We start from the raw sequence: 71,340 nt of genomic DNA on the forward strand, positions 1-71,340 counted from the left end.
GTGTGGAGGCCGGATCCAGCGTCGGCGAGGCCAGATCTGGCTTAGCTGCCTCTCCTCCCTCCCAGAGCAGCGCGGATCCGTGGTGGCGCAGCGTAGGAACCCTCCACCGACGGCGAGCTCGCGATGTCCTTCCATGGCGACGGCTAGCTGGTCACGAGCACGCGGTGCCCTTCCCAGGCCACGGATCCGGCAACAGCAGCTCCTCCTCCACACAGATCCAGCCATGACGCACTGGCGGTGGCGTGGGGCTCTCCTGTGGCGGCGCTCCCTCCTCGGCCCTGTGACGCTCCTTCTCTAGCCAGATCCACAGCGACGGCTAGCTGGTCGCGAGCATGTGGCGCCCTTCCCCGGCCACAGCAGCTCCTCCACGCAGATCTGGCCACGGCTGTAGGATCTATAGTTAGATAAAGAAGGCCTAGAGAGGGGGTGAATAGACCTGTAAAAATTCAACTCAAAACTCTGTTAGGACAGAGGGCGGCACTGCCACTCTACAAAAAATAATGTAACACAGTTGAGATTTAACAGATATGAACCTGACCCCACTAGCTGCTTAATCCTGCAATATAACTTTAAGATCCAGTTCGAAGACTGGATACCACAGAAACTTCACACAAATGTGAATCGAGCAACTAAACCCTAACAACAGCTAGCAACAAAGTAAACAGCAAGTATAATAAAGACGAAGCATGCAAGACACAAAATTTATCCCGTGGTTCAGCTCACCACTAAGGTTTGCCTAAGTCCACGTTGTTGAGGAAGCCACAAAAGGCTTGAGCTTGCCACAAAGGCTTGCCTTACCCTCGTTCTCAAATCAAGAGAGTGAACTCTTGAAGTGAGGGGTGATTTCTTAGCTTTTGAATGAGGTTACAAACCTCCCAAGGCTGCTACACAAGTTGGCAAGTACAAGGGCGACACCTAGCCGGCTAGGAGCAAGCTCCAAGAGTAACAAACCCTAGAAACGCCGGCCAAACGTGAACCAAATGCTCTTGGACTTTGGGAATCAGTGAATCTACTCTCCAATCGAGTTTTGTTGCCTTTTCTCTTAAGTTTTGATGGTTGGAATCAAGGATTTACTTGAGGGATAGAGGAGCAACAATGAAGGAGAGAGGGTGAGCTTTGGTTCTATTTTTCTTGAGCAGAATGACTCAGTGGAGAAGATAACCGTTATGGGCCAAGCCTGAGGGGTATAAATACCCCCCGAGTCCAACGGTCGGTTAAGGGCGGCACTGCCGCTCTTAACAGGGCGGCACTGCCGTCCTAGCCAAAATAGGTAACATGATCTGAAATTTGGTTGGCTGTTTTGACTAGGTGAGATGATGTAGATCTGTGAATTTGAGCATCTGGTTCAACAGTTGACCAACTGTCCTAAAATCCCTCTTAATAGTACGGCTTTCCCTAAACTCAAATTCAAAACATAAAAGAATTTAAACCTCTTTTGAGCTGGGTCTAGCCACCTTTCTTAATTAGGACACCTGTAACCTGTACATCATCCTCATTCTTTGATTCCCTGCTTGTCATCTCGATAAACCTCATTAGTCCTCTAATTTGGTGGTCATCAATGCCAAAACCCACAATAGGGCTTAATTGCACTTACAATCTTCCCCTTTTTGGTAATTGATAACAACCCAATTAGAGCTTACATATGATATGAAATCTAAACTGAGATTTTTGAATCATGGATGTAGGAGCCTCCCCCTAAATCTGTGAATAGAAATTTGAATTCTTAAACTGGCATAAAAGGCCATGATTCACATTTTAGGTGCGATGGGAACCTCCCCCTACATCCATGCCTGTTGTGGGGTGCTGAACAAAGTGTCATAGGAATAAACATGATGCATATGACAGGTTATATCAGTTCAAGCACACACGATTCTGGCTGATACAGCAGAGGGCGGCATTGCCATCCTGACTATGTCAGTCAGGTAGCAAACAGATTTCTACAGCAGATCATATGAATATAAAATAATTTAAACTCAAAATATGACAAGCTAAAAAACAGTAACCATGAATACATGTCCATATCCGAAGCAAATAAAGTCACAAAGTAGCATAATTTCATAAAATAGAGTTTTGAGCGACTCTTAAACTCACAACCTGACAACTACTCTCATCGGATCTGAACATAAGCGCAGCAGCGAAGAATCATATGGCGTCGAAAAACTATTGACCCCTCTAATTTTCTCCCCCTTTGGCATCAAGTACCAAAAAGAGAAGAAAAAGAAGAGAGATCACTCATCCCTGTCGGAGTCGACGCGGGCACATTCGGCGACATGGGTGTGCGAAGTGAAGCATGCTGAACGTCACGGAGGTACTGCCCTAGCTGATGTAGAAGGCCCTGGCTGATCCATCGAAGGACGCGGTTTCCTGGAATATGTGAGAAGCAAAGCTACCTGAACCTATGGATCGGCCTCTGTAGGGTGAATCTCTGCACCAAGGTCCTCCTGCCTTGGGGGCTCCACAAAATGCTACCCCTATGGGTACCCATAGTACTGACTGAATGGCTCATATGAGTGCCCATACTGCTGATCTTCTGGCTGCTCATCATGGTGCTCATCTGCCTGATCCTGCTCCTCATCAGAAGAAGAAAGACGAGGCAAGTTAGGAAACTGAGGTGGTGGCTGCACTGGTGGAAGTGGTGGTAGCCCTGGCATCTCCCTAGCATGCCTCACTGCTTCTCTGTTCTCCATTCGATCCTCATAAGCAGTCTGTGAAGCATATGTACACTAAGCAAAAATTACCTTCATCCATGCATTCATCTTTCCCTACTTTGACTTCTTCTTTTGTTCCCTAGCCCTAGATGGCTCAGGAATATCTCTGTGTTCAGCTCCAGAAGGATGAACGCCTGCTGCCCCACTATCTCCAAGTACTCTAGAACCAGTGTGCTGAGTTGCTGAACCAAGTCCCCCTATACCACCATGGGTCTTTTTGATCTTATAAACAGTGTGCTCACAATCCTTAGGGAACCACATGCCAGTCACTCTCTCAATCATAAACATGAGGTAAGAAGCATAGGGCAAAGATCTCCTCCCATCATCCATGGCATATGCAAGCTCAACCCAAATAAACCTTGGAACATTAAATTTCTCACTTTTGGGAAACCTAGACAACACATTAGTGATATAGCCATTCAAATCTGTTGCATTGTCTTTAGGGTTGAGAGTGATCCTGAAGATATTGTTCATGATGTAATAAAAACTCTTGAGCTTTGTTCTTGACCAATCAGGAACTGTAAGATTTTGATCCTCCCACATGAAGCTTACTTCCATTGGTTCAAAACGACGCTCATTAAGTATCCTCTCATATGCCCTGTGGATGTGTCCAAAACCAAGAATTCAACAGAAGGTGACAAAATCAATGCGATAATGTCGCTCATCAGTCATCCAATGAAGCTCATCCACTTCCCTGTTCCAATAGTAAGTAGCATGGAATTGAGCAAGAATCTCCCTGTTCCAGTCATACCTGAAACTCATGATGTCCGTCATCTCAAAGTGGTCATAGGTCTTGATTGCTGTAGCAAACTGATGATCATCCCTGCTCTCTAAGTCACCAAAGTCAATGTACTGCATCTTGCTAATCTTGCCCTTGGACTTAGACAGAATGGTTGTAGCATAAAAATCAGATTGGAAAGCATTCCAAAATCTATAATCAATACCATTTGATCTGTTAGAAGAGTAGAGATCAATCTCTCTGGCTTTACCTGTCTTCTTCCAACTCATAGAATAATCAACAACTCTATGATCATCACTGTTTTGGGGAGGAATGAGATCAAACCTATCGGTGTTATTTCTCATGTAGTTGCTATCAAACTTTGAAATGTGCAAAGGAGAATCAGGCCACACACAAATAGTTCTTCCCATCCTCTAAATGTTTTCCTCTTCAGCAAGGTCTTCATCAAGATCTCTGTCTCTGGGAGTATAGCTCACCTGTCCCCTACCTCTCTTGACCTTTTGCTTGGTTGTCAACACCTTCCTTTTATCTCGGTCCATCTATGCAATATAAATGAGACTTGATAAGAAACTATATAAGATAATGAGTTAGACATAGCTGCAAGCAGGTTTTAACAAGAAAAAGAACTTTGAAGATGACACAGGAAACTATGCTGGATTTGAAATCAGCATGGTAGGGCGGCACTGCCACCCCCTAAGGCCGGCACTGCCGCCCTCAGTAGCTTCACTATTTCATCTTCAATTTTCTCGTTCTGGTTAAATCCTATTTCCAACAGTGTCTATTCATCATCACAATTTCATAATCACAGTCTAAACAGAGAACACATAAAACCCTAGCCATGGATTTAAAAAATTGAGTATGAAAAGCTTTTAAAACAATTTTTGATAAGTGAATCCAATCCATTCTGAACTTCATCGGCTATATGAAATTGAGTATAGCAGTTAGAATCTGCGAGGGGTGCCATTAATGGTCCCAAGAGCGGCATTGCCGCTCTCCCCAAAATCATCCAACCGGTGAAATCCAAAATCAACTCGATTCAACCATAAAAAACCTTTCTAAATCCTTCATACTTCCCCTAGAAATAGAAATCCATGACCAAGAGCTTCACATTGCTTAGATCGAGTAGGGGTTAGGGTTTCACCTTGCTTCCAAACTATTGGAGTGGAGGGAGAAGAGAAGAAACGGCTCGGGCAGGAGCCTCCTGTAGTGACCAGCAAAGAAGAATCTCGGTCGGTTGCAGGGGCGGCACTGCCGGGATGGCAGTCCGTAAGGAATGGCGGCGGCGTGTGCTTGTGAGAGAGGAAGAGAGAAGCATAGGTGTCGGCGTCGGCTGGGAGAGAAGGAGAGAGTTGCGTCGGGGGCCAGAGAAGGAATAAGTAGAAGAAAACAGGCCCCGCGACCCAGCCAAAATTGACTGAAAACGGCCCAGTTTTCAGAGAGCGGCACTGCCGACCATAATGGGCGACACTGCCGCCCTGCCAATCTTGCAGGGATTACGCTGCAACTTTATGACCTTCTTAACCTCAGATATGGATATATATTCTCTAAATATCATGACCAGTAAGCAATCAACAATACAGACAATGATCATGACACTTAGTTGGCCTTTTAAAGTGATTTTGAAACACAATGTAATATCTTTTTAAAACATTTTCCTATATTGCTAGGTTGTCAAACAGAGGTGTGCCATATTTCAAGCCATGTTACGAGAATCAAGTATATTTAGCTCACTACGCAAAGCACAAAACCTTGACTCATCGAGAGACTTAGTGAAGATATCTGCTAGTTGTTTTTCGGTGCTCACATGATGAATTTTAATATCTCCTTTAGTTTCATGGTCTCTCAAGAAATGATGTCGGATGTCTATGTGTTTGGTTCTTGAGTGGCTTACAGGATTGTTTGCAAGCTTTATGGCACTTTCGTTGTCACACAAGAGTGGAATTTTAGTAAATTGACATCCGGAATTACGAAGAGTTTGCTTCATCCAAAGTAGTTGAGCACAACATGCATCGGCTGCAACATACTCGGCCTCAGCGGTGGAAAGGGCTACACAATTTTGCTTCTTAGAACTCCAAGACACTAGGGACCGTCCAAGGAATTGACATGTCCCTGAAGTGCTTTTTCTATCTACCTTGCAACCGACATAATCGGAATCCGAATAGCCAAGTAGATTGAACTTGGAGCCTTTGGGATACCATAAGCCAAGGTTAGGAGTGTGTACTAAATATCTCAAGATTCTCTTAACAGCCACTAAATGGCACTCTTTCAGGTTAGTTTGAAATCTAGCACACATGCACATACTAAGCATTATGTCCGGCCTAGATGCACATAAGTAAAGTAAAGAGCCGATCATGGAACGATATACCTTGATGTCGATGGCTTTCCCTTCTTCATTTAGATCAAGATGTCCATTAGTTGGCATGGGAGTTTTGATAGGCTTGGCATTCACCATGTCGTACTTGTTAAGCATATCATGGGTGTACTTGGTTTGGCTAATGAATGTCCCTTCCTTTATTTGCTTGATTTGAAATCCAAGGAAGAACTTTAGCTCACCCATCATGGACATCTCAAATCTCTTAGTCATAATCCTACTAAACTCATCACAATACACATGATTAGTACTACCAAATATTATGTCATCGACATATATTTGGCACACAAATATATCTTTTTCAACTTTGTGAGTAAAGAGTGTAGGGTCGGCTTTGCCTATTTCAATGCCTTGTTTGAGCAAGAATTCCTTAAGGCATTCATACCATACTCTTGGTGCTTGCTTAAGCCCATAGAGCGCCTTTTGGAGTTTATAGACATGGTTTGGGAACTTGGGATCTTCAAACCCTGGTGGCTACTCCACATACACCAACTCTTGTATTGGGCCATTGAGGAATGCACTCTTGACATCTATTTGGTGCAGCTTGAAGTCATGATGGGCAGCAAAGGCTAGAAGCATTCGAATTGCTTCAAGTCTTACCACCGGTGCATATGTTTCTTCAAAGTCCAAGCCCTCTACTTGAGTGAAGCCTTGGGCCACCAATCTTGCCTTGTTCCTTGTCACCATGCCATTTTCATCTTGCTTGTTGCAGAAGACCCACTTGGTACCAATGACGTTGGTATTGGGCCTTTTCACCAAGTTCCACACTTGGTTTCTCTCAAAGTTGTTGAGCTCTTCTTGTATGGCCATGACCCAATCTGGATCTCCAAGTGCTTGTTCTACCTTGAGAGGTTCCAAAGAGGAAACAAATGAGTAATATTGACAAAAATTTGCTAAATGTGAGCGAGTTGTTACCCTCTTTCGAATGCTCCCAAGAATGTTGTCAATGGGGTGATCCCGTTGTATAGTTTGACGTAGCCTTGGATGCTCAACACCTCCTTGTTCTTCTTCTAGACCTTCAGTCTCGTCTTGTCCAAAAATAGGTTCCAGGTTGAGCCCTTGAAGTGGTGGAGTAGGAGTTGAAGCAGCTGTTGCTGAGGTGGATAGGGCGGCACTGCCGCCCTGCTGATGTTCAGCAGGTGAGTGCTACCCTTGTCGATGAAGTACGTCAGTGGAAATTTGTGCAGCAACAGCCTAGGGATCCTCATCATCAGTGGCTTGATCTTCTTGTGGCCTAATGTCGTCTATAGCCATTTGCTTGATTGCCTCACATGGTGGATCCTCCTTTCCTACAACACTTGAATCAACTTGCTCCACTTGAGAGCCATTAGATTCATCAAATGTCACATCTACAGTGACTTCAACTCTTACCATAGTTTTGTTGAAGACACAATAGGCATGCTCATTTGATCCATAGCCAAGAAGAATTCCTTCATCAACTTTAGGTGCAAATTTAGAGGTTTTTGGTCTTTTGTTAAGTATAAAACACTTGCACCCAAACACTCTAAAGTATGACACCTTTGGTTTGTTACCGGTTAGAAGCTCATATGAAGTCTTCTTGAGTTTCTTGTGTAGGTAGAGACGGTTGATGGCATGGCAAGCGGTGTTGACGGCATCACTCCAAAAGAGATCCGACGTCTTGTATTCATCTAGCATTGTCCTTGCCATATCAAGAAGTGTACGGTTCTTCCTCTCTACTACACCATTTTGTTGAGGGGTGTAAGGAGTTGAAAACTCATGCTTGATGCCCTCATCATAAAGAAACTCTTCAACTAGAGTGTTCTTGAATTCGGTCCTATTATCACTTCTTATCTTCTTGATAGGAAGACCAAACTCCCTTTGTGACCTTCTCACAAATATTTTGACTTTCTCTTGCACCTGGGACTTATCATAAACAAAGAACACCCAAGTGAAACGGAAATAATCATCAACAATAACTAGACCATATTTGTTATCCCCGATGCTTATGTAGGCGACCGGTCCAAAGAGATCCATGTGAATCAACTCCAATAGTTGTGTGGTAGTCATGATGCTCTTTGGTGGGTGTGGTACACCTACTTGCTTTCTGGCTTGGCAAGCACTACAAATCCTATCATTCTCAAATTGAATATTGGTTAGTCCAAGAATGTGGTTGTCTTTTAGGAGTTTGGCCAAGTTCCTCATCCCGACATGAGCCAGTCGGCGATGCCATAGCCAACCCATGCTAGATTTTGCCACTAAACATGTCTCAAGCTTAGCTTTACTTTTGCTGAAATCAACTAAGTAAAGCTTGTTCTTGAGGTGACCCATAAAGACAATTGAGGAATCCTCCCTCTTAGAGACTTCCACACCCTTATCCGTGAAGAGACAATTGTAGCCCATCTCACATAATTGAGAGATGGACATCAGATTATACTTAAAAGAATCAACATGTAAGACATTTGTAATTGAATGATCAAGTGTAATAGCTACTTTACCAAGTCCAATCACACCCCCTTTTGAATTATCACCAAATATGATATTCTCATCTGAATTTATAGTTGAGGAATATGATGAGAACATACTCCTTTCTCTAGTCATATGATTTGTACAGCCACTGTCAAGCACCCAACTTAACCCACCAGAGGAGTATTCCTGCAACACAAGTTTAGTTCCTAGTCTTAGGTCCCCAAATATTCTTGGGGCCTTGTATGTTAGTCACAAGAACTTTAGGAACCCAAATAAAAGTATTATGATAAACATTTCAACCATTGCCAACAAACTTGGCAAACACCTCCCCCTTGCTGTTGTGCTGTAAAACAAAGTTAGAATCCAAACATTGAGGAGGTGTTTTTGCCTTTGGTTGATAAGCATATCTATTTGGAGTGACCCAGATAGATTTCTTTGGTTTCTGAACAACCTGCTCTGGAAGTGACACCTTCTTCTTGGGCTTGACATGAGCAGAGGAGTAGGAGGTGGTCTTCCCTTTTCTATGGGGAGCGGCACTACCGCCCTTCATAGTGGCACTGCCGCCCATAGGCCGTGGTGCTGTTCTGGGCTGGCCTTGTGCCACCTTCTGTGCAGACCTATCTGTATCTTCCTGCCCTTTGCTCATAAACTAAACACACTTATATCTATTTATTACCTTTCTCCCATTGGTTTTACCTCCATGAGTATGCCCAAGCCCATCTTTGATGCGTAGATTTCTTCCATCTTTGTATTGTGGCCTCTTTGGTTTTTCGCCTTTGCCACCAGCAGGTTTCTTTCCTTCCATGCCCCTTTTTCCTAACATAGTATTGAGCCTAGCAATCTCATTTTTCATGACCTCCAAGTTTGCAAGGTTAGTGGAATAAACTTTTAAGTCAAGATTATAGCATTTTCCACACTCTTGGCTAGTGGAGGGAATAGAAATGTCATTTGTGTTGGAGAGAAGTGGGGTGCTCTCGCATAGAAGGTTATATTGCTTCTCAAGTTTGTTGTGCTTTTCAACTAAGACACAATACTTGTCATTGAGTGCAATATTTGCCTTCTTTGTGAGAGCATATTCTCTTTGTTCTTTGGCCAAGGCCTTGTTCAAAGAGTCCACCTCACTTCTCTCTAACTCAAGAGCTTCCTTGCAGCCAATATACATCTTTTTGGTTTCCTCAAGATAATTATCTCTATCGGCTAGCTCGACTTTGACATTTTCTAGTTCCTCCATTAGATTCATGATGAAGAGCTTGGTTTTAGAATCTAACTTTTTAGTCAATTTAACATATTTCTCAACATCACTAGTATCATCATCACTAGAATCACTAAGTTCATTGCTAGAGATGTCACTAGGAGGTGGAGGAGATTTAGCTCTTCATTTTACCTTCTCACCCTTTGCCATAAGACAAACGTGAGTGGAGCGGTGGTCATCATCATCGGACATGTTGTTGAAGAGCCTTGATGTAGAGGATAGCTTTTGAATAGCCACGGTTGCAATCTTCACATCCTCTTCACTTGACTCTTTAGTTGAGTCCCACTCATGCCCAATGTGTGCCTCTCCCATTTGCTTGTATCTCTTTTTGTGCTCATGCTTGCCCTCATTGTTGTTCCTCTTGTATTTGTTCTCTTTCTTGTCATAAGGACACTTAGCAATGAAGTGCTCCGTGCTGCCACAATTGTAGCAAGTCCTCTTCTTCTTGTTTGGGAACCTTCTTTGCACTATTTTGTACCCATTCTTTTTCAACCCCTTGTGATAGCTCTTCATGAACAAAGCCATGTCATCAATCTTTATATAATCAGCCCCATCATCTTCATCTTCACTTAAGGATGAACTTGGATCATCATTTTGTAGAGTTGACTTGATTTCCTTGGGTTGACTTGTTGATGCTTGCTTGCCGCCCTTTACCTTGTTGGAGATGCCTTGATTGCTTGATTTGTTGGCCTTGAGAGCTACTTACTTGATCTTCATGCCTTCTAGCTTGGCTTGCAACTCACCAAGTCTTCTTCTCTCATTAGCTTCTTCTCTTTGCATGTCAAATGTCAACAATCTTCCAAGCACATCATTAGGTGTGAAGTGCTCAAACTTCTTCTTATCCCTAATCAAGGTGACTACGGTCTCATTTCTTGGTGAGTAAGCCTCCAACATAACCTTCACCACTTTGTGATCATCAAGCTCATCACACCCATAGCCTCTAATCTTGCCCACCAAGGTCATTAATCTATCAAACATCTCTTGTGGCCCTTCTCCATCTACAGTCATGAACCTATTGAGCTTGGCCATCAACAAATCAATCTTTGCTTTCCTCACTTTATCTACACCTTCATGTGCTAGATGCAAAGTGTCCCAAATCTATTTTGCAACATTGACATTTATCACTCAGTTGTACTCATTTCCATCCAAGGCACTAAGGAGAATATTTGTGGCTTGGCCATTTAGATGGACAGCAGCTAGCTCTTCATTTGTTGGCGCTTCGGGATCTTCCGGTGGCTGCAATCCATTCACCACAATCTCCCAAAGACCGAGGTGAAGACCTACAAGATAGGCACTCATCAAGTGCTTCCACTTGGCAAAGTTTGTCCCATCAAAATGAGGCAACTTTCCCGCGGGTACATTGACAAAGGAGCTTTTGTTATAGTTAGACAAATAAGAATAATTAAAGGATATGGTGGCATATTTGTTCTTGTTGTTGTTGCTACCCTTATCCTTGTTATCCTTCTTTTTGTCCTTGCTCTTCACCTCCTTGCTATCTTTTGAAGCATGGTATGACACATCATCATCTCCATCGTCCGAGCTACTAGAGAGCTCACTAGATGATGCATCATACTCATTTTTCTCTTGCTCTTGAGTTCTTGCTGCCCTTCTCTTAGCTCTTGCCTCTCTTGTGATTCTTCTTTCTTCTTTTCTCTTCTTCTTGTCTTTGAGACGCTGCTCTTCCTTCTTCTTTTCTCTAGCTTCTCTTGTCGAGATCTTTGTGGCTTTTTTTCTTTTCTTGCCTTTCTTCTTTCGGCATCGGTGGTCTTGGGTTCTTTGATGGTGGCATCACTTGCCGTGGACATGGACAGCTCATTGCTGCTGCCGACATCCTCAACGTGCACACCACTTGCGTCCGCAATGCGAACGTTCTTCGAACCTTCTCCTTCTTCCATACTTCACGCGGTGAAGCGTATGCGAAGCAACCTCGCTCTGATACCACTTGTAGGATCTACAAGAAGATAAAGAAGGTCTAGAGGGGGGTGAATAGACCTATAAAAATTCAACTCAAAACTCTGTTAGGACAGAGGGCGGCACTGCCGGCCTTACAGGGCGGCACTGTCGCTCTACAAAAAATAATCTAACACAGTTGAGATTTAACAGATATGAACCTGACCTCACTAGCTGCTTAATCCTGCAATATAACTTCAAGATCCAGTTCGAAGACTGGATACCATAGAAACTTCACACAAATATGAATCGAGCAACTAAACCCTAACAACAGCTAGCAACAAAGTAAACAGCAAGTATAATAAAGACGAAGCACGCAAGACACAAGATTTATTCCGTGGTTCAGCTCACCACTAAGGTTTGCCTAAGTCCACGTTGTTGAGGAAGCCACAAAAGGCTTGAGCTTGCCACAAAGGCTTGCCTTACCCTCGTTCTCAAATCAAGAGAGTGAACTCTTAAAGTGAGGGGTGATTTCTTAGCTTTCGAATGAGGTTACAAACCTCCCAAGGCTGCCACATAAGTTGGCAAGCACAAGGGCGATGCCTAGCAGGCTAGGAGCAAGCTCTAAGAGTAACAAACCCTAGAACCGCCGGCCAAACATGAACCAAATGCTCTTGGACTTTGAGAATGAGTGAATCTACTCTCCAATCGAGTTTTGCTGCCTTTTCTCTCAAGTTTTGATGGTTGGAATCAAGGATTTGCTTGAGGGATGGAGGAGCAACAATGGAGGAGAGAGGGTGAGCTTTGGTTCTATTTTTCTCGAGCAGAATGACTCAGTGGAGAAGATAACTGTTGTGGGCCGGGCCTGAGGGGTATAAATACCCCCCGAGTCCAACGGTCGGTTAAGGGCGGCACTGCCGCTCTTAACAGGGCGGCACTGCCGCCCTAGCCAAAACAGGTAAGATGATCTAAAATTTGGTTTGCTGTTTTGACTAGGTGAGATGATGTAGATCTGTGAATTTGAGCATGTGGTTCAACAGTTGACCAACTGTCCTAAAATCCCTCTTAATAGTACGGCTTTCCCTAAACTCAAATTCAAAACATAAAAGAATTTAAACCTCTTTTGAGCTGGGTCTAGCCACCTTTCTTAATTAGGACACCTGTAACCTATACATCATCCTCATTCTTTGATTCCCTGCTTGTCATCTCGATAAACCTCATTAGTCCTCTAATTTGGTGGTCATCAATGCCAAAACCCACAATAAGGATTGATTGCACTTACAACGGCGCACTGGCGGTGGCGCGGGGCTCTCCTGTGGCGGCGCTCCCTCCTTATCCCGGCGACGCTCCTTCCCCGGCCAGATCCACGACACACCCCTCCTTCCTCGGCCAGATCTGGTCCCGACGGCAGATCCTGCCAGTGCGGGTCTCCGGCGATGGGGCACGTGCGGGCCCTCCTCGGACAGCGGCGGCTCCTCCGAATCGAGCTCCCCCGGCGGCGATGTCGAGCAGGGACGGCGGCAGCGAGGGCCAGATCCAGGCCTAGTAGGGCTATGGGTTTTTCCTTTTTTTTTGTTTTTTCATTCGATTTACCGAGGCGGTCATCGAACCGCCTCGGAAAAGGTCCTATTTACCGTGACCTTTCATCCGAGGCGGTTGCGATGCCCACCTTGCTAAATCGAATATGCCCGCCTCGGTAAAGTTTTTTGTAGTAGTGCGAGCACGCTACCTACATGTAATCTAAATGAATAATTAGCCAAAAATACAAACAATCATGCTATATATGTTGGATGCTCAAAATTGAGTGGGTGTTGGCATCAGTTATACTAGCGTTTTTAGACCACAAGTGCATGGTGGTGGTGTAGTTATTTCCTAAGAAGTATTCCAAAATTTAATATCAATCTTGAGGAGCAAGTATATTTCTAATAGGCAAAGCTAAGGGGCAGTTTGGTCCCCAGCCAACTCCTGCCACAACAGTTGTGGCGTCGTCAAAGCTTAGGCGGAGAAAACGGCCGCCACAACCGTGACGTGTTTATCAACTACAAAAGCCCATGGCAGCCACATCTAAAGTTTAAACCAAGCAGTAGCCTTTTACTCGTGGCACGCCGTAGGTGAGGCTGGCAAGACGATGTGGTGGGGAGCCAAACATTCCCTAAGTATTAACAAATCAACATGTTAGGAAACCACAATCTATTGAACTAATGCGATGAAGATTAAAACTAATGACGAGTCGACTCAAGTGCTTGAGCTAACAATTATGAGAGAGTGCTCATATCTAGGATATCGGGTTCGTTGCCAGCAAACATCACAAGGCAACGGTAAACGATAGGTAATGGTTAACAACCATAGTTACATGAGAACATTTGGAAGGAGGCTCTATCATTGTGCTTAAGTTAATTCTTCTCTTCTCCATCGAAACCCTAGGGCTCTCCCAACCGCGTGTTAACCTAATTTACGTGCACTGTGACAATAACTGTGGCCCGACAGTTGCTCCATTTTTCCTCTCACAAGATTGACACCACGTCTTCATTCTTCTCTTCTGCATCGAAACCCTCGGGCTCTCCCAAACACATGTCCTCTGTCCTTTAGCAAAAGTAGGCTCTATACTGCGCAACGCCATAATAGACCTGAGCAGGATAGGCCCAACCCGCACATCTTACTGGGCCATGAAATATGTTGACTTCCACCCCTTTGGCTTCCCTAGGCTCCCTTTTTGACATCCACGTAACATCGTCTTTTCCCCTTTTGCAAAAAAAGTGCCCAAATATGTTGATTTTGGCAATTTGGAAACACGATTTGCAGAACACAATTATTAGCACTAGTGGCATAAACCATATCAAATGATTGTATGAAATACTTAAAAATGAAGTAAAAATGCTACAATAAGTAACACGGGTGGATAAGTTCCACTACAAGAAATCCTACCAACTGACCTATGCTTAGTTTGTAGTAATTTCAATTTGATAAGTTTTTTATATATGTATATTTGTCTCACCTAATGTTAGCTTTCTTAATTTAAGATTTGGGCTTTTCTAAAAGTGTCGTACACAATAAAACCCTTAAAAACAGCACTACTATATGCACCATTCATGTTTTTGCTCAAACAAAGTTCACATATAGTGCATCTAACATGAGCCAAGACTTGACAAAAAAGACACACTCTCCTTCATATGTTAGGCTAAAACAATAATACTACATGGAAATTACAAGGGCTACAACTTAGTCCAACCAATCGAGTTTCAACCCAAGGCTGGCTTCCCTTTTTAAAAGTTAGACCAATAAGAAAACATAAACCACAATTATATTTGAAAATCATTGAATGAAAGCCCAATCTGTACTGATCCCATGTTTGAACAATGCCAGTTTTAGGATCTAACCAGGATGGTCCTACGTACGTGGACTAGTGGCCTAGTTCTTCCATCCGCTATCTTAACCGCTGCATGTGACCACATCGTGGCCCGTAGCTGCTGGTTGCCCGTGTAGGCCATCAAGAAACCCTGAAGAATCCTTTGGCCTCACCTCTTGTTACCACCACTCCCGTGACCCCAGCCTTTGTCCTTTAACTATCCCACACATTCCCTACCATAAATCCAAGAAAACCCCAGACCCTGAAAATACACACCATCCCTGCAACCATGTATATATATTGATGGCACTCATCACCAGCGGTTTCTACTTAACACATCGAGTGAAATGTGAATGAATGGCCCGGACCACGTCAATTTGTTGTGTGTTTGCAGTACTTGTGTACATCAGTACATGCAATCCACCAATGCTGAAGTTACCAGTGCCATGGATAAAAGGGCAGTGTATAACAGTTTTTGTCAGTAGGAAGCATGTGCATTTTGACATGTTGCTGCCTATAAATACGCGCCGAAACACCAAAGATGCGCTGCAGGTGACAGTGAGCTAGTGCGAGTGAGTAGAAGCAGCAAGCTGGAAAAAAATGGCGCCTTGCTCTGCTCCTCGTTCGTCTCCCGTCCACCATTTATGTGTGCACATCCTACTAGCGTACTTGCTCGCGGCGCGGTGGCTCGTGCCATCCTGCTCGGCTTCCTTCTTCCGCGTCCCTTGGGCCGCCGGGCGGCACGACTACCGTGACGCGCTGGCCAAGTCCATCCTCTTCTTCGAGGGCCAGCGGTCGGGGCGGCTGCCGCCGGGCCAGCGCGCGTCGTGGCGCGGGGACTCCGGCGTGTCGGACGGCGCCGCGGCCGGGGTCGACCTGGAGGGCGGGTACTACGACGCCGGGGACAACGTCAAGTTCGGCTTCCCCATGGCGTTCACCACCACCATGCTGGCCTGGAGCGTCATCGAGTTCGGCGACTCCATGCCGCGCGACGGGCGCCGCCACGCCGCCGCCGCCGTCCGCTGGGCCACCGATTACCTCCTCAAGGCGCTCTCCCACCCCGGCGTCATCTTTCTGCAGGCAAGCGCGCGGCATTGTTGTTGTGCACTGCCAGTCTGCCACGTTCTTTCATGTCGTCGCAGCAATGCAGGGTCGCTGAAAGTGCTGTGCACGGGCAATGCAGGTGGGCGATCCGTGGAAGGATCACGACTGCTGGGAGAGGCCGGAGGACATGGACACGGATCGCACGGTGTACAACGTTAGCGCGGGGCGGCCGGGCTCGGACATCGCGGGGGAGACGGCGGCGGCATTGGCGGCGGCGTCCATGGTGTTCCGAGATGCCGACCCGGCGTACGCCGAGACGCTGCTCACGAGCGCGAGAAAGGCGTTCGAGTTCGCGGACACGTACAAGGGCGCGTACAGCGACGACCCTGACCTCAGGGCAGGGGGCTGCCCGTTCTACTGCGACTTCAATGGCTACCAGGTCAGATGCTTTGTCTCGTTTCCTTGCCTCTGTGAGCAGATGGCGACATGACCTCTGCACCTCTGCCTCGACACAGCAACACACAAAATAAGCTTACACTGTGTTGCGGTTGCAATAGCGTTGGTTGGAAATATGTGCTACTCTCTCCCGCCAAGAAAACATGTTGTAAAAATAGTTAATGTTTGATTAAATTTCTAGCGAATGTTATTCACATTTATAACTTTAAATTAATTTAATAAGAAATATATTTCATAATTAATCTAATGATATCTATTTGATATCATAAATATTGATATGTTTTAGCTATAATTAATCAAACTTAAGATACTAAACCATGACATTGTGCTAGAATTGTAGGTTTTTCTAGACGGAGGGAGTAGTTCATAGTCCACCAGACAATTTGTATCTGTCTGTAAGCACTAACCATGCATATTATTTGATAAAAAAAAACGAACAGCAAAAAATGTTTATGGGCCAAAAATGCCTACTATTGGTCCCCACCTATCCAAACATGCTCTTAAGAACAGTAATGTCAGCGAAATAGCTAAAACAGAGACAGACTCGAACACCACTAACTGTCGTTTTCAATGAAACAACAAGCTTTGAAGTTTCTATTCATGAATTTCTGGCGCTCCAACCTCTAGCAATTTGGGCTGATTCCTGTCTGACACGCACTACATATTGCTCATGTATTATGTATTTATGTGTTGGCCCAAAGGAAAGGTGTAGAACATCATAAGCGATTGATAGCTCGAAATGAGTGTTTGGTTCGAGGAACCATACTTTCATAGATGAGTTGTGCATCATGAATCCACTTCATGAGTTTTTTGGTGCTCAAATTGTCATGTTTATACGAATTATTTGTTAGCGAGGGATAGAGTGCTCGTGGATGAATCAAAATTCTATTCCACAAGCCAAATAAAAAAATGAGGGGCAGAAAATGACAAATGACCCTATTCCTGAAACTAAACACACACTATGAGTGGCAACAGAGCATATATCAACAAAAAGTTGAGTTTCCACTTGCTGACACCCAAACATACAACACATAATGGCAGAGTGTACCTAGTGTGGGCCGACATGCAACATTTCATCAAAACCTATGCTCATGTAAAATCGATGAGAATTGAAGGCTGCTTCCACATATTCCACTGTTAGAACATTCAGAGCTTTTTTTTTTTTTTGAACACGCAAAAGTTTTGTGCGCCAATTTTTACAGAAGAAGAGGCTTAATATAAGCCGAGAAAAATCAGAACCACCGAAGTTCAGAACTGATCAAGCTAATGGCTTAAAGCGTACTGAAATCCTTGGCAGGATGAGCTGCTGTGGGGGGCAGCATGGCTACGGAGAGCCTCCAAGGATGACACATTCCTCCAGTACATTCAGAACAATGGCAAGACCCTGGGTGCAGAAGACAGCAGTAACGAGTTCGGGTGGGACAACAAGCATGCCGGCCTCAACGTCCTTGTTTCCAAGGTTACGGGCTGCTTCCATCCATCTCCTTCGATCACTGAATGCAAATTATGCTGAAAAATATCAGCAGTGCAGACTTGATTGGTGCAAGAAAAATGTTTGCAGGAGTTCATTGAAGGCGATGCGCTATCTTTGCAGTCCTACAAGGAGTTTGCAGACAGCTTCATATGCACGCTCATTCCAGAGTCGTCTTCACCGCATATCACGTACACCCCTGGGGGCATGATCTACAAGCCTGGAGGCAGCAACATGCAGCATGTCACCTCCATCTCCTTCCTGCTCCTAACTTACGCCAAGTACCTCTCCAAATCCTCTCATACTGTCAACTGTGGAGACGTCTCAGTTGGCCCTGTAACTCTTCGGCTTCAAGCCAAAAAGCAGGTACTGTAATATCTCTGACATTTTTCACCATACATGCCTTACACGGTGACATCCAGTCTAGTGAAACTGACAAATTGCCCTCTGAACATTTCGAATTTATCCATACATATCTGCAGGTTGATTACCTGTTAGGAGACAATCCAATGAAAATGTCGTATATGATCGGGTACGGTGACCGGTACCCTCAGCGGATCCATCACCGGGCATCGTCGTTGCCCTCGATCAAGGACCATCCTCAACGGATGGCGTGCAAAGAAGGCACGCCATACTTCAATTCATCTAGCGCGAACCCTAACCTGTTGATCGGCGCAGTGGTCGGCGGGCCGGGGGAGGATGATGCTTATGAGGATGACCGTGCAGATTTCAGGAAATCTGAGCCCACCACCTACATCAATGCTCCGTTGGTAGGAGTGCTTGCATACTTTGTTGGCAATCCTAATCCTGGCCATACCAGACATTGAGCATCACAAACTCTGAATCTTGGTATGTATATATTTATATATAAAGATCGAGTGGGTGTCAGTGGATGAAGTTATAGATAGGTGCAAGTGAGACAAAGTAGGATCGATGCAACTACTATCATAGGAGTGGAATTTATGCGATAAAGAGAGTTTGTCGTGCATGGAATTTTTCGTTTTTGTTGTTGGGTTTGCACTGAATTTGTTTGTGCAAGTGGCATTTTTACTGTACTAGTATAGTCATGGGTGAAAAATATTGTACTTTGGTTTCTAATTTGAAAGGTTCTAATGGAACTCATAGCTTGAAAATCTAAATTTCATATGGAAGAATCATGGTGTCCTGAAACTGCGCAGATAAATGCTGATAATTTGTAGAGCGCAGCCTCCGTTGCTCAGGTTAAAGGACATCACAGCTCTTCCCTCTTGGACCTCAGAGGCTGAGACAAAAGAAGTGCTCGCCATCACCATGTGTGCATATATTGCCAAAACACGATAACAAGAGCGGTTTCATATTTCAGAGTTCAGACCAGTCACGCAGCGTCAGTCTGAGATTTCAATGTCGAAGAATTTTCATAGATAAGTGTGCTCACCAGACAATCCATTTGATGAAGTCACATCTTTTTTGAGTTAAACTTCGGGGGGGTCAAAGAAATCCCCACCAGATGCCAGTAGAACCGGTTGGTGGAAGGGGGCAAGCCCTCCAAGTTACAAAGTCTTACAAAGATTCGAGTAAATGGAACGATCACATGTCAAAGGTGTTTCTCCATTTGGCGGCCAGGGAAGCATTCTTCCTCGGTATGCGGCAGACCCAGGAGCGTGTTGACTCCTTGCAAGCAGCCACAAGACGACCCACGCTTTGTTCCAAACCTCTGAAGACCACCTCGTTGCGGTGTTTCCAAATTTCCCAGCAGCATAGGATGATGATGGGGTGGGCAACGTCAAGATGAATCCTCGGTGGCATGAGCGATTCCCATAGCTGTGTCACCGGAGCTATCCCTTCCGGCGCCCAGCCTATAGCATGCCAGAAGGTAGTAACGAAGCTGCAACCTGAAAAAATATGGTCTGCCGACTCGTCCGCAGCCCCCACAAATCTCACAGGTAGCATGTTGAAGTAGGTTCTTGCGAACGAGGCAGGTTTTGCAGTTGATCCTGTTCTTTGTGAGTAGCCAGGCGAAGAGCTTTACCCTTGGCGGCGCGAACGAGTGCCAGACTGACATGCCCCGTTGCCGCCGGCAATCGCCGCCGACGTGAGGAGTCCAGGAAGCACCGAGAGATGAGGAAACGGGAAGAGGAATCTTCCTCTTTCACCGATCTTAGATTTCAGAAATTCGATGAGTCTTACAGCAACACAACGCACGCTTAAAACATACCCCTTGGCCTATGGCCCACATGTCATACTCTATCTATTACATAACTGCTAGAATCCGTCTTCTGGCTTCCTTCACGACTTCCTTGGTTTACGCCTTCTTCAACTCACGGTGTACCAGGTCTGACATCTCCTCCCGCCGAAGATGATGCTTGACCCCAAGCAGGTGCATGCGGAAACCGTTGACGAAGAACGTTGTAGTCTTCCCAGGTTGTTGAGGTCGGTGGCAGACCTGTCCACTGAATGAGCACCTGTGGAATAGCGGCATTCCCGCGCTTGACCAATCGGCGCTCAAGTACCTTCCCAGGCAGGGCCGCCGTGGCCTCAATATCAGTAGTAAATGGAAGCTCAGAGAAAACTGGTGTATACGCTGCAACAAAAGGTTTAAGCTGTGAAACATGAAATACATCATGAATCTTACTGTCGTCTAGAAGTTTCAGGCGATAGGCCACCCGCCCAATGCGTTCAGTAACCAGATAGGGCCCGAAATACTTGTAGGACAGTTTAGGGAATGGCCACGGAACTCTGTGTGTACGGTTGCAGCTTCAAGAGTACTTGGTCACCCACTTGGAACTCAAGGTCAGTACGATGTTTGTCAGCCATCACCTTGATCCTGTTCTGTGCCCGTGCCAAATTCTCCTTGAGGGCCTTCAAATGGAGTTCCCTGTTCTCTACCAGTTCAGCTACTATGACTGGTGTTGTCTGTTGTATAATAGGAGCAGCTCCAACCTTTGGATCATAGCCATATAAAGCCTTGAATGGAGAACATCCAAGAGAAGTATGGTAAGTACAATTATACCACAGCTGTGCTAAAGATAGCCAAGAGTGCCAGGTTTTGGGTGAGTCTTGGACAGCACACCGCAGGTACAGTTCAAGACACTGATTGACTCTCTCAGTCTGTCCATCACTCTGGGGATGGTAAGCAGTGCTAAGCTGGAGGTTGACTCGGCAAAGTGAGTCTTGAGTCGCTGGTATGTTGCTTTAGTACCTGAGTGACCTCCAATAGCGCTAGAATGGAAAGCTGCTATAATCTTTGTCTGTAAGGCTGAGTTTTGAGCAATCCAGAGCTTGTTCTTGTACCTGATGACACCATTGTCCAAGCTGTACCCTACCATATCAGGGCTGTGAATAGCCAGTTGGGTCAGCAGCTTCTGGGCCCTTGGATCAGTTGCATAAGAATGAAGTACTTCCTGCAACCAATCAGGTTTGACCATAGAAACAGCCTGTAAGGTGTGGAGGTGAGCCACCCTGGATAGGGCATCGGCTGCCAAGTTGTCCTTCCCTTTTTTATAAACAATTCTAAACTGCAGCCCCATCAGTCTGGTCATGGCATTCCTTTGCATATCAGAATGCAGGTTCTGTTCCTGGAGATAAGCTAAGGACTTGTGGTCTGTCAAAATAACAAATTCTTGTCTTTGTAGATAGTGTCTCCATCTTTCAACTGCCATAATCAATGCCAAGAACTCTTTCTCATAAATGGAGAGATGTTTGTGCTTTTCCCCCAAGGCTTTGCTAAGAAAAGCAATTGGTTGTCCCTTTTGCATCAAAACTGCCCCAATACCATCTGCACAAGCATCTGTTTCCACAGTGAATGGTTCTTGGAAATTGGGTAGGGTGAGAACTAGAGTATGGGACATAGCAATCTTTAACTCATCAAATGCTGTCTGTGCATTTGGATTCCACTGGAACTGCTTGTGCCTTAATAGATTGGTCAGTGGTTTTGCAATGATGCCATAACCCTTCACAAACTTTCTATAATATCCTGTTAACCCCAGAAAGGCTCTCAGTTCTGTAAAAGTTGTTGGTGTGGGCCAGTGAACCATAGCTGCTGTCTTCTAAGGATCAGTGGCTACCCCATCAGCTGATATAATGTGGCCCAAGTATTCCAACTGGCTTTGAGCAAAGGAGCATTTGGACTGCTTCAAATAAAGCTGATTGGCCAACAGTGTCTGGAGAACCAGCTGTAAATGTGTCTGGTGTTCTTGTAAGGATTTGCTATATATGAGAATATCATCTAAGAACACTAGGACAAATTGCCTCAGAAAAGGTTGAAGAACTTGGTTCATGATGCACTGGAAAGTGGCTGGTGCATTAGTGAGCCCAAATGGCATTACCTTGAACTGATAATGGCCCTGATGTGTTTTGAAAGCAGTCTTGTACTCATCTTCAGGTAACATTCTCACCTGGTGATACCCTGATCTCATGTCCAACTTAGTGAATATTTCTGCTCCAGACAACTCATCAAGAATCTCTTCAATAACTGGCATTGGAAATCTATTCTTAATAGTCATGTCATTCAACTTTCTGTAGTCCACACAAAAGCGCCAAGACCCATCTTTTTTTTTGACTAGGAGGACAGGGGAAGCAAAAGGGCTATGGCTGTGGGTGATTAACCCAGCCAGTAACAGTTTCTGGACCTGCTGTTCTATTTCAGTTTTGTGTTGAGGAGAATAGTGGTAAGGTCTGACATTGATAGGTATAGCTCCAGGGATGAGTGGGATGGAATGATCATAGCTCCGGGATGGTGGTAGTGTCTAGGGATCACTGAAAACTTGGCTATGTTGATCAAGAATGTGTTGTATAGATGGAGGTGGTTCGGCTGGTGGAAGGTTGGGTGGAGATAAGGTGGCATGGGTGGTTTTTACAATAACAAAAGCCCAACTGTTATTGCCTTTGGTGTCTTTGTATAACTTACTGGCCGATATGGGTTTGGCTTGCAAAGGAGGGGAGATAATGCCCTGGAGCTTAACTGGTTTGTTGTGGATGTGGAACTTGAGAGTTTTGTTGGACCAATCCACCTCCATAGGGCCTTGTTGCTTAAGCCAGTCATAGCCCAAGATGGCATCATAAGTAGTCATGTCCAAGACTATCATATCACAGCCTAGAGTATGCCCCTGAATATACCACTGTAAGTTCTTTACTTTGGCTGTAGTAGTCAACATGTCTCCATTAGCCAATCTGACTGTCCTTGTGGGAATTGTTACAGTATCTAACTTGGCCAATTTTACAAAGTTGGAACTGATGAAACTATGTGAACTGTCAGAATCTAACAAGGTAAGCATCACTTTATCTTGCACAAGGGCTTTGAGCTTCATAGAGTTGTCAGTATCCATACTAGAGAGTGCATTCAGAGATAAGTGATAGAAATCTTGTGCAAGAGTCTCTTCAATAGCTAGCTGATTCAGCATATCTTCTGTAATTTCCTCTTTGTTTGTGTCTAGATCATTGATAACCAAGGCATGAACTTGAGCCTTGTGACGTTTGGGACAAGTGTCTTGGTGGCCAGGTTCATATTTATCACCACAAGCAAAACACAGATTGTTAGCACGTCTGTAATCTCTCAACTGCCTAAGTCTTTGCAGATTGGCATTGTTGGTCTGAGGACTAGGAGTGTCCTGCTTCTGAAACTGTGGCTTGGGAGCAGTAGTGTTCTTGTTATATTTGGCCCTGGTTCTCTCTTGGGTTCTCTGCTGGATCTTGGCAATTAGAGCTGCCCTGTCAACTTTGAGTGGGACTTGGGGCTCTACCGCTGCTCTGATGTCATCCTTGAGACCGGCTACATAAGCTAAAGCAAAGAAAACCTCATCATAGTGGCTGTTGTGCATGGTAATGTTATATTGCAGTGCCTGAAACGCCAAAGTGTACTCTTCCACGGTACCACTTTGCTTGAGAGCTAGCAGATCAGTGATGGCTGTACGAAAATCATCTATCCCAAACTTGGACAGAACGACTGAACAGAATGCAGTCCAGGAGGGCCAAGTGCGACCCTGTTTGTAGGCTTGCCACCATTTGGCAGCATTGTCCTGTAAATGCATTGTGGCATATGTGACCTTCATCTCCTCTTCGGTCTTGTAGATTCTGAAGTAGTTATCACAGTTGTCCAGCCATATCTTGGGATGGTTGCCATCAAAAGTTGGAAATTGCATCTTGGGAAGTGCATGGTGATGTGTGGAATCCTTCTGGTGATGGCTCAGTCTTCACTACATAGTCTTTGTGAGCAAAGATGTTGTCAAAATGTGCCTCTTCCGCAGAGCCCAGCGAAATATTCTCTGATTGATGTAGTGCAGCCTCATTCTCCATCTGACGTAGTGTTAGCGAAGCCACTGCTTGTCCATTTGCCTGTACTTGCTTGGATATGAGTTTCTGCTCTGCCTTTGTTTCATCCACACTTTGCTTCAACTGCTGTTGGATCAGACTGATATCATTCATTTGTTTGAACACGAGGTCGAAATTGTCCATGACTTGCTCCCAGCGACTCTTTTCATCATCCGTGTTGGTCGACATGGCTTCGAGGATGAACTTGGTCTGAACCGAAGGCTTAGGAGGAGCCATCGTGAAGAAATTGAGATACCATGGACTGACTGGTGTAGTAACCGGTTTGGCCTCTGCCTCCCCAACAATCTACCACACCAGAACTGCAGACTACGCCTGGACGCACGGCACCACCAAGGAATTTTACGCGAGAACTTGTCCCGCAACCCGAGTGTGTGAGCGCGCCCCCGCCAACGCCACCGCAACCTAATCGAGTAAGAATGCTACGGAATTTTACACGGGAACTTATCCCGCAACCCTCGCAATCCTCGAATGAGTGCCAAAGTAACTCGTATCTGCCGCCGCCTCCAAATCGATGCCGAACTCTAGCCGAGGAAAGATGACGTAGGATTTGGTGGGTGGGAATTGGTGTGTTGTGGATGGGTGGAGATGGAAAATGCAGAGCTCAGGTGAAGTGTTGCCACTGCCGGAGCCGACCCAGTTCAACCCAAAGGAGGGACCTATGGTTCCTTCCGTCGAACACCTCGAGGGCGTTAACGGATATCCCCTGCCCACCGGAATTACGAACTGCAGATCAAGGCGCCCGGTCGTGTTTCGCACTAAGATGGACTGAGCAACTGCTGTGAGGTGGATTGAAGGTAGTAGGTTACCGGATGGAAGAAGTGGCGGCGCCGCTGCGAGGCAGCCGTCGCCGGATAACTAGCGCGAAGAAGAACTGCGGTCGCCCGTCGCCCCCCACGCTGAGGATACACCGTCTCTGATACCAACTGACATGCCCCGTTGCCGCCGGCAATCGCCGCCGACGTGAGGAGTCCAGGAAGCACCGAGAGATGAGGAAACGGGAAGAGGAATCTTCTTCTTTCACCGATCTTAGATTTCAGAAATTCGATGAGTCTTACAGCGACACAACGCACGCTTAAAACATACCCCTTGGCCTATGGCCCACATGTCATACTCTATCTATTACATAACTGCTAGAATCCGTCTTCTGGCTTCCTTCACGACTTCCTTGGTTTACGCCTTCTTCAACTCACGGTGTACCAGGTCTGACACAGACGAATTTGAAGGCGGGGGACGTCTGATCGCCCTGAGTGGACGCCTTGTAGATGAAGCTGGTCAGGAGCTTCCCGGCGGCATCCTAGAGTAGGCTAGATCTCTGGTCCGGGGCGTTGTCAAGCTCGACGTCCATTAGAAGCGTGTCGAGCAGCTGTAGATCGTCGGCGGCTTGGCTGGACAGTCGCCGTTGCAGCATGTTATGAAGGCCGCCATGGACGATGTCGCGCACGGATGTGGCTCGGCCGACAAAGTGACTGAAGAGCGCCGGCATTTTCGCCGCCAGCGGTTCGTCCGTGAGCCATGTGTCATGCCAAAAGGAGGTGTCTTCTCCGTTCCCCACCGAGACCGTCGTGATGTGTTGGTAGGCGGGAAGTAGATCGCGTATGGCCGCCCAGTGCGTGCCGGCCATGTCGCCCGTGAGGTCGGCGAGGTATAGCTGGCTGCGCGCCCACATAGCCCACGCCTAGCCTTGCGGGTGGTGTAGGCGATGTACCAACTGCAGAAGTAGACAGGCGTTATGGGTGTCCACTGTCCAGCCACTTGACGCCTAGACCCTCATCCTCATTGGCTTGATAGACCATCTCCCAGGCCACCAAACACTTCGCGCCGGTGGCCTTGTCCGTCCCGGACCACAGGAAGGCACGGCGGCGGGCGTCGATCGCGGCGACAACCACGGGGGGAGTAGCATGGCGCCCATGGCGTAGTTGGGGACTCCGGTGAGGACGGCGTTGACGAGGACCACTCTGCCCGCCATGGCCAGCAGCATGGCCTGCCAGCCCGCTAGGTACCGATCCACCTTGGCAATGAGCGGAGCGAACGCCGAAAGCGGGAGCTTGACATTGGAGAGCGGCAGTCCCAGGTAGGTTTGGGGAAAACTGCCGACGTTGCAGTTGAGAACGCCTAGGAAATCCTCGATGGCCCCCTCCGGCAAGTGCATCGACGTGATAGTGCTCTTGTCATAGTTGATCTTGAGGCCGGTCGCCGACGAGAACATGTCGAGGAGCTGTTTGAGCCTGGCAACACCTCGGGTCTCCGCCCTGAGGAGAATGATGGTGTCGTCGGCGTACTGGAGGACTGGGCATGGACCATCGGCCATTGGGTGTCGGACCGAGCCATCAAACTTGAGTAGCCGCTGTAGAACATCTGCCACCAGGAGGAATAGGTACGGGGACAAGGCGTTGCCCTGCCTCAGACCCCACCTACACTGTATCCACGGCCCCGGGACACCGTTGACAAGCACGGCCGACCTTGAGGTGGAGAGTAGCAGCCGCATCCACCTTCTCCATTTCTCTAGGAAGCCCCGGGCCTCCAGTATCTTCAATAAGCTGTCCCAGTTTACGGAGTCGAAAGCTTTTGCGAAGTCCAGTTTGATCACCAGCGTTAAGACGCGGCGTCTATGGCAGCGCTGCACCAATTCAGCCGCTAGAACGAAGTTTTCTAAGATGGACCTTCCCCGGATGAACCCCGTCTGGTCCACGTCGATGAGGCGGGAGATTTGTTGTTGGAGACGCGAGGTGAGCAGCTTGGTCAGGATCTTTACCGGGCAGTTCTGTAGCGATACCGGTTTGAAGGCTGACGGTGTGGCAGCAGCTTCCGTCTTTGGGATTAGCACGATGAGCGCGCGGTTGATGCGTTGTAGGTCAACCTGTTCGTCGTGGAACGCCCGGAGGAAGCGCATGACCGCCGGCTTAGCGGTCGACTAGGCGGCAGCGTAGAAGCCCGGGCCGACGCCGTCGGGGCCCGGTGCGCTGTCGGCGCACATTGCGCGGGCCGCGCTCCGGGCTTCTTCGTCCGTGAACGGGACCAGTAGGGGGCCCTGTTCTGCCCGTTGGTGGCCGTTGTAGAGGTGGTGAAGGTCGAACTCCCAGCTTATGTCCACCTCACCGCCTAGAATGGTGGAGTAGTAGGTGGTGAGCGCGGTCACCTTGTCGTCGTGGGCTACCAGCGTCGCGCCGTCGATCTGCAGAGCGCGAATTGCGTTCCGTCGAGACCGACAGGACGCTCTGACATGGAAGTAGCATGTGTTGGCATCGTCCTCGCGCAGGGCACGGAACTTGCCCCATTGCTTCCAATACAACGCCCTCTACGCCACGATGAGTCCCACCTTTTCCCTGCAAAGATTACGGAGGCGTCGTTCTCCGGCCGACAGAGCTCGAGTTTCCTCGAACACGTCCAGCATTAGTATAATGAAAGAGGCGTTATGGTAATCAAATGGCCACGAGAAGTGTTTGCGGGACCAGGTCTTGGCGGCATGCTGGAAGGCCTTGATCCGCGCGACGAGCTCGCCGGCCGGTTCGTTCGTGACCCAAGCGTTAGACCAAGCGGGTGTGGTGGAGGGGAGGAAGCCTGGGCATTTTAGCCAGGCATTTTCAAAGCAGAACCGACGTGATTTTGGAATGGAAGTTGGGAGGTTGAGGATTAGAGGTATGTGGTCGGAGGTGGATCCAATGCGCGAGGTGAGGCAGGCATTGGGGAAGACGGCAGCGAGGGCGTTGTTGATGAACGCACGGTCTAGCCTCGCCAAGGTCGGGGAGTCTCTCTTGCTGGACCAAGTGTATAGACGGTCAAGGAGTGGTAGCTCGATCAGAGAGAGCCCGTCGACCGCGCTATTGAACTTGTCCGCCAGCCTCCAATCAAAGTTGACAGTGTTCTTGTCCACTGTTGACCTAGTCAGGTTGAAGTCACCGATGGCCAACCAGTTGGAGTCCGCAGGCTGTGCAATAGACGTTCAATGTCGCGGTGATCGGAGGGAGCATAGACGTTCGTAACGGTGAAGATATGGTTGGAAGAGGTCGAGGTGAATGACACGGTAAGGCAGTGGTCGGTCTGGGAGACCACCTTAGCTAAGACCAAATCCGGATTCCAGGCCGTGACGATGCCACCGCGGGAGCCATCGGCCGGAGAGTAGACAAAGGAGCTCAGGTAAGCCGGGAGGAAGGCCTTTGCTTTTGGTCGAGTCAATTGTGTGTAGTTTGGATTCCTGAATGCACACAATGTGAGGGCGAGAGATGGAGATGGTGTCGCGCACCGCGTCGCATTTTTTCGGAAGGCCAAGGCCACGGACGTTCCAAGATAACAGGGTATAGTTAAAGCGCTATTGATTCATTAATCTAAGATTACACCAGATGGAGTCGAGGAACAAGGCGGAAAAGCATCGAAACATAAAATGGTGGAGTTGCTACGGCAGCCCACCTTCACGGACGCAGCCGGAGAGGATGGAGAAAACGTCCTGCACGCGGACAGGCTAGTTGTTGCCAGTGACGTTGAACAACTAAAGGAGCGCAGAGCTAAGTAGCTGACCCCGGAGCGAACGCAGGCCCCGGGCCGAGGCGGTTGATAGCAAGGAGCCCTCATGGAACCGTGGCAGTGCCCGACGCCGCGACCGCCACATACCGGCGCCCGCTGCAGGAGAGGCCAGCAGCCCTGGCAAGGCGCCCAAGGTCAAGCGCCCCGATGGGGTTCTTCCTCTTGAGCAGCTTGCGTCCTGCCACCTGCTCCTTGAGGGAGGCAGAGCAGGCAACCAAGCTCTCGCGCAGAGCCTTGCGCTGAATGGCCTTGGCTGCGACAGGGACGAACACCGCGGACTCCTTCTCGGCGAGGCGGACACTGCTGCGCTGTGGAGCCGCCTAGGGCGGCGCCCCCTCGGTGCCCTGCCTGCCGCCGGGCGTTACGGGCTGCCACCAGTGCACGCCGGGCTACCAACTAGGGTTGGCGGTGGCGGCGCCGGGAGCTGGTCGTCGTCGTCATACCACGGAAGAGCGAGGAGCGGGCAGCTGACGAAGGCGGGACGGGGAGTGTCAGTTTGAAAACAAGCGGGGAATGGAATGATGATGGGGAGGCGCGGGAGAAGGGAGCGGCTTTACGAACCGGAAAAAAGTAACCGCCGACGCCAGAGAAAGGCCCAAGGCCGTCGAAGGCCCAGCCCGGCTGGCCCACCACGGCCCCATGGAGCACCGGCCCAAAAGGAGGTGCAGGCCCGTGAAGACCAGGGTGGGTGATCCCGCCGCCGTTCGCGCCACCGGGTGGGCGCGGGAAGAAGGGGCGGAGGTTCCCCAGCTCATTGAGCTGCTCCTCCCGCAGCCAAATCCGCAACACCTCGATGGTGAAGGCGATCCCAGCGACTCGCCCCGAGCACCCCGACCTGGGTTCCTGACGTAAAGGTCGTTGTGGATCCCAGTCGCGGTGTGCCTGGCCACCACAACCCGGAGCACGGAGTGGTCGTCGCCGAGGCAAGCTGGGTCAATGTCGATGACGGTACCCAGTTTTCGGAAGCCGGCCGGGATCCCCTCCAGGTCCCAGTGCTCCTCCCGGAAGTCGACAGCCGAGACCGCCATGAGCCATTTCTGCTCGATGGTGAAGCGGTTGGACGTCTCCTCCGCGCGCTCCAAGGTGAGACGAGCGCCGTCGTGAGTGATGGGGCTGAGGCCCGTCACCGCGTCGCCGTCACCGCGGGAGCCGAAGCGCAGCATCATGTTGCCCCGGGAGGAGGCGTGCTCCGTGAAGTGGACCGTGGGCGCACAAATCGAGAAATGGTATGAAGTCACATCTGAGTAGATACAGATAGGAAACAAACGAAAATTGGAGTTATTTTTCCGCAGCCACCAACAGGACTACAACTCTACAAGAGATGGGGAGAAATTCAACACTTCAGCTGGTAATCACCAAGGGAAAGAATCGTTAACGTCGCTATGATTGCTATATAACATGACCAAGAGAAACTGAGAAACCCAATCTTTTCTTCATCAGTACTAGTAGTCATCACTCAGCAGACTGCAGTGCAGAGCAGGACAAGATGTTTCCTTACGTACTCGCGGCCGCCGGCGTGCTTATCGTCTTCCTCTATGCCGTCAAGAACCGTCGAGGCAGCAAGCTCCCGCCATCACCTCCGTCGCTGCCGCTGATCGGTCACCTCCACCTCATCGGCCGCCTCGCGCACCGCTCCCTGCGCAAGCTGCAAATTCGCTACGGCGGGAGCGGTGGCCTCCTCTACCTGCAGCTCGGGCGCAGGCGGACCTTGGTGGTGTCCACTGCCGCGGCGGCAGCGGATTTGTTCAGGAACCACGACCTCGCCTTCGCCTCCCGCCCGCACAGCGTGTCAGGTGACAAGATGATGTATGGCTGCAGCAACGTGTCGTTCGCGCCATATGGCGGGCACTGGCGCCGGGGCAAGAAGATCGCCACGGTCCACCTCCTCTCCCAGCGCCGCGTGGAGTCGTTCGCGCCTGTGCGGGCCGCCGAGGCGGCAGCGCTGGTCGCACGTACCCGCCGTGCCGCGGAGGCGGGGGAGGCCGTGGAGCTGAGGGAGCTCCTGTACGGCTACACCAACGCGGTGGTCACCCGCGCGGCCACCGGTGCCGCCGGGGCAACAGCAGAGAGGCTGAAACAGCTGTTGGGGAACTCCGCGGCGCTGATGGTGGGCTTCCAACCGGAGTACGTGCTGCCGGACGCGCCGGCGAGGTTTGTGAGATGGGCGACGGGCCTTGATAAGAAGCTCGACGACATGGCCGAGGCGTGGGACAAGTTCCTGTCCGAGATAGTGGCCGCACACAAGGAGCCGGGTGACGATGCAGGGGAGGAGGATGGGGACTTCTTGGATGCCTTGCTTCGGCTGAGGGAAGAAGGCGCCGATGGGCTCGAGCTCACAGACGATCGCATCAAAGCTACCATCGAGGATATCTTCGAGAAATTCTCTTCTAGTATCTCATCAAGAAATGTTTACTGCCAATAATCCAATACTGTTCCTCTCATCCGTGCTCGATTATTGCGTCTGCAGGACATGATAGCCGCTGCAACTGAAACATCATCTCAAACGCTGGAATGGACCATGGCAGAACTCATCGCCAACCCGCGGGTGCTGGGCAAGCTCCAAGACGAGATAGCGCGAGTCGTCAACGCCGACCAGCCGGCCATCTCTGAACCCGACCTAGCAGAATGGAATATCTGAAGGCAGTGTTCAAAGAGGTGCTTCGGCTCCACGCACCAGCGCCGCTCCTCGTCCCGCACGAATCAACAACGCCTGCGGTCGTGCAGGGCTACGAGATCCCGGCCAAGACGGCGCTCTTCGTCAACGTGTGGGCCATCGGGCGGGACCCCGCTGTGTGGGACGCACCGGACGAGTTCCGCCCGGAGCGGTTCATGGGCGGCAGTCCCTCGGTGGACTTCAGAGGGACCGACTACCAGCTCATCCCGTTCGGCGCCGGCCGGAGGATCTGCCCCGGCATCAACTTCGCGCTGCCGGTCTTGGAGCTCGCGCTCGTCAGCCTCCTGCGCCACTTCGAGTGGGCCCGCCGGCATGCGCCCGCCGGACCTCGACAAGGGCGAGGCGCCGGGGCTGACGACGCCACGGCCAGGGGGGACTGCCGCGCTTACAGCCCCTTGGCGAGCCTAATTTTTTTATTAGGCAATTTTTTTTTTTTTTTTTTTTTTTTGCTGTGGGACATCGCGAAAACAACAAAACAAATTGGCTGCAACACACCGCCAATACTTGCTTTTGCTGAGTACCATTATGAAATCGTGAATTATTGCCAGTGGACACCGCCTCCATTAAAATAAAGAAAAACAACAATCAGGAGATAGAAAGCACAGTAAAGAGACGTTTTTACCCCTGCCGGCCTGAGTCCTATCATTTAGGTGGTCCGGTTGGACCAGCTCGGCTCGGCCCCGGTCGTCTTCTTCCTTTCCCCGTTCTCATTCTCGTCAGTCTCTCTCCCCATCCTCATTCCCCATCTCGACGAACTCTAGCTTCGAGCCATGGCATCGAGCTCGCATTCCACACCGTTCGGCGCGCCGCACCCAGCTTCGCTGTCGCTCGACCCCTACAGAGACCAAGCTGGATTCTTGCCCTTGGTTCATTGCCACAAGTGCGGAACCGTTTTCATCGAGCGCGTGTCGCAGAAGCCTGGCAACAAGGGGAAGAGGTTTTATAAGTATCCACTGCTTGAGCATGTAAGTGGTCGTTGACTTCTGATCTGGTTTTGAGGAGATGCGCATTTTTTTGATTTTTCATCTCTTGTTTGCCAGACCGACTTTGCGTGTGGAGTGTACTACTTTGAGGAACAGTATATCAATTACTTGGTCGCCAAAGGCGTTCTTCCTCGCGCTTGTAGTCAGGTTCGAGTTCAGGGTGCCATGGCGCTCGAGGTGATGAGGGAAGGCAATGACAAGGAGAAGGCCTGCCAAGGATTTGATGGCTGCCAAGATCTGTTGGAGACTGCAGTGATTCATCTCCAAGGTTCAGAGGCACTACTGAAGTCAGTACTTGAGAGCAACAAGAAATTGTTGACCAACATGAATAAAATTGGAGAGCGGCTGCTTGTAGTTGGTGGTGTAATGGTTTTCGTTTTGGTGTTAGTTCTGTTAGTGTTGTTGGTCAAGTGAAGCAGAACAGCAGGTTGTCATGTATCCTGGTTATCATATATCCAGTTAGTGTTGTTGGTCATGGTCATGAACATGTATCCAGTTAGTGTTGTTGGTCATAAACATGTATCCAGCTTATCTGTACCTTGTTTGAAATCAATGATGCATCTTAACTATGTTGCAAGAAAATGGTCTGCCAAATTGTATCTGAGTTCATGAATGATGGGACAAGAAAATGGTGTGCCAAATTGTTGCAAAAACATGCATCCAGGTTTAATTTGATCATTTCACACAACAAAGTCTGCCAACTGAGTTCATGATTGAGATTGCATAACTGAGTTCATAGGTTCATCACACTACATAACATGTTTAGCACACTACATAACAAGTTCACAGGTCCATTGTGGGGGTATTAACCCCTATACCCTTACGGCTAAGCTTGGGCTGGCCCGGATCGATGGGTTCAGTCCACCCGAAAGATGACGTGCGGCCCAGTTAACCCGATCGGAGTCCCGCACAAGGAATCAAGACGGATTTGGTGACCAAGCAGGATCCTGGTCGGTTAGAATAGGAATCCTTATTCGGCCACATATGGCAATTGTAACTGACTAGGATTAGTTTCCAGATCTGTAACCCTGCCCCCCGGACTATATAAGGCGGGCAGGGGACCCCTCTAAAAATATCTCTCATTGACATACAGCAATACAAATCAGACGTAGGACGTAGGTATTACGCCTTCTTGGCGGCCGAACCTGGATAAAACCTCGTGTCTATCTTGCGTCACCGTCTTGTTTGGGGCTTGCGCATCTGTCTGCCGATAATCTACTACCTTGGGCATACCCCTAGGTAGACTGCCGACCATATTTCGTCGACAGTGGCGCGCCAGGTAGGGGGTGTGCGTACTGCTCTCCAAGCGAACAAGATGGTCATCATCTCCGGCTCCATGGCTACGCCCAACGGCCTCACGTTCACCGTCGGCCAGATCACCTGGACCACCAGCTCCGACGACTCCATCGCCACGACCGCGGAGGAGGCATGGATTCAGCCTGCGCCGACGACTACTTTACCTGCATCGGCTACGGCTCCGACCACGGTAAACACGGCTCCGACCACGATGAATCTGGCTCCGACCACGGTACATCTGGCTCCGACCACGCCTACAGCCACGCCGGCAACCCGTCATCCGCTTCCCCGCTATAGAGGAAAGCAGATCGACGACACCGACCTGCTCGACCCCATTGATCGGGTCGGCATCAAACTCGCTGAAACCCTAGCTCTGGTAAGTACGATTCAAAGCCAACCTAATGAGCAGGTAACAGCTCCCCACAACAGATCTATCCGACCAGCTCGGGCCGGTCGTCCTGCACGACTTGGAACAGATCTTGTGGTCGTATCTACTCCTGAGGGGCGCTCCGCTCGTCGCCATCCAGCCTTCGCGACAGGTCTCCGACTCTACGAGTACGAAGTCCCGACGGAGAACCACCAGGTCCAGCTCTACGGCCTACGAAACGCTGCCTCCAGCTACGCGTACAACCTACGACGCCGCTCGGATCTATGTCCTATTCACCAATCTCGGCCGAAGCCATGCAACATCGTCAACATGGTCCGGATTGAAGATTATCAGGAAGGGTCTGTCCACACAGTCCGAGAAGGGGACTCTAGCTCCTCATCCGGCATCGCATCCAACGCATCTATCCACACCGAGCTTCAGCGTCACGAAGATGAAGGCGTCAAATACGATCTGGATCTACCAGACCACGCCCCGGGTTTCCCCAATTTTCGTCTTTCCCGCCAAGACGAGGGGATTTGATCCATGTTGTCAGCAATGACGAGCCGCCAGCAGTTGGCGAAATAGAACAAGAAAAGACTGCACGCGAAGCGCGCAATATTGACCGGTTTAATCGCCGCCAAATCGAAGCTGAAGCAGACCAAGAGGCACGACGCATAAGGCTCCGACCACGTGACCTCAACAATGCTTTCGACAGGGTGGGGGACAAACAAGTCTTCAAGACCCCAAGCGCCAACGTAGCCGTCGCCATGGCGACAATGCAGCGGTTGCCCAACACTCCCGAGACCCAAGCAGTCCGTGATGACATACAAGCTTATCTGACAGCTGCTATGGCTCAGACCGCAGAGATGAATCAAGCCTGGGCTCCATCCGTTTCTGTCGAGTCAAGCCACAGCCGCCAATACTCAAGTCGCTCACAGCCACTCAACCAACGTGGCTCGCGCAATAACGACCCATCGGACAATCGTCAAGGCGGAAACGGTGGTCATGATGGTGATCGGGACGACAACCGCCGCCGGGAGGATAACCGCCACGACGTTCGAGGCGACAACCACCGAGATAACCGCGACAATCGCCGTGATAACCACGGTCGCAGGGCTAATCCAGATGGCAATCGAGATCGCCGCGATGGCAATAACGATCTCCGCCGTCACCTCGTCGGACGTGATCTGCGCGCTCGCATCAACCAGAGAGCCAACGACCGTGCATCCCATGAAAGCTATCGCCGTATGGAATATGACACTGCCCACGGCCCGCCGGGTTTGAAGCAGTTCACTCCACACCTTCGCCAAGTCATATGGCCCAAGAATTTCAAACTCGAGAAACTTCAGAAGTACGACGGCAAGGAAAACCCTGAACTATGGGTCATGCTCTACGAAACTGCGTGCCGCTCAGCCATGGCTGACGAGCACGTCATGTCTAACTACTTTCTAGTCGCTGTTGGTCATGCAGGTCACCAATGGCTGGTTAGCTTGCCAGCGAATTATTTTGACTCTTGGCAGGAGCTCAGGCAGGCCTTCATCGACAATTTCATCGCTACTTGTGAACAACCCGGCAACAAGTACGATCTGCAACGGATCCGAGATCGGAAGGATGAACCACTACGCGAGTACATTCGGCGTTTCTCAGAGATGCGCATCAAGGTCCCATCAATATCCGACAACGAAGCAATCGAGGCTTTCGTCACCGGCCTCCGCTTCCACGACGCCCTAAGAGACAAGCTCCTCCGGAAGAGACCCGAATCGGTCACAGCGCTTTTGGCCACCGCTAAGAAATATGCGGACGCTGACGACGCTAAAAAGATAATCGTTGAAGAAGCAGCAAGGGTTCCACGCTCCGACCACCCCCCACACCGCGACGATTACCGTGGCAATCGTGGTCAGAACGACAATTTTGACCGCCGCAACCAGCGCAACGACTCCTACGACCACCGTGATCAACGTAATCAGCGGCGCAACCGCCGCGACGATTACAGGAGCAAGCGCGCTCGGGAAGACGACGGCGAGGTCAATACTGTGAAAAAGGGCAGCGGATGTCGAAACTACGAGGACGACTACGCCAAAGCATTGAAGGGACCCTGCCAGCTCCATCCTAAATCGAACCACACCATGGAGAATTGCCGCGTCCTCAAGACTATCTACACGCGTCAACAGGCTCCGGATACGTCCGACAAGCCTAACGGCGTGGGGGAACAGCGCAACGAGGACAACGATGACGATGATGCAGATCCTCGTCATAAATACGTCAAGCCGACTGATCGCGTGCACACCATCATCGGCGGCAAGGTGTCCATTGAGACCAAACGAGAACGCAAGCTGCTCGCCCGCGCTTGCTTGAACATGGCAAACACCGACAACCTTCTCACCGATCCGTGGCTCCCTCCGTGGTCTCACCGTGAAATCTACTTCAGCAGGAAGGACCAATGGGCCGCCATACCCGAGCCAGGGCGTTTTCCCCTGGTCCTCGATCCTTGTATCAACAAGGTTCAATTCGACAGGGTACTGATCGACGGCGGCAGCTCCATTAATATTCTGTTCAAGAACAGCCTGCCCGCTCTGAAAATAGCCTAGGCGGACCTGAAGCCGTACGAGGCACAGTTCTAGGGCGTTCTCCCCGGACAGAGCTCCACACCTCTCGGGCAGATCACGCTACCTATGCAGTTTGGGACCCCGGACCACTTCCGCACCGACTACGTCAACTTCGTGGTCGCTGATTTCGACGGCACCTACCATGCTATTCTTGGTCGACCGTCGCTCACCAAGTTCATGGCCATACCTCATTACAGGTATCTGGTGCTCAAGATGCCTACTGAGAAAGGAGTTTTAACCCTCAGGGGCAACGTATACGCAGCTTATACTTGCGAGGACGACAGCTTCAAAATAGCAGAGGCCCACGACCTCTCTATTCGCATGGCCGAGACCATGCTAGACGCTAAGAAGACCTCGGCCGACCACCTGGAGATCCCAGAGCTCGAGGCTCCGCGCAAGAACATTAGGTCTAAGGAGCACAAGATGATCCAGCTGGTCGAGGGTGATCCCAGCAAAACGGCCCTCATCGGGGCCGACCTGGATCCCAAATAGGAAGACGCGCTCGTCAGGTTCTTGAGGGGCAACGTGGATGTGTTTGCATGGAAACCTTCCGACATGCCCGGTGTACCTCGGAACTTGATCGAGCACTCCTTAAATGTCAACAGCAAGGCCAAACCAATCAAGCAGAAGCTACGGCGGTTCGCTCACGACAAAAAGGAGGCGATTAGGGTAGAAGTTACACGACTTTTGGCAGCCGGATTTATCAAAGAAGTGTATCATCCGGAATGGTTAGCCAACCCGGTTCTTGTACGCAAAAAGAATAATGAATGGAGAATGTGCGTTGATTACACTGATCTCAACAAACACTGCCCTAAGGACCCCTTTGGTTTACCTCGCATAGACGAGGTCGTAGATTCAACCGCTGGTTGCGAGCTGCTTTCCTTTCTCGATTGCTACTCTAGTTATCACCAGATCGCTCTAAAAAAGGACGACCAGATCAAGACGTCTTTCATCACGCCTTTCGGCGCCTACTGCTACACGACTATGTCGTTCGGGCTCAAAAACACCGGTGCCACCTACCAACGCGCTATACAGGCCTGCCTCAACGACGAGATAAAAGACGGCCTCATCGAGGCTTACGTCGACGATGTAGTTGTCAAAACCAAGGAAGCACACACCCTTGTTGACAATCTGGAACGCACATTCGCAGCCCTTAATACGTTCCAATGGAAATTAAACCCAAGGAAGTGCATCTTTGGTGTCCCTTCTGGCATATTGCTCGGCAACGTCGTCAGTTACAACGGCATACGCCCTAACCCGGAGAAAGTCAAAGCTGCCTTAGACATGAAGCCCCCAAAAAAGGTGAAGGATGTCCAGAAGCTTACCGGCTGCATGGCTGCTCTAAGCCATTTCATATCAAGATTAGGAGAAAAAGGACTACCGTTCTTCAAACTGCTCAAAGCGTCCGAGAAGTTTGAGTGGTCGGAGGAAGCAGACGCTGCCTTCACGCAGCTGAAGCAATACCTCACGTCACCTTCGGTACTTACTGCTCCCAAAGAAGACGAAACTCTCCTACTTTACATTGCGGCAACCGATCGGGTGGTTTCCACTACACTGGTGGTCGAGCGCGACGAGCTGGGCCACGCCTATAAGGTACAGCGGCCAATTTATTTCATTAGTGAGGTACTCAACAAATCCAAGATCAGGTACCCACAGATTCAGAAACTGCTCTACGCCATACTGATAACATCCCAAAAGTTGAGACATTACTTCGACGGATATCGTGTGGTAGTCGTGACCGAGTATCCTTTGGGGGACATCATTCGCAATAAGGATGCGAACGGGCGCATCGTCAAATGGGCAATGGAGCTATGCCCCCTTTCCTTGGAATTTGCAAGCCGTACTACAATCAAGTCTCAGGCACTCGTCGATTTCATCATCGAGTGGACAGACTTAAGCACGCCTGCCTCTCCGGGATCCGATGAATATTGGACGATGTACTTCGACGGTTCTCTCAACATTGACGGTGCGGGAGCAGGAGTTCTTTTCGTGTCACCATCCAAGGAGCAGCTCCGGTACGTCCTCAGGATTTATTTCCCAGCATCTAATAATGCCGCCGAGTACGAAGCATGCCTGCATGGTCTACGCATTGCGATTGAGCTTGGAGTTAAACGTCTCTATGTCTACGGAGATTCGGCTCTGGTCATCAACCAACTCAACAAGGACTGGGACACGACCAGTGAAAAGATGGACGCATATTGCAAATCGATAAGAAAGCTGGAAGGCAGGTTCTATGGCATCGAGTACATACACGTGGTCCGGGACAAGAACCAAGCAGCAGATGCGTTGTCAAAGTTAGGATCATCCCGAGCCAAAATCCCACATGGCGTATTCGTCCAAGACCTGCTCATGCCTTCCATTGAAGACGAAGATTCAACGACCAACAAAGTTTCAGACCAGCAATTAGTGGCTACGGTTCCGGCACCGAGCACAATCGAGCCGCTTCCGACCACTCATGAGCCGGACTGGAGAACGCCTTTCATCAAGTACTTGACAGATGGTAGCGGTTATACCGATCGAACAGAAAATGAGCGCCTGATGCGTCGTAGTAAGCAGTATCTGCTCGTCGATGGCAATTTATGGCGCAAAAACGCTAAGGAGGAAATCTTAATGAAGTGTATAACCCAGGAGGAAGGCGAGCATCTCCTAGACCAAATCCACTCTGGCTCCTGCGGCAACCACGCGGCCTCAAGAACACTGGTCGGTAAGGCTTTCCGAGCAGGGTTCTATTGGCCGTCAGCAGTGGCCGACGCAGAGAAGCTAGTCCGCCGTTGTGAGGGTTGTCAGTTCTTCTCCAAGAGAATCCATGTACCAGCACATGAGATCCAGACGATTCTAGCCTCTTGGCCCTTCGCCTGCTGGGGACTGGACATGGTCGGGCCTTTCAAACTAGCTCCTGGGAAATTTACATGCGTCTTCGTGCTAATTGATAAATTTTCTAAGTGGATAGAATACATGCCTCTGGTACAGGCATCTTCAGAGAAAGCTGTCACATTCCTCGACCAGGTCATCCACCGTTTCGGCGTGCCCAACAGCATCATTACTGATTTGGGTACTCAGTTCACCGGGAACGCTTTTTGGGACTTCTGCGATGAAAGGAGCATAGTTGTAAAATACGTCTCGGTGGCGTACCCTAGAGCTAATGGACAAGTCGAGCGGGCAAATGGCATGATTTTGGACGCATTGAAGAAGAGGATGTACAGAGAAAACGATAAAGCTCCTGGCAGATGGCTCAAGGAGCTACCAGCCGTGGTCTGGGGCCTCCGAACTCAGCCCAGTCGTAACACCGGCGTCTCACCATACTTTATGGTTTACGGCGCTAAGGCAGTCCTCCCACCAGATATAGCTTTCAGATCAGCACGGGTAGAGAACTTCGACGAGGGCAAGGTCAAGGAAGTACGGGAGCTAGAAATCAACAGCGCAGAGGAGAAAAGGCTCGATTCTTGCGTGCGCACGGCCAAGTACCTTGCTGTTTTGCGCAGGTACTACAACAAGAACGTTAAAGAGCGTTTCTTCGTGGTCGGGGACTTAGTACTGAAGTGGAAGACGAACCAGGCCGGCGTCCACAAACTCGCAACCCCATGGGAGGGACCCTTCATGATCAAGGAAGTCACACGTCCAACGTCTTACAGGTTAGCTCACCTGGACGGCACGGACGTACCAAACTCGTGGCACATCGACAAGCTTAGACGATTCTATGCTTAACTACTGAGATATGTACTCTACTTACATTTTCGATTTACTTTAATAAAGCAATTATGATTTCTCCGACCACTCTAATGTGTCACTACGAATTTTATAGATATTCTGACTTAGCCAGTACAAGCCGACCACCACTCCTTCTACGGTTTTCGGAGCAGGTCCTATCTCCGGTTCCTCCCAACACGTGCACGGGATCCGCTCTCTACGTTGCGGGTGATCGGCAGGTCCCCCCTAGTTTGACTTGTCCGTGTCCACGTGTGCACAGGTCATGTTACCTCACACTCCGACCACATGCCAACCAGGGCCGCACAAACCCCTCGGGATGATGTGTCGAGCAAAACGGTACAACTAAACCGAACGTTAACATGTTCCCACTTAGTTACACCAACAAAAAATTTCAAGCTTAAACACGTTTTGTATAAAGCAAACAAGCTTGTAATGATATACAGTTACGTTATTACAAGCTTGCCTGAAGAGGCTCAAGTTTACAATAACATAACTATGTCCTCCTTCTACAGCTCTAAGCCTATTACATTGGCTGGTCGGGGAGCAGGGCATTTACTGCTCGTCTCCTCTGATACCCTACTCGAGTCTCGAGGACTCTTGAGCTAATCAAGCTGAAGGGGATGGCCCCGCCGGTGCCTGGCTGGTCGAGACCGCAGGCTTCATTGGTTGGCTTGCAGCTGACGGCATTTCCAGCTGACTTGTCGATGGCATACCCTGCACAGGTGTTGTCCCACCTCCGCACAGGTTAATATCGCCAATTATCTTTGACGACAAGTCCAGCTGGGCCGTCCGAAGCTCTTCGGCCTTGTTTGGGTCTATCTCCTTCGGGTACCCAGCCTCCAAGCGTTTGAGATCGATCAGGGGGTAGTGAGCACGCACCATGCTTAGCACATGGGCACCCGTGTACTCACCCGCCTCCTTCACGAAGTCTTGGAACCATCCCCATGCTTGCTTGCATCTCTCGACCAGTTCGAGCTGAGGCGTCCTTAGCCCCTCCTCTGTGAGCGCCGAGTCGATAAGGTCGAGGACGGGCACAATGCCAGTTGCCATTTCTTGGCACCGCTTGCTCCACGTGTCCCGCTCCTCGGTGGCCTTAAGGCATTGTGCTTTCCAGTCGTCACACTCCTTGATCACGGCCTCAAGGTGCCTCTTGGCATTGACTTTCAAAACTGAAAACAGTACAAGACATCAAACGTGATGACACGACAAGGCAATGTGGGCAATTATATGAGAAAGGTGGTCTGGAGTGCTTACTTTTCAGGTCGTCCTTCATTCTGTTAGTGTGGTCTTGGAGTTCCGACTGGCGGCATGCCAGTTTCTCGTTGTCCTCCTTCAGGCGACCACATTCTGCAAGCGCACGGCTGTTCTCCCCCTGGAGGCGGGTCACTTCAGCTTCTAAACCTGCATTACAGCTATTACTGTCAAGAACAAAACAACACAAGTCCCGCACTTGTTATGATACGGTGAACACTTACCTGTTTTCTCCTGCTCTTTGCTTTCGAGCTGGCCAACTAGGTTTTGGTTCTGTGCCTCTTGGTCTGTCCTCTCCTGGTCGGCGGCTTCAAGTTGGCGCCGTAGGCGTTCCACTTCAGCCGTCAGCTCCTTGTTGGTCATCACGATTCCTTCTATCTAGTCGAAGCACCTTTTGCGGTATCTTGCAGTTTTCATCAAGTCCTGCACACAGACAAGCTACATCAGACAGTTCGACTACACAACAGGGTCAAGGACTAAAGCCAAATATACCTGGACTTCAGTCACCAGACGCTTGGCCGCCCGTTCGACTCTTAAGGTCTCTTCGACCTCTGGGATTTCCTCGTGCATGACCCATTCGTCGTTCCGATAGCGCGACACATATACATGTTGTCGCCTATCTTGGGGACGGCCCAGGACTTCTTCCACTTTATCCTCTTCGGCCTCCTATTCGGGAGGCGGCACTGGTCCGGAGTTCGCAAACTCCACGACCACCACAGCTTTCCCACGAGCCGTCGCGTCGGCAACCATGTTCCGGGCAACTTCTGGCTGCTGCCCCTCGGCTAGATCCAGCTCCCTTAGCGCCGTGGTATCCGCCTCATCAGGGTTCGTGCTTGGAGCACTTATATTCTGCTCGGGGACTGGCGTCTGGTCGTCCGCCTGCTGAGGCCTAGGCGGAGTCCCTGCCATGGGCTCCTCCACGGCTGGTTGCTGAGCAGTTTGTCCCGCCGTTGTTGGTAAGGACGTTCCGCACCCAGCTAGCTGGTCGAGGCTTTCAGTGGACGCCGATCTAATACATTCAGAGACAAATTCAGGAAATAATAGCATCCAATGCAAAACATGAAGCTTACATCAAAAGTATAGATACTTACAGTCTTGACTTGCGAAAGGATGTGGCGAAGGAACGTCTCCTCGACCGTCCCTGCTCCGCTTGCTCGGCAGTTTCTACCGAGACTTGTTCAACCTCCGGTACGGGCGTCGGAGTATGATGTGGCATGTTCCCTTCGTCTGTGCTCTGTGTTGCAGTGGTCGGTGCTGTGACCACTGCTGGCATAGAGGAGCCACCCTACTCCGACGGTCCCACCTGCCTTCTCCTCTTTCGGGGGACGAGCCAAAAGATGTCCGCATCCTCTGCTTCGTCGTCCGACAGGGGGAAGATGGCTTGACATCGTTTGCTGGCAGCCGGACGCTTGCCAGCGGCTCTGGTCGAGGCGTCCTCTACGGTCTCGAGTACCGCCCAGTGAACGTCGTCGGTTCTGACGCTGTTCTAGGCGGCTGGCCCAGTAGCTTGCGGCCATTCTACACCGGGGGGAGGCAACACAAACACTCCTGCCCGCTCACGGCCATTACACTGAGACACAAAGTGAGGGAAAAGATAGTTATTTTCTTGACGCAACATGACTCTACAGTTAACAGGAGGCGTCATTTACCTTTGGGGGAGGGTGAGCCAGCTTGAAGGCGTGTTCGATGGCGTTCAGTGCAACATAATTGGGATCGGCCAGGTTGAACAGCTCTCCAATCCTGGCGTTGATTTCCATCTTGTCGAGCGACTCCTTCCTGGTCCTCGTCGGATCACCGCCGCCTTGGTACTCGAAGCCGGGGTGAATCCTTTTCTGGCAGGGCTGAATTCTTCGGCTGATGAAGTTGCCGACAACGCTCGGGCCATCAAGCCTGCCCCACGGGATCATCCCGAGTAGTTCGGCGATCTGCTCCAAGTTCTCGGGCCTCTCCGACCAGCTGCTTTTCTTCTCTGGAATCAGTCCTACATCGCACAGAGTGATGGTGTTCGGCTCTTCACGGATGTAGAACCACTTCTTGTACCACTCGTCCAATGAGGTGTTCCAGGAGCAGTGCAGGTATTGAGCCTTCATGCCGTCACGGAGGTTCAGGTAAACGCCTCCGGCGATCTTCGAGCCACCGCTCCCTTTCTTCCGAAGACAGAATAGGTGGCGAAAGAGGTCGAAATGGGGCAGGAAGCCACCATAAGCCTCGCAGAGATGGATGAAGGTGGAGACAAGAAGAATCGAGTTGGGATGCAGATTGCAAATCCCAATCTCGTAGTACAAGCAGAGACCCTGAAGGAAGGGGTGCACTGGAATCCCAAAACCCCGTTTGAAGAAATCTTCAAAGACCACAATCTCACCTGGTTGTGGATCGGGGAAGCTTTCTCCTTCTGGTGCATGCCATCCCGCAAGCGCCTTGTTGTGGAGCACTCCCATGGCGACGAGGTCCTCGATGGTCTGCTCGTTGCTTCGCGATTTCCACCATTCCTTCGCCATGACCCCTCCTTTCTTCTGGGCGTCTCTCTTCGCCATTAGTTCGTCCTTACTAAGTGGGTGGATGCGGGAGACCGAGGGGATTGGCGATGATTTTTGGGGGAATAGGGTTCGGCAGGAGGAAGAAGAAGGTTGCGGCGGCGGATGACAATGGGGAATGGTATGAGTAACTTACCAGATCTGCATTATATAAAACAAAGAGCACCGTCGTTTCGTCCGCCCGAGAATATTGGGAGTCGTGCGCACGCGCCGCAGACGGTTGTTCACACAACCTCGAAATCTGCGCCAATAAACGCGCTCCTTCGTTAATAGTGTACGCGCCTCTTCGTTGATGGTGTAAGAGGGCCCACACTGACACACCTCAATACAGGTGTCAACCGACTGTTTGCAAAAAAAAAACAGAATGACGTACTATACCTATTTACTTTTTTGACCAGACGTGTCAGACTGGCCTTGGCAGAGAGCAGAGAAAAGTACACAAAATAATAATACAAGCAGCGCAAGTGATCGTGGATTTGCCTTGACCACTACTGTGCTGGGATACTGCCTAGACTACTAATGTGCTCGGGGACTGCACAGACCACTACTGTGTTTGGATACTACCCAGACCACTTTTGTGCTCGGGGATCGCTCCGACCACGGCCGTGCTCGGGGACTGCCCCGACCACTGCTTGAATAATGGTTCTCCTTGGCTACATGTGATCTGTACTCACATACAGTTAAGAGACTTTTTCTTTAGACCTCGCTACAAGGCTCATACTTCGCCTTTCAGCAAGCTCGGGGACTATGTCGATACGATGCACCTACCGGTGTATCTTGTTTTGCCTGTCCGGCAATTGGATTCTTAACCTCAGCGGAATTTCTTTTTTAGACCCTGGCACCATGTGCCTGCGTCACCTACTACCAGGCTCGGGGACTAAGTGGGCACACTTCACCTTGCAGTGAATGTGTTTGTTTAAATCGACCCCAATGTTTTGAATGATTATGAGGATTATTAGTATGCTCGGGGACTGCCCCGATCACTTCTTGAATAATGGTTCTCCTTGGCTACATGTGATTTGTACTCACATACAGTTAAGGGACTTTTCTTTTAGACCTTGCTACAAGGCTCATACTTTGCCTTCCAGCAAGCTCGGGGACTAAGTGGGCACACTTCACCTTGCGGTGAGTGTGTTTGTTTTTTGACCCCTACGCTTCTGATGTTTAAGGATGCTATGCTTCAAGACCACTTACATTTCTTTTCAGAAATACAAGTGGGCACACTTCTCAGGACAGAAATCTTTTTCTTTTTTCTTAAGAGCACCATACATTCTTCGGACAACCTACTTCTCCGGTGATGACGGTGGTCGGAGGCGTCAAGAATCCAAGCCTCGCTTGTCGGAGAAGGTTAAAATGGCGTGTCGCAGCATAATACATGATGCTCGGGGACTAGCTGTGGGGGTATTAACCCCTATACCCTTACGGCTAAGCTTGGGCTGGCCCGGATCGATGGGTTCAGTCCACCCGAAAGATGACGTGCGGCCCAGTTAACCCGATCGGAGTCCCGCACAAGGAATCAAGACGGATTTGGTGACCAAGCAGAATCCTGGTCGGTTAGAATAGGAATCCTTATTCGGCCACATATGGCAATTGTAACTGACTAGGATTAGTTTCCAAATCTATAACCCTGCCCCCCGGACTATATAAGGCGGGCAGGGGACCCCTCTAAAAAATATCTCTCATTGACATACAGCAATACAAATCAGACGCAGGATGTAGGTATTACGCCTTCTTGGCGGCCGAACCTGGATAAAACCTCGTGTCTCTCTTGCGTCACCGTCTTGTTTGGGGCTTGCGCATCTATCTGCCGATAATCTACTACCTTGGGCATACCCCTAGGTAGACTGCCGACCATATTTCGTCGACATCCATCATCACCACCAAATAAGTTCACTACATAACAGGTTCATCACACTACATAACAGGTTCACCACAAAATAGATCCATTACATAAGACATGCATCACAGGTCCAGGATGAGCTTCTTCTTGCTGATCCTCTTGCCGGCCTTGCTTGCCTCCTTTTCCCCAGCCTACATTTCTTCTCCAGTAGCCTTGGTGGTCGCCACCTTTTTCTTCTTCTTCTTTTGATGCTGCACTTCTACTATTGGGGAGGAAGTTTCACCACCTAGCTCCAATGCCCTCTTGCGGCTGTAGTCATACCCAACATTAGAAAGATAAATAACAGTATGTTGTCATAGATAATAGGCATCAAGTCTTTACACTTACCTCCTAGTGTTTGTTGCGGGGCTGTTTGTTAGAGTTGGTGGTGCAATGTTTGGTGGGTTGTTTGTCAGAGCAGGACAGACAGTTGTTTCTTGAGCACCTTCAATCTGTGATTGCTGGGTAGAGACAGTTGTTGTGGCAGTGCTTTTCTTTTTCTTTGCTCTCTTGGGCTTTGGTGGTGCATTAGAGTCATAAACAGTTTCATTATAGGTCTTCATCATGTGACCAAACCCTCCACACCTCTTGCATTGGCGCTGGCTTTTTTGCTTGCCACCTTCTTCAGAACCTTTTATCCTTCTTAAGCTGGGCCGACCTGCAGCTCTCTTGAACCTTGGAGGCCAAAGTTTGAAACCCAAGTCCACATCAGGCCACTGGTTCCTATCTATCATGGGACTTATCACATGTTCATATGCTTTCTTGAACTTATCAACCGAATAATAGTCATCTATGTAGTCTTCCACACTTCTGTTGCGCATGGAATGGATGAAGCAGAGAGCATGAGTACATGGCAATCTAGTAATCTACCACCTTTGACAGTTGCATGATCTATTATCAAGGTCGATAGTATGCCTCCAGGTTTTCAGTTCCTTTGTAGTGCCTTGAATCTCAACAGCGTTGTTGGGCCCCCTATGTATGGCATACTGTAAATTCCTACTCATGGCATGCAACTCTTTGGTGACATGAGGCAAGATCTTGTCTCTCAGCTTAAGTGACAGTGACCTCCTAAGGTCTTGTTTCTCCATGATCATTTGCCTGATCCTATCCAACAGAGGAATTAAAGCTAAGGACTTCTCATTCCTAATCCAACTGTTGAAGGTCTCTGCTATGTTGTTAGTAACATAGTCACATTTGCTTGCATGAGAGAACTTCCATCCACTCCATATGTGCTTGTGGTTGTCCTCTATCTAGTTCATTGCCCTTGGTGAAGCTTGCTTCATGATGTTGTAATGGTGATCAAAGTGCCTCTTGTCGAAATATGTCAAATTTAAGCCCTGATTCTTTCCAATAGACACTTTGGCAGCTACATCCTTACTTAAATCAATCAAATTCAGAGTGTCCCTATCAATAATGAGCTAAAATCTGCTGCATTGTGAGCCACATTTCTACCGTCATCGCAAGCCTCATAGTAACATGGGACACGCACTGCTATGCGTAATGCAGAACTATTGTCCATCCTAAAAAATGGATAAGAACAAGAAATCATGAAAACCCTAGCTTCAGATGCGCAAATCGATCCCCAAGTTCACTGCAACCCTGTTAACCAACCCCAGATCGAAAAGTGGAAGAGGATAAGAGTGCATACCCCTTAGGAACCCATGACAGATTCACTCCCTTGGACGGTGAATCTATGCTCAGGCGGAGCCGCTTCGATTTCACTGGTGAAGCCATCTTCATGCATCCATGGCACGCTGACTGTGGGGAAGAGACGGCGGTGTGGGCGGCAGGAGACGGCGGCGTGGTTGGCTAGAGATGGCGGTGCTGTGGGAGACTAGAGATGGTGGCGTGGGTGGCTGGAGACGGCGACGCTGTGGGAGACTAGAGACACCAGCGCTGTGGGAGACTGGAGACGCCGCCGGCTAGGGTTGGATAGAGCACAGGGTCTGGTTCGACCAAGTAGTGGTCCGGCTCGACCAACAGGGTCTGGTTCGACCAAGGGGCAACGCTGGTCATTTTGGAATGTTTCTCTCTCCCAATTGCTGTTTTTCTTATTTTAATGGAGGTGGTGTCCACTGGCAAACATTCATGATTTCATAATGGTACTCAGCAAAAGCAAGTGTTGGTGGTGTGTTACAGCCAATTTGTTGTTTTCGCGATGTCCCACAGCAAAAATTGCCTTTTTATTAAATCACGTAGCCTCAAATTATTATTAACCTTTAACTCTAGTTCTAAATCTTTATTATTTAGTGCTCTTTGTTTTCATCTGCATCCGCCACTGGCCGTGGCAGGTTCCCCTCATCCTAGTCCCTAGGTGCAGGGCGCTCATTCAGGCAGCGCTGCAGTAGCACAAGGAATTTGATGTGCCTCCATGGGTACCGAGGTTTGTCTATTGAGTAGTTGTGGATCAAGCAAAATTCAAGAAAACTGGTTAAAAAATGAAGAATTATGTATTTGGCATTGAAACAAATCACTATTTTGTATTTGGCACTGAAAATTTTGAACTTTCTTATCTAGCATCAACTTAAAAATTCCTTCCGTATATGACACTTCCATCCATTTGATGCAGTAACGGTGTCAAGTGTCACCTAAAATGACATATATGTCGTTCTATGTACCAGCAACATATAGTGCCAGATAGAAAAAGAATAAATAGACATAATGTCAAATAAGAAAAATATAAATATGACAAATATACTTAATGGACAAGCTTCATAAATCTAACCATATTGTCAGCATATCTACGTAGAGAATCACATTACAGTTCACATGTCCAAGTTCATAAATATGCATGCATTACCAGGTTCATAAACATAAACACATGAAGGTTCATACATGGGGGGTCTAAGTTCATGTAACACCCCGGTGTTACGATCCTTTTTAGCGCCACGATTTAGGCCTGAGTAAAGTTTTCGAAACGAGCTTCTCAGATTGTTGATTTAAAACGTATTCGACGCGATACGCGAATCCAGTGTGATTTTGTTTCGTGGACTCAGATCAATGCCAAGATAAATTACGCAGTGCGTAGGAATATTTAGTAGTGTCTGATAACGGTTCTAGCAAGTAAAGGGCAAATGTCTTGTTCTGTTGGATTAAACGTGAAAACAATGTTTATAAACAAAAATATAATAGTCGGCTTGTTAAATGAATAATTGAGAGCTAAAATAATAACGAAAGTATCACTGGTCTATTAGCTCGCCTACCAACATCTTGAATTTTATTGCCACGGTGATTTTGATCCACAGATGGTCACTATGGCTTATGATCTCCTTAATTATGAACTATGTATGCCATTATTATCAAGAGCACTTCACACCAGTCGTTTGCCTGTTCCTTCCACGTGCTACACTCCGGGTCTCCTCAGGTCTTCTTCTTTTTTTAGCGCTCCTCTTTTACTCAGGACACCACGGGGCACATGGCTTTGCTGTAAATCTGCTCAGTTGTTCTGCATTAACTTCTGCACCTGCACGTTGTCACTGTCGTGCAAGTGCACCGCACCATGGCACCGGTCACTATTTCTCCATAGTGACCCACTGCCGTGATTGACGAGAGCCGCGTCCTTTTCCTTCGCCTATAGCTTGATTAGTCCACTGCCTACCTCTGCCTTAGCTTCTCTTGGGTCAGGTCACCCTGTCCCGTGCCTTTCTTTTTTCTTCTCCGCTGTCTCTTCCGTGTACGTGCCCTGCGGTCCGCTGCTTGCCAGGCCGCATTCGCCAGCTGAACCACGTGCTGTTTCCTCTCCCCTTCCTTTTCTATTACTCAGGAATAAAGGCGCCCAGCTCCGAGTGCCTCCCCACTCACTCACTCGGCTCCCCCCTCTGCTTGCGAGTGCTACCTTCGTAGCTACAAGATCCTTTCCTCCCCGCGGACGCGCTGGATGCAGTCCCAGCGCTACTCCTCCTCCTTTCCCCCATCGCACTCGACTCCCTTCCATGCGCCCGCGACCACCAGAGCCTCCAGCGCCAGTGCCTTCCTCCTCTTTCCCCGCGTCATGTATGCGACCGCCAGGGCCATGCCTGATGCCGTGCGCGGCTCCGCTGCTCTGCGTGCCCCTTGGCCCCGCGCTGCTCCACCTTCGGCCTGCGCTGGTCTGCTCCCCGCAGCATGCGCCGCCATGCCACACTGGACCGAGCCGTGAGTGCTACTCCTCCGCGTGAGCTCCACGCCATCGTACAGCAGCCCCTCCATCGGTGCCTCTCCCCTCTGCTTGCGTTGCGCGAGCGCGCCCCTTCGCCTCGCTCCGTGCCGGAGCCACCGTGTCACAGTCCTTGGATGCCGCCAGCCGCTCCAGCGTCGGTGCCCTCCTCTTCCTTCCACCTCACCTCCGTGCTGCGCCCTCCTCGCCACATCTGGAGTCTAGGAGCGCCGTCGCTGGCAATCATGCGCGAGCGCACGCGACCACCTCGGCTCCATGCCGCAGTACTGCCCTCTCTGCTCCATCTCCGTCGTGCCAATCCATCGTCACCAACCACTGCCGCGGAGGCACGCCCGTGCCTCACCGTTGCGGCGTCCTGCGCGTCGGCACCCTATCGTTTTCCCGCTCGGGCGCCCGCAGCCGGTAGACCGCCACCACGGCTCACGCGGGCGGGCTACCGAGGGCCGGTTTGGCTCTTGCCACAGCCCGCCTAAGGCCGCGCAGGTCCTAGTGCGGCTCGTCGGTGGGTGGTCCACCGACAACATGCTGTTCCCCGACCCTGTCGCGCCGTTGTCGCCGCTGATTGGGCCGGTGATTTGGTTCCCTGCGCCGTGCTCTGTTTTGGGAGGAAGGAGGGAAGGTGAGGAACGGGAATAAAAGTTTTCTTTGGATCCAAACGCGAAATGCTAGACTTTGATGAATAGGGTTACTGGACTGCGAAGTGGTTTCGTAGAAATGCGGGGTCATTTCTGCAAAATGCGCGCTGCTTGGCCGACCACTTCCGCTCTGCTCGGCCAGGCCGCTCTGCTGGGCCATGCGCCCTGTCCCCGCGCCTGGGCCGCGGTCTGCTCGCTGGGCCACGCGCGTCCTGCCCCGTCTAGGCCGGTCCTGTGCTCGCCTGGGCTGATTTGGCCGTTGGGCCGAGTGGGTGATTGCTGGTCTCTTTATTTTTCTAAAGCAATTTCTAAATTCGCGTATAAGGCAAGTTTGTAAAATCAATACAAAATGATATAGGAGTCCAAAAATTATGAAACCAGTTTTGTTGAGTCTCTTAAATTAGGATCCACCTATTAGTACATTTTGTGCACATAGTTCGATAATATTTTTGGGAGCTATATAAGTATTTTAAAATGCTTAATATTGTTAAAAGATGAACTTGTAGGAATTTCCGGGATAAATCGGTAATAGTGTTGACTCTAAAAATTTGACAGTAAACTACTAATATTATTATCTACTCACTGTAATTTTTGTAGCTCAATAATAATTAGTTTGCTAGGTAGATAATGATGCTCTATTTCGAATAACGATTAAATCGATAGAATGAAATAAACAAACGACTTGGGTTTGTATAACTAAAAGAATTGTGAGAAATAACGTCTTATGTGACAACATGGATATGTAGCCTAAGTACGGTCGTTGTTAGAACTAGCTCGTTCACTTGAGAGACATAGAGCGTATTTATACGAGTCACGATTGCAGTCAATTAATTATATCTTTGCATGGCATTACATTGCATATCATAATAGGGACGTCGGTGGATCACAGAGTCATCGGGAGTTGCTGGAGGAATGGTGCTTTTGGAGATCATGTCGCCATGATGGAAAGCTAACTTCTGATTATATTTTACCCAGGCAAGCCCCGGTGCATAGCCCCTACTTTCTGCAGTTTAAATTATATTTGTGCATTAAGTTTCAAGGAGTTGAATGACACCACTTGCATATATATCTTTATCCTATGAGTCTTACTAGTATGACAGGATCGGGTAGATTGCTATGCTACAGGATTCCGGTAGAAGTCGAGTGATTGACTGTCACTCGCGAAAGATAGGAAATATATTATTATTGGATTACTATCACTTGGAAAATATGAAAATTGTGGAAAGAAAAATGGTGACCGGGCAGGGATATGGTTTAGGTATTGGTGGGTGTAAGAAGTTGTGTCGCCGCGGAGGCGGGTCATAGCTTGGTTACAGCGTTTTTCCCTGTCTGGTCGGTTAAGGACCGATCGTTGCATATGACTCTAGGTAGGTCACAGACTTATTATCCCGAGCACATACTTGTGTATGGGTGCTTGGAAGACTTGTTGCTCTCTTGTCGCGGATCCGGCTCTTTCCGGACCGACTGTTAGGGTTTTATTTTGGTGGAGGAGGTCCTTGCACCGCACTGAGTCCGGGACTCAGGGGCGGGGGCTTGGAGTCCTAGTTTGGACGGGGACCTAGACACCCGGGACAGGAGAGTGATGGGTCGGTCCTGCTTATGCCTGGGGTACAAGCGGGGCATGTGTTTTCGGGGTACCCAGCTGGGGGCATTGATTCGCGAATCGCCGGGCTATCCGGTACGACTTGTCTATGGTTTAGTATCGTAGTAAGAACTGAAAGATGAAACATGGAAGATGGAAAAGGAAATCTGATTGCTTACCACCTGCTTGAAAGTAGCATAGGTACTTACATAGAATGGTTAGTTAATGAACCAATGCGGCTTTTAATAAAAATCAAAGATAAGGACGCACGCTTAGTAATGCTTTCTGCAAATGCAACCCACAAACCAGATAGCCTTGCATATCCTTGGAGTCTTTTCTTTTCTCCTATCGGATAAGTCTTGCTGAGTACAATTGAGTACTCAGGGTTTTATTCCCCCTGTTGCAGGTGATAGGTGAATGCTAGAGCTGACCTTTGTGTGTGGATTTCTCCTGGTGGGCTCAGCGAGGATTCCTTTACGCTATGATCGTAGTCTTTATTTATAACTCTCACCAAATGCTTTTATAAATGAAAGTTTCATAATCTATTGCCATAGTCTATATATCAATACTTCATCATGTCATTAATAGATGTTTATTTCCGCTGTAACTCTGTTCATATGTTTCTATTCTGCCGTTTAATTAAATTGTTTATAACTCTGATAATATGATTTCATTCCGCTGTTATATTAATAAATATTATACTCTGATGTTGTATTAAAAGTGATGTAAGAAATAGTTACGAATGATGTAAGCTTTATTCTCTCATTTGTGATCCTGATGGCAAAAATGTGGATTTTCGGGTTCTCCCCTGGGGTGTGTCCGACGGAACCGAGTAATTTAGTGTTCTCCCTCGAGTGCTTAGTGTCTAATGGAAGACAAGCACTCCTGTGAGGCATTATATTAGGCGGTTCTGCCATAGGTGGTATCAGAGCACAAATGAGCAAAATAAAGCTTCGAAAACCTTTTCCAAACTAAAATTTGACAACCCATTGTTGCAAAAAGGTTAGGACGTTTGTATGCGAAGTTATTTAAGTAGCCCTATTACTATGGTTATGTATCTAGGATAGATGGCACTCTGCTGACTTAGGTAGACTTAATCAAGTTTCTACAGGTACACTGACTCGAGCATAGTCTGATAGTATCGGCTAGTTACAGGGAGAGAACGATGTGCTAAAACTCTGAGAACGGTTGCCCTATATGTTGGCAACAGTGAACGGACGTATATGACGTGCATTCATGCATATCCTATTTGTGCATTGTCATGCTGTTTTACTTGTAGATACGCCATTCATAGGTGTCGCGCGTGTCGTATTGTGCACGACTAACTCATTTCTATTCTAGAGTTAGGTCTGCATTATGGCTTCATGTTTTGCGTTCGCCCGTGGTTCATGCCGGTCGTGACCCATGTCTCCCCATACCCCTTTCTACGCTCTTGTCGGACCCTTACCCTGCAGTCGTACTAGTCAGTAATGGCATCGCACGTCGCTCGCCTAGAACTCACGGAATTTGGTCGGTCCGCCGTAGTGATATCGCATGGGAACCCTAGTGAGCCACACCAGTACCACTGAACGTTCCGCCTTTATAAATAGAGCATGGCTTAGCCATTGGTACCACCACTCGATGCACTTTAGCTTGCTTAGCTTTTCCTTTGAGCCAGCTTTTCGCTCAGCCTTCCTTGCAACCGCCGCCAGAGATGGCAGGAGCCTGGGTTAGTACCTACTGCATGAACGTTGAGGGTTTTCCCAGAATCCTGCATGTCACCCTACAAAAGCTCGGAGTCAATGATCGCCCCGAGTATGAGGGCCATGAGTATGAGGAGCATGGCACCGAGCGGTGTGAGGTTACCATCTACATCGGGAAGAGTGAGGAGTTCCCCGACCTCACGGAAGCCTGGAGTGTGACCATAACCGGGTTTCGCTTCGTTGACACCTACCAGGTTATGGCCCACAAAGCCTTATGGTACCTCTGCCAGATCTATGAGGAACCCATTGCTCGTACCCCCATGCGGTTCTTTCCTCCTTTGGATAAGAATCAGCGGGCATGGAGGGCCCGCATGGAGGCTTTGCAAGGACGAGATGTGCAAGAGGACAGTCCCACCATGGTGCACTTGACCACGTACCTGCTCGCTCTGGATGAGCAGTACGACCGTCAAGCCTTGGAGCTGAGGGCATGCCTTCGGTGCGCCGAGGAAGCCGAGATCTTCAACCGGATGCTCTAGGTGGAGCTCGTCGAAGCGCATGCCAGTGTTGCAGCTGCAGAGAGCCGGGAGACTGCCATGTCGGAAGCTCTAAAGGAGGTCGAAGACCGGCATGTCCATCATCTGTGGGTGGCCTATCTTGTCACCAGGGCCGAGTGGAGGACGTTGGCTGCTGGAAGGCAGGATGCCCCGATCTTGGAAGGGATCCCTATCTACCCGCCCGAAAGAAGAAGAACTGGTGTTATAGCACCGCCCGCACCTCCACCCTCGGAAGTGTCAGAAGAAGAACCCTTGCTTCCTCTCGCTTAGTCGTTGCCCCACGAAGATGTAGATTAGTTACCTTGGGATGCTGTACCTGTAGTAATAGTGCTTGTTGTTGCTGTCCCCCCGTATGGTACTCTTGCCGTTGTTGTCGTCCGTAGTTGTTGAGATCGTTCGACTGTGGGTGAATGCTATGCTGTGAATGTGAGCTGGAATGCCTGTACGTTGTACCCATGTAAGGCCATTGGAACATGCATTTTAATCATTCGCTATGTTTATTGCGTTCATCTACCTTAAGTTCGTTAGGTGTGCTTAAGAGTTTCACGGGTGATATCAAGTGGGTTACAAGAGAAGTTGCCATTCAGATGCCAAGCAGATCAGCTGTGATTGGATGTTATTGGACATTGTATCGACTAATTGTGGATGTCCCAACAGAACACTTAAATCTTTTTAAAAACAAATCCGTCGTTGGATTTGAATTCCTTGTCCCTTGTTGTGGAGGGAAACTTTTGTTGTTTGAATTTTCCCTTGCGATACCCCTTACTCTGTGGTCTATGACCCCACCACCTTCATGGCATGTAAGTTGGTAATAGTTGCCTGGTTAAAAGCTTATGGTGCCATGACGAAACCGAGGGCTCCGTGTGGAACAGCTGCCACATGTGACGCTGCTCGGCATGCGCTGGTATCGAGGTTGTTAACCAAGTACCTTTACCAAGTTACACCATCATACTGTTTTGTTTTAAAGTTTTCTCCTTGAAAATGTTCGGGTGTTCAAATGGGAAATCCATAATGGGGATGCAAAAGTGTCTTTCAAGGTAAAAAGGAGATGGTTTGGAGAAAGGAAGTATGACATGATCTGGGTTTACAGAAAAGACGGATGTGGTCAAGGAAGGAAAGAAAAAGAAGAGTAGTAAGGAAAGTCTGAGTGGATGTCATGTACCAAGCCCTGTGTTTAGTTGACTACGCTATGCATGCTGGGTCATTTCACTACGTGCCCTACGAACGCTGTCGGCATCAGGTCTTTAGCTCTCCATTTTCGCGTGGCCGCAGCATTGTGCCGCACTCGGTGTCCTTATGCACTGTGCGCTTTTCCTTTTCCTGGCGTCCGGTCAGCTCTCTACCCTGCACCGTTGTTCCCCGTACCGGACCCCCCCCCCCCCATTTTCCCTTCCCTCTCTTTTTCCTTCTTCTTTTGGTGACACGACCGCCGCATGCCTGCCTCGTTGAGCGGACCCGTCCTCCTCTCGTCTCCTTTATTTCCCCTTCGTCGCTCGCGCAGGAAGCACGCCATGTTTCTGACCTTATCTCCACAGCATGCACCGTCCGTGTATCCCATCCCCACCGCATCCGCCTCCGGTGTGTTGCTTCCCACCTCCGTTTGCCTATATAAGATACCCTTGTCCTTGCTCTTCTTCTTCATCCCCATTCCTCACCCTTTCACAGCAGAACTATGAAATCTAGGCGACGTTGTGAAGCTATCTGTCTGAGGTGATGGTGTGATCTGAGAAGAAGAAAGGATCCAGTTCGTCGAAGAAGTTCAAGTTCCCTTGGTTAGTTGGCCTTAGGATTCATGATGTTTTACTCCTCAGTCAACTGTTTCTGGATTTGTTGGTGCTACGCCATGTTTTGGATAATCATTATCTTGTTGTTTCTCCATTGTCCTCGTTTATCTCGACTTCTGGATTAGATCTTGGTTGTACCAAGTTGCTCTTAACCATGTATCCCTAGCTCCCCGTGTGGTTTAGTATTCGAAGTTGTGTAATCTTTCATGTAATCCCTAGTCTATGGAATGTAATCGTGTTTCCCCTTTTCTAGTTCTAGCTTCGAATCTCGGGACGAGATTTTTTTAGGGGGGTTGGTTGTAACACCCCAGTGTTACGATCCTTTTTAGCGCCGCGATTTAGGCCTCAGTAAAGTTTTCGAAACAAGCTTCTTGGATTGTTGATTTAAAACGTATTCGACGTGATACGCGAATCCAGTGTGATTTTGTTTCGTGGACTCAGATCAACGCCAAGATAAATTACGCAGTGCGTAGGAATATTTAGTAGTGTCTGATAACGGTTCTAGCAAGTAAAGGGCGAATGTCTTGTTCTGTTGGATTAAACGTGAAAACAATGTTTATAAACAAAAATATAATAGTCGGCTTGTTAAATGAATAATTGAGAGCTAAAATAATAACGAAAGTATCACTGGTCTATTAGCTCGCCTACCAACATCTTGAATTTTATTGCCACAGTGATTTTGATCCACACATGGTCACTATGGCTTATGATCTCCTTAATTATGAACTATGTATGCCATTATTATCAAGAGCACTTCACACCAGTCGTTTGCCTGTTCCTTCCACGTGCTACACTCCGGGTCTCCTCAGGTCTTCTTCTTTTTTTAGCGCTCCTCATTTACTCAGGACACCACGGGGCACGTGGCTTTGCTGTAAATCTGCTCAGTTGTTCTGCATTAACTTCTGCGCCTGCACGTTGTCACTGTCGTGCAAGTGCACCGCACCATGGCACCGGTCACTATTTCTCCACAGTGACCCACTGCCATGATTGACAAGAGCCGCGTCCTTTTCCTTCGCCTATAGCTTGATTAGTCCACTGCCTGCCTCTGCCTTGGCTTCTCTTGGGTCAGGTCACCCTGTCCTGTGCCTTTCTTTTTTCTTCTCCGCTGTCTCTTCCGTGTACGTGCCCTGCGGTCCGCTGCTTGCTAGGCCGCATTCGCCGGCCAAACCATGTGCTGTTTCCTCTCCCCTTCCTTTTCTATTGCCTAGGAATAAAGGTGCCTAGCTCTGAGTGCCTCCCCACTCACTCGCTCGGCTCCCCCCTCTGCTTGCGAGTGCTACCTTCGTAGCTACAAGATCCTTTCCTCCCCGCGGACGTGCTAGATGCAGTCCCAGCACTGCTCCTCCTCCTTTCCCCCACCGCACTCGGCTCCCTTCCATGCGCCCATGACCACCAGAGCCTCCAGCGCCAGTGCCTTCCTCCTCTTTCCCCGCATCATGTATGCGACCGCCAGGGCCGTGCCCGATGCCGTGCGCGGCTCCGCTGCTTCGCGTGCCCCTTGGCCCCATGCTGCTCCACCTTCAGCCTGCGCTGGTCTGCTCCCCGTAGCACACGCCGCCACGCCACACTGGACCGAGCCATGAGCGCTACTCCTCCGCGTGAGCTCCACGCCGTCGTACAGCAGCCCCTCCATCGGTGCCTCTCCCCTCTGCTTACGTTGTGCGAGCGCGCCCCTTCGCCTCGCTCCACGCCAGAGCCACCGTGTCACAGTCCTCGGATGCCGCCAGCCGCTCCAGCGCCGGTGCCCTCCTCTTCCTTCCACCTCACCTCCGTGCTGCGCCCTCCTCGCCACGTCTGGAGTCCAGGAGCACCGTCGCTGGCAATCACGCGCGAGCGCACGCGACCACCTCGGCTCCATGCCGTAGTACTGCCCTCTCTGCTCCATCTCTGTCGTGCCAATCCATCGTCACCAACCACTGCCATGGAGGTGCGCCTATGCCTCACCGTCGCGGCGTCCTGCGCGTCGGCACCCCACCGTTTTCCCGCCCGGGCGCCCGTAGCCGGTAGACCGCCGCCACGGCTCACGCAGGCGGGCTATCGAGGGCCGGTTTGGCTCTTGCCGCGGCCCGCCTAAGGCCGCGTAGGTCCTGGTGCGGCTCGCCAGTGGGTGGTCCACCGACAACATGCTGTTCCCCGACCCCGTCGCGCCGTTGCCGCCGCCGATTGGGCCGGCGATTTGGTTCCCTGCGCCGTGCTCTGTTTTGGGAGGAAGGAGGGAAGGTGAGGAACGGGAATAGAAGTTTTCTTTGGATCCAAACGCGAAACGCTAGACTTTGATGAATAGGGTTACTGGACTGCGAAGTGGTTTCATAGAACTGCGGGGTCATTTCTGCAAAATGCGCGCTGCTTGGCCGGCCACTTCTGCTCTGCTGGGCCAGGCCGCTCTGCTGGGCCGTGCGCCCTGTCCCCGCGCCTGGGCCGCGGTCTGCTCGCTGGGCCGCGCGTGTCCTGCCCCGTCTAGGCCAGTCCTGTGCTCGCCTGGGCTGATTTGGCCGTTGGGCCGAGTGGGTGATTGCTAGTCTCTTTATTTTTCTAAAGCAATTTCTAAATTCGCGTATAAGGCAAGTTTGTAAAATCAATACAAAATGATATAGGAGTCCAAAAATTATAAAACCAGTTTTGTTGAGTCTCTTAAATTAGGATCCACCTATTAGTACATTTTGTGCACATAGTTCGATAATATTTTTGGGAGCTATATAAGTATTTTAAAATGCTTAATATTGTTAAAAGATGAACTTGTAGGAATTTCCGGGATAAATCGGTAATAGTGTTGACTCTAAAAATTTGACAGTAAACTACTAATATTATTATCTACTCACTGTAATTTTTGTAGCTCAATAATAATTAGTTTGCTAGGTAGATAATGATGCTCTATTTCGAATAACGATTAAATCGATAGAATGAAATAAAGAAACGACTTGGGTTTGTATAACTAAAAGAATTGTGAGAAATAACGTCTTATGTGACAACATGGATATGTAGCCTAAGTATGGTCGTTGTTAGAACTAGCTCGTTCACTTGAGAGACGTAGAGCGTATTTATACGAGTCACGATTGCAGTCAATTAATTATATCTTTGCATGGCATTACATTGCATATCATAATAGGGACGTCAGTGGATCATGGAGTCATCGGGAGTTGCTGGAGGAATGGTGCTTTTGGAGATCATGTCGCCATGATGGAAAGCTAACTTCTGATTATATTTTACCCAGGCAAGCCCCGGTGCATAACCCCTACTTTCTGCAGTTTAAATTATATTTGTGCATTAAGTTTCAAGGAGTTGAATGACACCACTTGCATATATATCTTTATCCTATGAGTCTTACTAGTATGACAGGATCGGATAGATTGCTATGCTACAGGATTCCGGTAGAAGTCGAGTGATTGACTGTCACTCGCGAGAGATAGGAAATATATTATTATTGGATTACTATCACTTGGAAAATATGAAAATTGTGGAAAGAAAAATGGTGACCGGGCAGGGATATGGTTTGGGTATTGGTGGGTGTAAGAAGTTGTGTCGCCGCGGAGGCGGGTCATAGCTTGGTTACACCATTTTTCCCTGTCTGGTCGGTTAAGGACCGATCGTTGCATATGACTCTAGGCAGGTCACAGACTTATTATCCCGAGCACATACTTGTGTATGGGCGCTTGGAAGACTTGTTGCTCTCTTATCGCGGATCCAGCTCTTTCCGGACCGAATGTTAGGGTTTTATTTTGGTGGAGGAGGTCCTTGCACCGCACTGAGTCTGGGACTCAGGGGTAGGGGCTTGGAGTCCCAGTTTGGATGGGGACCTGGACACCCGGGATAGGAGAGTGATGGGTCGGTCCTGCTTGTGCCTGGGGTACAAGCGGGGCGTGTGTTTTCGGGGTACCCAGCTGGGGGCATTGATTCGCGAATCACCGGGCTATCCGGTACGGCTTGTCTATGGTTTAGCATCGTAGTAAGAACTAAAAGATGAAAGATGGAAGATGGAAAAGGAAATCTGATTGCTTACCACCTGCTTGAAAGTAGCACAGGTGCTTACATAGAATGGTTAGTTAATGAACCAATGCGGCTTTTAATAAAAATCAAAGATAAGGACGCACGCTTAGTAATGCTTTCTGCAAATGCAACCCACAAACCAGATAGCCTTGCATATCCTTGGAGTCTTTTCTTTTCTCCTATCAGATAAGTCCTGCTGAGTACAATTGAGTACTTAGGGTTTTATTCCCCTGTTGCAGGTGACAGGTGGATGCTAGAGCTGACCTTTGTGTGTGGATTCCTCCTGGTGGGCTCAGCGAGGATTCCTTTACGCTGTGATCGTAGTCTTTATTTATAACTCTCACCAAATGCTTTTATAAATGAAAGTTTCATAATCTATTGCCGTTGTCTATATATCAATACTTAATCATGTCATTAATAGATGTTTATTTCCGCTGTAACTCTGTTCACATGTTTCTATTCTGCCGTTTAATTAAATTGTTTATAACTCTGATAATATGATTTCATTCCGCTGTTATATTAATAAATATTATACTCTGATGTTGTATTAAAAGTGATGTAAGAAATAGTTACGAATGATGTAAGCTTTATTCTCTCATTTGTGATCCTGATGGCAAAAATATGGATTTTCGGATTCTCCCCTGGGGTGTGTCCGACGGAACCGAGTAATTTAGTGTTCTCCCTCGAGTGCTTAGTATCTAATGGAAGACAAGCACTCCTGTGAGGCATTATATTAGGCGCTTCTGCCACAGTTCACATTACAGTTCATAGAGCATATGCCTTACACATTGCCAAGCACATCTACATAGAGAATCACAAGCTCAACCTTCTCTTGCGTTTTGTGCTATTTGCAGGACTAGCAAGCTTAGCTGTTTTGTTTCTGGTGCCCATTGTAGGGCTGTCAATTTTTTTAGGTTTGAAGCAAGCTGTTTCTTGGTCCTTTTAGCCTTCTCCTTTGTTGGAGAATGAAACTCGGTGGAAATTGGCTTGGGTTGATTGGAGCTGCTTCTTGACCTGCACATGTACATTCAAACTAGGATTATATCCTTGCTCTTCATTGACTACAGAATAATATTTAGAAATACGAGACAAGATTGGCAAATTCATACTACAGAGCAAAGACATCAACTGGCGCAGAGGTGACAGTCAGTTACTTGGTTAACAGCTGATTCCAGCATGTGTAGCACCAACCCAACTTGGCAGCATAGAGACTACAATAGAGAATTGTAACTGGCATTTGCTACAGCCTCTGATGGCATATATACTAGTAAAACTATTGACTACCTCTTTTACAGCATAGAAAATGTACATTATTATCTCCGCCATTTGATTTTGAAGTGTAATAAAGCATGATGCCCGTCAATCTACTTAAATCAGCTCCTGATACAATGCTATTAAAGTTGACAAGATCTCAGTTTCATGTAAAATAACACTCTCCAGTCTCAACTAAACTATCCTTAAGTATTCAGAGATAAAATAACACTCTCCAGTGTGAATACAGTGAGTTACCATTTTGATGCTCTAGAGCTGGAGTTACCATGTTTCTCATTTTTCTTGCTTGTAGTCTCCATGCTTTGGCTATGGTGAGAGAAGATTGGTAATTAGGTTCTCTATTTACCAAGAAAACCATGTTTCATTAAATAAAATACAAAAGATATCTTAATACCTGAACTCTTTGAAGGTTCAGATATAGAGTCAGGCTTTTTTCTCTTCTTCTTACTTATTATCTTTTTAATTGGAGACTTCTTAGTTGTAGTTCCCAAGCTTTGACTATGTTATCAAATAATATAATTACAAATTAGCACAGGTGAGCAGATTTTGTACATAGAAATCAGCACAAGTGTGTAGATTTTATAATTAGAAATCAACACAAGTGAGCACAAGTAAGCAAATTTTGTACTTAGAAATTTACCTAGGGGGAAAAGACATAGATAGCACTAGTACTTCATCCTCTAAAGGCATAATATAACTTTGAGTAGATTTTGTAGTCATTGCCTTCTTCTTTCGTGGTCCTCTACATTGAGCAATAAGAGATTAGTAAGTGGGTTGTAGCAAATTATTTGATGTAGCAAAATATGAACACATTTCTTACCTCACAGCCTTCATAGCTTCAATGTCAGTCGGGTTGCCTTTCTTGCAATTGTGCCAATGATGCCCATAGTCCAGGCAAATAGGACATTGGTGCTGGTCCTTTCTTTTTTTCTTCTTAGTGCCACCTTTATGCCTCTCAGTTTTGGGCCTACCAACTACGGGTGTCAATAGTGGGGGATGCATAAAAACCCATAGAAAGATTTAGGCCATTGTGTCTTATCAATCATAGCAGGTATTAGTTGGGCATAAGCTGCTCTAAATTTTTCAATGTAGTAGTAAGAGTCCACATGCATCTCTATTTTACCATTAGCAAGAGCTGTGATGAATGCAAGAGCATGTTTGCATGGAAGACCAGAAACTTGCCACTCTCGACAAGAACAAGTTCTATCTTCCAAGTTAACCACAAATCTGAAGGCACTACCTCCTAGTGCAGTTATTTCAGCAACATGTGGTTCACATTCAAGCACTTCCAAGTTTAGTTCTCTACTCTTTTCATTAAGCTCCTTGATTATGTGTGGCAGAATCAATCCATCTAGTTTCTGTCCAATCTTCCTCCTTTGATGCCACTTCATCATCACCATTTGCCTAATCTTGTCCATCAAGTCATCTAAGTTCATGGATTTGTGAGACTTGATCCAATTGTTGAAGCTCTCTGCCAAATGGTTTGTAACATAGTCAACTTTGCATATGGTCAAGAACTGACTCTTAGTCCACAATTTTTTGTGGCATTGCCTTAGATAATCTGTTGCGGCTGGCCTAGCCACCTCCATTGTTGTCCAATGTTTCTCAAATAAATAGGAGTTCCACGTGTATGCTGCAGCCCAAAGATGGTCATCAAATATCATCCCATGGAATTTCTTCTTGAAGTTTGACACCAAGTGAAACATGCATTCTCTATGTTTAGCTTGTGGAAACACTTCTGCTACCCCTACCATCACAACCTGTCCAACATCAGTGCATATGACTAAACCCCTCAGTGATCCAATCGCCTCTCTAAGCTGAGTCATGAACCATATCCAGTTATCATTTGTTTCAGAATCAAATACTCCTAAAGCAACTGGATACAACCAATTATGTCCATCTACAGCAGATGCACTAGCTAATTGACCTTTAAATTTGCCTATTAGAAATGTACTATCTACTGCCAAATATGGCCTACAACCACTAAGGAACCCTTCTATGCAAGGTTTCAAGGCGAAAAAATCTTCTAAATCTGATTTCCTCTACAATAGTGTGATGATCAATAATTACTAAACTACCAGGGCAGCAGCTCTCAACTTGTGCCTTAAATCTGTACAGATTATCGAAACTGGAGTCTCAATCACCATATAGATGCTTCAATGCAAGGTTCTTACCATCAAATACTCTCTTGTAATGGATGATAACCTTGTAGTGTTCTTTGAGCTTTTCTTGCAATGCACTTGCTCCCAGAGTTGCATCCTGTATGAGCCAGTTCTTCACCTTTTCACAAATCTAGTGTATGTATTGTGCCTTATCTTTAGTTAATGGAACAGAGGTCTTCTCCTTCCCTTTATCAGAAGGGACAGCTACCACACGGTCTTCCTTTAAGTACATACCCTCCTCATCCACACCAATATGCTCATTGTTTGGTAATGGATTCATGAGATAGGTATCCAACTCTTGTTTTGTGTCGTCCTTATGTTGTGCTTCTCCTTCAAATTGCCATTCAGTGATAGGCTTGTAAGGTTCAGATGGATCACAATAAGCAATGAATATCTCAATGACCTTTTCCTTATGTTTACTGAACATTACCATCAGTTCTTGGTCTGACGTTACTTTTGGAAAAGTTTTTAACTCAGCATCATAGTATTGCACATGTGGAGCTTCCAAGTACCCCGGAGGATACTGTTGAACAATGGATTCAACAAGGTCCATATAATTTGTAAAATCAGCATCCACAACCTTCTCCAAGGAAAAACATCTCACATCCTTTCTACTTTTCTTTAGATTGCCAAGAAGGTGAATTTTGAGCAAGTAACTTGTATCTGTATCCATTCTGTGTGTCCAAACAACAAAATAGGAGTTGATAAATAGGAGTAATAACCTGGAGGATCAGATGGCTCTAGAGGAAGTAAGCTAACTAGTACCCACAAATTCAGTGTACAAGCTAACAAATGTTGTCACTGTTACTTTCCCACCTTTCTCGAAATAATTAATTAACATATTACGATTATTGTAGTTGAACTTAATAAAGAACACTTCAAAGATCACAAGATCCCAAATTAGTATAAAAACATAAGAGTCTAGAATAACTCGACATGTCTACTTTGATCCAGAAACAGGGATGCTAAGATGTATGAATCTAATCCTTTACCTGACTAATTTTATATTTCCAACTTCACTACTTCCAATCAGGACTCAATGAAAAACAAAGGACAAATATTGGTCCCATCATCAGTACTAAAATAGGGAAGAAGAGGATGCCTAACCTTAACAAGAACAAAACCAATTCAGTTCAATGAACAGAAAGAAGATGGAACTAAGACATGGCAGGTTGAGAACTGTCTCACACTTGAACTAAGAAGTTGAACCAACACAACATGTTCAGTAAAACACAACACGTACGAAATCGATGAAAGGAAGAGTCGCAGTACTCACTCTTTGGTGGCAACGGAGCCTTCTCCAAGATGGGCTCCGGCATCGCAAGCCGCATGGTGGTGACAGCGGTCGCCTCCCGCGCCGTTGGACAAGTCGGCCGTTGCGCCACTGGGACTGCTGCTTGGGGAGGCCACCACGCCCAGTCCTCCACACAGTCTGGCTGGAGCTCCGGTGGGCGAGCTCACCCCGCCACGTCTACCGCGCCGCGGCCTGCACCCCGCGCCATCGGGCGAGGATGCCCCGCTGCCCCACGAGCTGCCGCCAATGCGTCGGGCGAGGCCGCCCCCCGTGCACCACTCACCACGAGATGGGGCCAACGCCGGTAGGTGAGCCCACCCAGCCACCGCGTTCCCCGTCGGACCCGCGCCTCGATCTACGACCATGGGGCGAGCTTGGCTGACTGTGGGGTGCCTTGAGCTGGGGGACCCACCCCGTGAGTTCCTGGGCACCGGCGGCCGGCGCCTCCTTTTCCCCATCCTCATCTCTGGCCTCCATTCTCTCTAGGGTTTATGTCTCTTGTTTTCAGAAGAGAGGAGCGATGGGAGAAAGGAGATGGGGAGATGGACGCACGCACAAGGCCGAGGACCTGCGCACGACCAAAATAAACATGGACATTTTGGTACTTCTAATGAAAAGCTGACATGGTCTTTCTAGTCAACTAACAGAGGGATGCCTCAAATGGACGGAAGTGCCATATACGGAAGGGATTTTAAGTTGATTCTAGATAAGGAAGTTGAAAATTTCTAGTGCTAAATACGAAAGAGTGATTTGTTTCAGTGCCAAATAAAGAATTCTCTCTTAAAAACAACATAAGAACACGTTTGAAGGTTTGAGTGCTCCAGAATTGCAGAAAGAAATTGGTCTCCTGTTGGGCAGTCTTGGGCCAGAATAATGAGATATCCATTAATGACAATTGGCCTACACCATCATCTCAACTTATATATTTACCCTATATATTCTCAAAAAAAATATATGTACCCTATATTTTCATGATTGTTGATATATAACATATATATTTATCGCCGCTTATGCCTGCAATTGTACTTGATTTGCATGGTTGTCTTGTATATTTACTTTAATTAGTTTTTAATATATTAATATTAGTAGAAGTGTGTAACATAGAAACATATATATGTGTAATTTATACTTATTTAAATATTTTTTTTGTGGTAGAAGATATTGGTAATTTATAAGTATATTTGAGAGGATGTTTTAGTTTTCTTAATAACTACATAAGTGGTAATTTTGAAGAAAATTTAAGAGGTCAAGTAGATTATCTATCATAATGATAGGGGGGTAATTACATGTAAATTTGGGGTTGCTCTATATGATGTTTTGTAATAGCACAAATGGGTGATTTAAATACAAATTTTTGGGTTACTTTGTGTTCGCAATCACGGAGGCGGGTAATTATTTGGCGGTGGCAAACTCTAGAGACTTGGCAGTGGCGATGTTGCCGGTAATAGCATGACCAACTCAGATGGGTTGAGTCTGACCACATTGTTGGCGACAATAGACTTGGCCTCATGACGAAGGTGGTGGCGAGGGCCAAGTGCCTTGCTGAGTCGGTGACGAGGTCCAACCTCATGAAGCGCATGTCTTGGCTAGGAACAAAGTTGATGAAGATCTATAGGGGCATCAGGCAAAACTTCTCGGAGCAGATTCTCTTGAGAATTACACCTCGTTCAAACAGCAAAACTACACATAGATTCTAGTAGGGAGGAGACGAGAATCACTTCTCCATTTACGCGGGAAGTTGGGTCACTCTAGAATCAATTCTCACGTACTCCCCACTGTGCACCCTCACCAGAATCAAGTGGAATCACTCCAGTAGAGAATTAAGGAGCAGAGCTAGAGAATCTAGGAGTGGAGCTCTGCCAAACATTCCCTACGTGTTATAGATGCACATATATGGATCAATCCCCAGCAGAATCACTCTAGAATCAAATTTCACCTGCTCCCCCCACCAGAATCAAGGAGCATAGTTAGAGAAGAATAGAAGTGGGCTTTGCCAAACAAGCCCTATGTGATCGATGCACATGTATGGACTATGGAGTGTTATGAATCCACAACAGGTATCACGTGGGTATAGATGGTCAAATGGACGGACTAGGCCCATTTGAGGCATGTCCATGTTAGCTTATCGTGTCGTGTCGTGCGTGTCCATGGGTTGTGCCTTCGGCCCAAGTACGACCCTACTGGGGTTTAGCGGGATCAACCTACCTTGACGCCAATACAAGTCCCTGCTTGATCCCCTATGCACCGACGTGTGAGTCGACCGAGGCCGTAGCGGTGCCACACGATCTATTCGAGGGAGGGGGGCCACGCCTCCCGAGCTAGTTGGGGCCGCGTCTCTCGCGCCGCCGCCTCGTGAACTGGTCGGGGGCGCCTCCCTCGCCGCTGCTCCGTGAGATGCTTGGGGTCATGCCCTACACCATTGTGTCGACACTGTCCCACTAGAGATGGGATGGGAGGGGAGCGGAGTAGATGCGTTGGCTGGGTGAAGGGGTGAAGGATGATGGGGCTAAAGTTAGGATTTTGATTTGTTTATATATGGGATGTAGATGGTCGCAATGGGCTGCCTGCTAATCGTGCTGAGATGGACTAACACGATATGCGGAGGGAGCGTTATCGGGTCGTGGGCCGTGTTGACAGGGGTTGAGTCTTATGAGTGAGAGTGTGAGCTTTTCAGTTTTTTTTAAAAAAATTCATGGTAACATGCAACGAGACCAGGTGAATAAAAAAATTCGATGCATGATCCATAAAACAAGTCTGAATGACTGAATCACCAACTCCTAAACCTGCGGCGAAGGTAGCTAAACTATCAGCAACCTGATTACAACATCTGTTACAAACCGAGACTAAACAAGTTCAAAACAAAGCGTGGGGATGCGGTAAACCGCACTTGCGCGGAGAGGAGATGAACGGGATCGGAAGAGGAAATACCGCTTCCACAGGGGTGCTACGTGTAAAATTATAACACGAGTGCCTTTAGGGCTCTTTTCCAGCCGTGTGATGCGGATCGATCGGTTTGTTGGGTGTATGCAACAAGGCGCAGAGCCGCGGTCCCACATGGCAGCCAGCAGGGTTTTCTCCCTTCGATAGCTAATTTCGCCGTCGCCCGTCAGAGGTCAGACCGGCACGGAGGTAGGAGAGGAGGGGAAAAGAGAGATGGTGGAGGCATCGCCGGAGTCCGGCGCCGCGGCGGCCGGAGGTGCGTCTGGTATGGCGCCGCCGCGGAAGGGGAAGTCGTGCAAGGGCTGTCTCTACTATTCGTCAGTGCTCAAGTCCCGCGGCTACAACCCAATCTGCGTTGGGATCCCCCGCTCCATCCCCCAAGGTCACAAACCCTAACCCGATACGCCGGAACTCTGCAATCTGTTTGATTGATATTTGCGGCCCAATCCAAAATTTGTGTACTTTTGGATGCGAATTTGTTTCTTTCAAAGTTGAAAGAAAAAAATCTGACTTGAATTACGCCTGATCCGAAGATCTCACGAGGTTATTGATGATTTGGTGTGTTAGTTCCTAACTACGTGGTGGATGAGCCTAAGGAGGAGGCGACGGCGCAGGGGCATGATCTCAGGCGGTTCAGGTACGGGTGCGCGGGTTACTCCATGTTCGTGGACAACAGGGACGGCCAGGGTGGTGAGAGCGAGGGCAAGACGTTGCTGCCGTATTGCAGGGGCCTCGAGGTTGGTTTTCCTCTCCTTTTTACAGTCTGAGAATCTCTGAACTTAGCAGCTTTCCTTTTTTTTCCCCAATGGCCCAATGCAGCTGCCAGCATGTGTATCTGATTTGTTTGTATTAAATTTCATATCTTCGAAACATAGCAAGGTAAGAGTGATTAGAACATAGTACAGGGCCACGATTTTTTTCTCCAGATTTTGATCTAGCAGATAGTCTTTCATACTGAAATTATGGGCTAACCAATGAGTATTTCTCTGCATCCTTCTCTTAATGCAAGATTTGTTGATATTCCGACAAATCAGCAATCCAAATGTCTCAAGTAGGAACAGGATTCACAGTAGATTTATGAGCTCTAATTCCAAAATTAACTACATGGATGCATGATAATGCTAGTGCATATACAACCTTACAAGGAGATACAGATTTACTGTTGCCCTTATATTTGCTATTCCTTCTGAAAGTGTCCTTTTCCATACCGCCGGTAACCGTTTTATATTGACCTTTTTATGGAATCTTGATATCCTTTTGAGTGTTTTTTTTTTCTGCCTACCATCAGCATCATATGAAGAACACCCAATCTGACCTAACCCTGTAATATGATCTCACCTTTTGACTGCCTCATGCACTACAAAGAATCACTGTTTTGATTCCTAATCACCCTGAAAAGATTCTTGCATTTTGTGGGTGTGATATTCATCAGCACATGTGACTTCTGTGAATCCTTTACCTCAACCCCACTGAATACGAATGAACTCAACATTAAAAAAAAAAACTCCATATGCTTTGCTGTGAGATTATGTTTTTGAGTATGATTTGCTCTTTGAATATGAATGAACTTTCTACCTCTTAATACATGTAACTTTTAGGATTCACTGATAGGCATACCATACATTTTCTATTTGTTGAAGCTTCTCATAGGATAAGCTTATGTGCACAGTCCTAACAGGAGTGCGAAATGTCCCTGCAGTTATTGGTGGACAGCAGATTGGTCGAGCAAAAACCATCGACAGCTGAACAAGCTCTAGCACATGTTGCAAAGGATGGTATGTGAAGTTTTCTGTTGATGTTATATCTAGTGGTTCATCCTCTTCTAATTTCATCCCCGGTGACCCTACGTTAAAGATGGAATGATTTGTTCCTACTGAGCACATTAGGTTCGACATGGACTATACTTTGAACAAAAGTCAGCTGCAGTGTTATATCCAAATATGGTATAGTACGTAGGATCATTTCATTTCATTTGATAAATGCAGACAGGAGCTGACTGTATTACTACTATACTATTATGCCATGTTGTTATGATGTTTAGTCAAAATGATCTATCATCCTGAAAGTTTTGGTTTTATTTTTATTTTCTGGTCTTTTGTTTTTGTTGCTCTCAGCGAACTGTTTCTGGAGTTGATCTTTTGTTTGGAGACTGAACTTATCCTAGTAATGTCTTCATGTTTCTTTTAGCAGCAGCTACCACCCGCTCTCACCAACAAGGACAACAGAGACCTGCAAACTTGTCGAGGCAGGAATTCTTGGAAAGGAAAGTTACTGTTCATACCTCTTCTTGATCCCCATCCCCCACTTCGATATATTGCCTTGCTGATTTTTATGGATGTTGCAGGTTTAAGAGGAGTGCTGGACTGGTCGCTTCAGGTGTTGCAAAGAATCTAAACAAAACAGCCCATTATATCAAGGAAAATATTCAGGACATATTGTACCCTGATCGTCGCCCACCAAAGTAGTAGCCATGCCGAGGGACTGAGGGATCATCTAGCTCAGGTTGAGAGCTGAAGAAATGGCTTGCTGCTGGAAACCTTACATAAGGACTACCTGAGTCGATCCATCGATCTTATAGTCTCAGTAAGAAGCAGCTCCAGTTTCGTCACTGATTTTTAAAAATGGAGCCTTTCTGGGATACCAACTTTCTTCACTTGATCGTATCAGCCATGCTTATCAACCATGATATAGTGTTTTTCCCTCACAACAAAACAGCATCTGCCGGCTTATAAGCCACAGAAACGATCAAGCGAACAGGGTGCTTGTAATTTACGGCTGCATATGTACATGCAAATAACTTGCTGCGTGTTTGAAGCGAAAATCAGATTTCGTTTGGTGTATTGATGAATAATGTCAACAAGTCACAGTGCAGTTCAAAGGGGTGAAAGATTTTTCATTCTCCTGCTGCTAACCGGAAGGCGATGATATTTCCTCGTCGTCACTTAAGCGACACTTTTTTCTTTTAAAATTTCACATTCAGAGTCACATCTCATGTTCAGAGTTGCAAATGGTAATCGCCTTACTGAAAGGTAGGAGATAAATCTTGTTCACTAGGTTCGAAATGAATATAGATTAATCGTTCATTGCTTTAGGACCTGTTTGTTTATCTCTCAGCTTATATAATCCAGCTTATAAGATGCGGAAGATAAGCTACTAGTAGTTTTGTAGCTTTAGGAACATATAAGCTGGGGCTTTTGGATACAAGCTTATAAATTGGGTGTTTGTTGAACACACGATGGATTATAAGAAAGTTTATATAAGCAGGAGGGTAAACAATCAGTACATGTGCTCTTTACTCCTTATTACCAGATACGAGATATGGGTGTTATGTAAAAATAGAAGAACTCAGCCAGGTTGGTATGTTCAGAATACATAGAACTAGATATTAGTCCACTATTTATTAGAACTAATCAATGGGCTCCTTTTAGGGTTTGTTCAGATTGCATAGAACTAGATATTAGTCCACTCG

General features: G+C 48.2%; 3 protein-coding genes and 1 pseudogene across 4 annotated transcripts; 3 read left to right on the forward strand and 1 right to left on the reverse strand.

Moving 5' to 3' along the window:
• Window positions 1-15,120: 15,120 nt before the first annotated feature.
• Window positions 15,121-18,858, forward strand: LOC136542178 (endoglucanase 23-like). The gene is made up of 5 exons (XM_066534499.1): window positions 15,121-15,813; window positions 15,917-16,216; window positions 17,531-17,692; window positions 17,795-18,070; window positions 18,187-18,858. The coding sequence occupies exons 1-5, from the start codon at window positions 15,334-15,336 to the stop codon at window positions 18,529-18,531; spliced, it is 1,563 nt and encodes a 520-aa protein (XP_066390596.1). The 5' UTR covers window positions 15,121-15,333; the 3' UTR covers window positions 18,532-18,858.
• Window positions 18,859-22,428: 3,570 nt separating this feature from the next.
• LOC136544269 (uncharacterized) lies at window positions 22,429-24,178 on the reverse strand. The gene is made up of 2 exons (XM_066536488.1): window positions 24,014-24,178; window positions 22,429-23,853 (listed from the first exon to the last, which is right to left on the reverse strand). Exons 1-2 carry the CDS (start codon window positions 24,176-24,178, stop codon window positions 22,429-22,431), a joined length of 1,590 nt encoding a protein of 529 aa, XP_066392585.1.
• A 5,836-nt stretch (window positions 24,179-30,014) lies between these two features.
• LOC136544270 (cytochrome P450 71A1-like) lies at window positions 30,015-31,610 on the forward strand (annotated as a pseudogene).
• Window positions 31,611-67,994: 36,384 nt separating this feature from the next.
• On the forward strand, window positions 67,995-70,812 carry LOC136546643 (uncharacterized). Of its 2 annotated transcripts, none has more exons than XM_066538606.1 (5): window positions 67,995-68,253; window positions 68,439-68,608; window positions 69,571-69,646; window positions 70,062-70,132; window positions 70,214-70,812. In XM_066538606.1, the coding sequence occupies exons 1-5, from the start codon at window positions 68,085-68,087 to the stop codon at window positions 70,334-70,336; spliced, it is 609 nt and encodes a 202-aa protein (XP_066394703.1). In that variant the 5' UTR covers window positions 67,995-68,084; the 3' UTR covers window positions 70,337-70,812. The 2 variants fall into 2 exon arrangements, with proteins under 2 accessions (XP_066394703.1, XP_066394702.1); XM_066538605.1 differs by having other exon boundaries at window positions 67,996-68,253; window positions 70,059-70,132.
• The last annotated feature ends 528 nt before the right edge of the window (window positions 70,813-71,340 follow it).

The sequence above is a fragment of the Miscanthus floridulus genome, chromosome 3, assembly GCF_019320115.1.
Source record: "Miscanthus floridulus cultivar M001 chromosome 3, ASM1932011v1, whole genome shotgun sequence".
NCBI lineage: Eukaryota > Viridiplantae > Streptophyta > Magnoliopsida > Poales > Poaceae > Miscanthus > Miscanthus floridulus.

Coding starts and splice junctions, on each gene's coding strand:
- LOC136542178 (XM_066534499.1), top strand. CDS start 15,334: ATGGCGCCTTGCTCTGCTCCTCGTTCGTCTCCCGTCCACCATTTATGT. Junction 17,693..17,794: donor TCAACGTCCTTGTTTCCAAG/GTTACGGGCTGC, acceptor AAATGTTTGCAG/GAGTTCATTGAAGGCGATGC. Junction 18,071..18,186: donor GGCTTCAAGCCAAAAAGCAG/GTACTGTAATAT, acceptor ACATATCTGCAG/GTTGATTACCTGTTAGGAGA.
- LOC136544269 (XM_066536488.1), bottom strand. CDS start 24,178: ATGTCGACCAACACGGATGATGAAAAGAGTCGCTGGGAGCAAGTCATG. Junction 23,854..24,013: donor TCATATCCAAGCAAGTACAG/GCAAATGGACAA, acceptor AGCCATCACCAG/AAGGATTCCACACATCACCA.
- LOC136546643 (XM_066538605.1), top strand. CDS start 68,085: ATGGTGGAGGCATCGCCGGAGTCCGGCGCCGCGGCGGCCGGAGGTGCG. Junction 68,609..69,570: donor CGTATTGCAGGGGCCTCGAG/GTTGGTTTTCCT, acceptor ATGTCCCTGCAG/TTATTGGTGGACAGCAGATT. Junction 69,647..70,058: donor AGCACATGTTGCAAAGGATG/GTATGTGAAGTT, acceptor TGTTTCTTTTAG/CAGCAGCTACCACCCGCTCT.